This window comes from Delphinus delphis, chromosome 15 (assembly GCF_949987515.2).
Source record: "Delphinus delphis chromosome 15, mDelDel1.2, whole genome shotgun sequence".
NCBI classification, from domain to species: Eukaryota; Metazoa; Chordata; class Mammalia; order Artiodactyla; family Delphinidae; genus Delphinus; species Delphinus delphis.
The window spans coordinates 25,328,072-25,392,636 of NC_082697.1; the positions used below are offsets into that span (position 1 = coordinate 25,328,072).

The 64,565-nt window shown below is 49.6% G+C and overlaps 2 protein-coding genes across 2 annotated transcripts; both read right to left on the reverse strand.

The window, feature by feature from the left end:
* Nucleotides 1–575: 575 nt before the first annotated feature.
* Nucleotides 576–9,572, reverse strand: BPIFA1 (BPI fold containing family A member 1). Its single transcript, XM_060030959.1, is given in 9 exon segments — nt 576–590; nt 2,122–2,303; nt 3,071–3,163; nt 3,607–3,670; nt 3,784–3,869; nt 4,669–4,799; nt 5,824–5,928; nt 8,205–8,421; nt 9,464–9,572. Coding segments are annotated over 9 exon segments (1,002 nt in total).
* Nucleotides 9,573–15,660: 6,088 nt separating this feature from the next.
* Nucleotides 15,661–36,268, reverse strand: BPIFB1 (BPI fold containing family B member 1). Its single transcript, XM_060031057.1, has 15 exons — nt 36,107–36,268; nt 33,384–33,519; nt 32,576–32,683; nt 31,507–31,656; nt 30,657–30,738; nt 27,553–27,616; nt 25,395–25,480; nt 24,214–24,393; nt 23,214–23,267; nt 22,565–22,723; nt 20,398–20,465; nt 19,458–19,503; nt 18,278–18,341; nt 17,249–17,325; nt 15,661–15,693 (listed from the first exon to the last, which is right to left on the reverse strand). The coding sequence occupies exons 1-15, from the start codon at nt 36,246–36,248 to the stop codon at nt 15,661–15,663; spliced, it is 1,449 nt and encodes a 482-aa protein (XP_059887040.1). The 5' UTR covers nt 36,249–36,268.
* Between the last annotated feature and the right edge of the window lie 28,297 nt (nt 36,269–64,565).

The window sequence follows — 64,565 nt, forward strand, 5'->3', positions numbered from 1 at the left end:
CACGGGCCTAGCTGCTTCGCGGCATGTGGGATCTTCCCGGACCAGGGCACGAACCCGCCTCCCCTGCATCGGCAGGCCCTCTCAACCACTGCACCACCAGGGAAGCCCCAATCCATTGATTTTTGAAAGTCGTAAATCATTATAGAAGACACTATAAAATGTATACAGTAAAAATGAAAGTCCATCCCAACACTTCTTCCCCTTTTCTCCTAAATCCTATTCTCAGGGGTAACCACTATTGACATTTTGGAGTATATCCTGACAGACTGTTTTCTACACACATAGAAGAATGAATAGATGGGAACATTCTAACCAGATGGTCCTGCACCTTATTTGTTCCTCTCAACATCAGTACATATAGAACAACCCCTTTCTTTTAAACAGCTGCATAGAATTCCACCTTATATAGCCATTACCTGACTTATTTTACCAATTCCCTATTGATGGACACCTAGGTTAACTTTATTTTTCACCCGGTAACAAGTGAAGCTGCAAAGAACACCCTTGCACATGTACCCTCATCCACTGGTGTAAGAATTTCTGTAGACATGGAATCACAGGGTTCACTTCTAGTCTCAGAGCTGCCACACCTGTGTGGAAAGGAGGGAACAGTATGGGGAGGCAGGAGCCCTGGCTCCAGTCCTGATCCTACCTGCTGGGTGACTTGGGAAAGTCATTTTCCCTATCTGGGCCTTGGTTTCTCCATGTTAATAATGGAGCAATAACATTAGATCTCTTCCAGATATAGATCTTGGGATTTCATATTTCAGTGTTTACTGAGCACACCCTGTGTACCCTTCAGAGAGTATACTGTTCATAGTCCCCGTCCCCAAACTGGAGAGACAGTGAACACACAAAGTTAAATAAATGAACACACACAAATATACATATGTGTGTATATGTATATATACAACTTCGCATATATAACTTTACTCATACACACAGTGAGATCAGTATTTCGAAGGGAGCAGAGTAGAAAGAGAGAGAGGGTTTTGGGTGAGGGAGAGAGAAAAGGCTTACTTTAGATATTTACATGTGGTGGTCAGGGAGCAGCTCTCTGAGGTGATGACATTCGCACAGAGACCAACAGTGGAGAGAAGAGTGTTCCAGGCAGGGAGATGGCATGTGCAAAGGCCCTGAGGTGAGCATCAGCCCATCCTGTGTGGCTGGAGCATAGTGGGTGAAGAGACACAGCTAGAGAGGTGTGCAGGAGCCAGATCTCACGAGGCCCTGGGGCTGCAGAGAGGAGACTTGACTTTATTCAGAGCACGATGAGGAGCTGCTGGGGGCTTCTGAGCAGTGATCTATGTGTATTTCTCCCTCATGTGATGCCCTCATCGACCCTGGGAACTTGCTCTTCCCATTGACTTCTCTGTGTGTGTGTGTGTGTGTGTGTGTGTGTCTGTGTGTCTGTGTGTCTGTGTGTCTGTGTGTGTCTGTGTGTGTGTCTGTGTGTGCGCCTCCTTGCCACCATTCAGGCCACCTCCTCAGAGATGTATTCACTGACTACAGTGTCCAGGAACTTGCTCTTCCCATTGACTTCTCTGTGTGTGTGTGTGTGTGTGTGTGTGTGTGTGTGTGTGTGTGTGTGTGTGTGTGTGTGTGTGTGTGTCTGTGTGTGTGTGTCTGTGTGTGTGTGTGTGCGCCTCCTTGCCACCATTCAGGCCACCTCCTCAGAGATGTATTCACTGACTACAGTGTCCAGGATAGCTCTCTCACCTCCACCACACACTTGCTGATCCATTGCTCTGCTTATTATAAATAAGATACATTATTTTATTTATCTGTTTTCTTGTTCAGTTTCTATTCCTCCAGTAGACTTTGATCTGTGAAAGGGCAGGGACCCTGTGTGCACAGGGCATGGCACACAGTAGGCCTTCAATACATGTTTGCAGCATAAATGTTATGAAGAGAGGAACAACAAAGGGGTGTTCAAGGAAGTCTTTCCAGAAGAAGGAACTTCTATACTGGGTTCTGAAAGCTGAATAAGAGTTCTCCAGGTGAGGTCCAGAGAGGGGAAGTGACTTACCTAGGCCCACCCAGGAAGGCACTTATGCCACCTGGGCCTTGGTTTCTTCATGTGAAAAGTAGAGCAGTAATGTACTTTTCTCAAACACTCACCATGGGGTCCTGGAGGTTCACATGTATCTCCTTGCTGGTGTAGAGGCAGGACAGGATGTCATTGTAGGTTTGCAGTGAAAAGACCAGGTCTGCCAGGCTGCCCGGGGCTAACTTTGGGAGGGGCTTGGGGGCCAGGTGGTCAGGCCTTGGGGCTCTCTGGCCTGGGCTGCAGGGATCATAAGCTTTAGAAAAATGAAGGAGGAAGGAGAAATTCAGAGGGAACAGTCTCCTGAGGCAAAAACTGGTTACAGCTAACATATGGAGGGCTCAGTATGTGCCAGACACAGCGCTGAACACTTACAGGCACAATCTCATTTTGACCTCACAACAGCACCATGAGATGGAAACCATTTGATAGATGAGGAAGCTGAGGCCCAGAGGAGTGAAGTGACTTTCTCAAGATCCTATACATGGTAAGAGGTGGAGCTGGGTTTTGCTTCTCCCTCATGTAACCCCATTCTTTTCTCCGTGACTTTGTTAACAGTGCCTCCTTCCTATCCACTCAAATCCTCCTGTCCTCCTGACTCACCTGCTACCATCCCGTGGAGGAGAGGGGCAGCCAGCCTCATCCCTTCTCTGGGCCTTTGTTTCCCCATCTGAGGGGTCCCTTCCAGCTGGGTGTTACACGCGGTCCTGCTGTTCTGAGCCACCCCATCTGCCCTTTTGTTGGAGCCTAATTTTCACTTGTGGGACATACAGCCCCGTGGCCTCTCCACCTTTCCAGGGTTGAGCGGGACTTCCCAGGCTCAGTGTGAGCTCCAGAGGGTGGGGCCTGCCTGGTCTGCCCTTTCTTCTCCCTTCCCCTCTCTCCTCCTCTTTTGCCCACCACTTCCTTCGCTTGCTCCTTCTCCTCTGCCTCCTATCCAGAGAAGCCCCACCTCATTTTCCTCTGTGCCCATTCTCCCCCAGACCAGTGGACATCCTCAGAGGGTCTGCCCTGGCCAGGGGCTGCTCACCTGGACTTTCATCAGGATGGCCTCCTCCGTGAATTCTGTGCTGGTGACATAGTGCTGGAAATCTTCCGGGCCGGAGATGGCTGGGGCTGCAATGAGGAAATGGAACTGGGGCTCAGCCTCCCTGGGGGATGGAGGGAAGGGCATGGAGAGGCACTGAAGCAGCAAGAAATTTCTTCTCCCTCTCTGCTTAGCTTGAAGTTCATTGTGGGCTGGGCCTCAGCTTCTTGTAACAATGAGCATTTATTGAGCCATAACTCTGTGCCAGGTTTTATGTATTATCACAACAGTCCATTCTGTGAGCCTGTGATTAATCCCATTTTACAGACTGGGGAACTGAGGCTCGGGGGGGGAAATGATTTACCAAGGTCATAAGGCATAATGCCCTTTTCCCCCTCCTCTAGGAAGTAGGCTCCCCGTGGGAAAGCTTTGACTGTTTTATTTCCCATCATATTTCCAGAGCCTAGAAGAGTTCCTGGCACACAGTAGGGGGACAGCAGATAAGCCCCTTCCTTGGCTGGGAGCTACGAACTCAGAGTGATGTGTAACAGGTCTTCCAGCAGCGAGTTGAGCAGGGCTGTGGCCAGGGGACACCCCTGGAGGGAAGGCATGAGGGAGTCATTGTTGAGGTCAGGGCGAGATCAAGGGGCTGTCCCATGGGGTCACACCCCTCTCTCAGGGGGTGGGGCGGGGGGAATGAGCAACTTACTATCTTCTGTAGGAGGAAGGGCAATGCCTCATCCAGGACATCTGTCACTAAACCCAGAGCTTTGTTCACCCAGAGGGGGTCCATTTTAGAGGCGGGGAGAGCAGGTGGGGTCTGAGACACCATGGAAGGGGAGACTGAGGCCAGAGAGGGGAGTCCAGGGCAGGGCTGAGGAAAGCCCCAGTGGGCCTGTGAACAGGGAAGCTCAGGGTGGCTGCTTCCTTCCCCGCCTGGTGTCCCTCTCCTCTCCTCTCTCCTCTTTCTCCCCTTTCCTTTTCTGTTGTTTCCCATTCTTGCTTTCTCTCTTCTAGACTTTGCCCTCCTCCACTTTATTTCTTCCTGATTGTCCCTTTATGCCTCTCTTGCTTTATTTCTCTCTCTAATAAAGGTCTCTGGGATTTTCAAATCCCAGAGTGGAAGTTAATGGAAGGCTTCCTGGAGGAGGTGGCTTTTTTGTTAGATATATTAAGAATCATAAGCAATGGCCACTTTATGCGGCAGGTTCTGTGCTAAGTAGCTCACAGGGGTTAGCTCATCTCTTCCCCACAACCACCCCGTGCTGGCTGAGTTCTGTGATCCTGTTTATTGGTGAGAAAACTGAGGCTCCTGGAAGCCAAATAGCTTGGCCAGGGCTCCTGGTGTTAGCGAGCAGCCAAGCCAAGGTTTGACCTGCGTGGCTGCACACTTTGGCCATAACATTCAATGTGAAGGCAGGAGATACTGATGGGTGGTGTGTACAGTTGGTGGTCTTGGAGATGACCGTGTCCCTGACACCCTTGGTCACTCTAGACAGCTTAGGCTGGGGAGAGGCAGCCTAAGACTGAGACTCTCTGGGGAGAGGCTCAGTGAAGGGCTGGGTGCAGGAGTGGTAGGGGGTAGGTACTCACTGCTCCAGAACCTCAGTGCTCAGGTATCCTGGTGGGGTGTGGCACTCCTCAAAGGCCACATTGGTCTTGTTCCCCGTCTGCTCCAGCCGTACCCCGATGCAGATGTTGTTGGTGACTTTGAACCGCAGGATCCTGTAGGGGCAGCATGTCTGGGCAGGCTCCAAGCCGCAACCCAAGACTGAGTCCAGAAGTCACAGGCTGGTGGGGCCTGCAGTTGTCTGGAGGGCTCAAATGAAAAACTGGAAGAGTTCATTAAAAATACAGGGTTCAAACTTTGGAAAACCTAAAAGATCTGGAAACTCTCGGCCAGCATCCTCACAGGCGGCTGATGTGACCTTGAGATGGGCCACATCCTCTCCTGTTTGCTACAGTCCCCACCAGGCCAGGGGTCAAGCTGCATTTTTACTGCACATCATTATAAGGGTGATGATATGTTTATTGTATAGCAGAGAAATATTTCTCTGTGCCCACATCCGGGTGAAGAAAATATTTCTTTGTGCTCACTTTTCTATTAAAAAGGGAAGCTAGACAAAAAATGCCATCTTTCACACACACAAAAAAAACAGTGGGCATATTCCTAAGGGGCATGTAAGAATATTCCTGTTTCATGTGCAAATCACTCCCTTTATTGGCTGTTGTGTTTACAACCCCAGGTTGGCATCATCTTCCACAGTTTAGTGAGCGGTCTGAGCTCTTAGATTAGCAGTGAACTCTTACAACAGCCAAGGGCAGTAGGGGACTTGATCATAACACTTTGTGGATGAGGCCCAGAGGACAGACACCCTTACTCAAGTTGCCTGGATGGTAAGTGGGATTGGCGTCCAGGCGTGGTGGACCCCAAGGTGAGCTTGAACCAGACCCTCCTTGGATCATCCCATGAAAGCATCTGCCTTTTACTCAGATGGGGCACATGTCCCCTGACATGGAAGTCAGAGGGTTTTATCTCAGCCTCTGCTGCAGATTTCACTGTGTGATCCTGGGCAGGTCCCTCTCCTACTTGGTGCTTCAGTTTCCCCATCACAAAAAAGTGACTTTGAAACATGCCCAAGTGGAAAGGATTATTGTAACCCTTTTGGTGACATAGGCAGCAGAATTTTGCTAGCCTTGCATGGCAACCGAGGGAGGTGGAGAGGAAGCCCCCAGAGCACACACTCACCTCTAGAGCGAGAGGTACAGTTTGCTTCGCAATGTGACTTGCAGCAAGCTGTCAGTCAGGATTTGTAGGGTGACATCAGGGCCTTTGGCATCTTCTGTGACCAACCTGTGAGTGGATTGGGGGGTGTTGTTTGCATGGCCTGGTAAGGCCCCTGTGACTCTGTGGAGTGTGTCTGTATTGGCTAGAATAGGGGCAGACCCCAGGAGGGGTGGGGGCTGCTTTGGGACAACCCCTTCCCTGACCCTCAGCCCAGCTGCAGAACACTGGGCTCTAGTTACAGCCTCTAAGCCTTGAAGACCTGGGAAAGTCCCTTTCCTTCTCCAGGCGTCAGTGTCACCCTCTACAAAATGAGGAGAATACAGTGGAGGACCTGTCCGTGCACATTAAACAGGTCTGAATTCAAATATAAGGGTTCTGCAAAAAAGACGCAAGCAGGCAGGAGTCAGAGAGAGCAAGACGGCTGGTGATCCCACCGCCTTCCACTCAGGGACCACCGGCCCTGCTGAGCATCCAAGAAGGAGGACGTGAAACTTCTGCTCCCCATGATGGCCTCAGGTCCTCGCATCTCCCTGAGCTAAGAGCAACCCAGAGTTTTATGTACTTTTTGAACATTAGATACAAGCTGGTGACTTACCTGGTGCCCACTGGAGTGGGCAGCAACAAGTTCCAGTGCTGGAGGAAGACCTGGATGGGTTGGGCTCCCCAAAGGCTGTATGCCTGCCTCCACCATGGCACCTTCCAGAGGTTTTTGAAGAATGACTTGGACCATGTGGGGTTTTTCCTACGGCCCTCCCAAGCTGATGCCCTGTGCCAGGATGGGTGAGTAGAGGTGGTGCAAATGCACAGGCAGGGGTGAGTGGTGGCTAGTCCTAGGCCTTGGAATGGGCTGGGGCAGGTGTGGGTGCTGGGCCTAGCACCCTCCTCCCAGGCCTCTCTGGGAAGCACCCCTACCCACCCCAGGCCCTAGCTTTTCATTTCATTTCACCCCCATCAGAAAACTTCTTCTGGACTCTATCATCTTAGGACCCATCTGGCTCTCCCTCCTCATTCTGGGGGATGGATTCAGAGGCCTACCTGTGGCTACATAGTTGACCTTGCAGGAACCCCTGCCCCAACCTACATAAATATCATTCATTTATGTTGGTACTTATTTTGCCAGAAGTCTCCAACTCATTTGCCTTCAGGGCCAAGCAGGTAATGTAAAGGGAGTGGAGGAGGAGGTGTCTGGGGACTGACTTAGGGACTACAGATCCTACACCAATGATTGCCACGTGGGAGGTCAGGCCAGGTGTGGCCAGATCTTTGTTATAGAGAGAGTTGCTATTAGGGGTTGAATTGTGTCTGCCTTCCACCCCCCCAATTCATATATATATATATATATATATATATACACACACACACACACACACACATACATACATATATATACATATAAATATATAAATATATATAAATATTTTGGGCACATTGGGTCTTAGTTATGGCACACGGGATCTTTAGTTGCGGCATGCAGGCTTTTTAGTTGCAGCATGCAGACTCTTAGTTGCTGCATGCGAACTCTTAGTTGCAGCATGCATGCGGGATCTGGTTTCCCAACCAGGGATCGAACCCAGGCCCCCTGCATTGGGAGCATGGAGTGTTACCCACTGGACCACCAGGGAAGTCCCCCAATTCATATATTGAGTTCCTAATCCCCACCTTATAATGTGAACTGATTTGGAAATAGGGTTGTTGCAGATGTAGTTAAGATGAGATCGTACTGGAGTAGAGTGGGCCCCTAGCCTAATGTGACTGGTGTCCTTATAAAAAGGGGAAATTTGGACACAGACAGAGACACACAACCAGGGAGATTGCCAAGTGAAGAGGAAGGCAGAGATCAGGTGATGATTCTGCAAGCCAAGGAAAACCAGACTGCCAGCAACCCTCCAGAAGCTAGGGGAGAGACATGGAAAATGCCTTGATCTCAGAATTCTAGTCTCCTGAATTTCTGTTGTTTAAGCCACTCAGTTTGTGGTATTTTGTTATGGCAGTCCTAGCAAACTAATACAATCAGAAAATCTGGATTTTTATTAAAACACTCCAGATTTTTATATATTGGCAAGTCACTAAAATATTTAAAAAATACTATGGGAGTTTGCAATACCCAGGTATAAGCTGAATGTGGAGGGTTGGAGGGCTGCCAGGCTAAGATCCCTGGTTGAGACTCTGCTTTGTTCCTTGGAGGATTTCAAGTGGCTTCAAGAGGTTTAGGGACAATAAAAATGTACTTGCTGAGGGCTTTCCAGGCTGGAGAAAAGCTCCGACGACGCTGGGGCCTCCTACCCACCCACAAGGTGAGAACACTGTTTCTGAGGGAGAAGAAAAGCCAGAAGGCCACTCACCCACCCAACTGGAGCAGCTCCCCCAGCAGGGGGAAGCTCTGCCCCGAGAGCAGGTCCCAGACCAGCAACAGATCAAGCCCACTGCTCTCTTTGGAGAGGCCTTCTCTTACGAAGGGCAGGTGGTCCAGGATGGCGACTCCTTCACTTGTGGCCCCCATCACAGGGATCCTGGCCACACGGTCCAGGACATGGTGTTTCGAGAGCAGGCCTGAAATGTCTGAGGACAAGGCCCTCCTCAGGGTGGGGCTCACCTTTCATTCAGTCGTTCAACAAAGGCCCACCAGCACCTGCCCCGAGCCAGCGATTTAGACAGTCATTTAGCAACAGGTACTTATGAAGCACTTACTCTCTTCTGGGCTCAGGGCCCGTGGGGTTCATTCTAGGAGCAGGGGTGGGGGGGGTGGGGGCGGGCACAGAAAACAATTGAGCCCTCAGATAAGCAAGCAAGGCAATTTTTGAAAATAAAATGGAGTCGGATTGGAGCATGACTAGGGGGAAGGTCTACTTTAGATAGGGTAGTCAGGGAGAGCCTCTCTGAAGGGGAGGCATTTGAGCTGAGACCTGAATGAAGTGGAGAAATCCACTATTGCAAGACCTGGGGAGAGAGCAACGTAGACAGAGGGAACAGCACATGCAAAGGCCCTGAGGTGGTAATGAGCCTGGTGAGTATATGAAACAGAAAGATCAGTGAGGTTGGACTGTGTTGAATGGGGAAGGAGGTGAATGGATAAAAAATAGCTCACAGCCAAGAGTTAGGGAGAGACAGAAAGACAGACAGACAGACAGGACAAGTACAGTACGCTTGGATAAGGCCATAGATGAAGCTTCACCAAAGGGCTGTGGGAACCCAGTGGAAGGAAACTCCTGCTGGGGAAACTGGGACTATTAGAGCTTTGCCTTAAATGGTGAATCAGAATCCATTGTGTTGAGAATGGGAGAAAGAATAGCACAAGCAAAGGAAGGAGGCTGGAAAGTCTATAGGGGCGGTCAGGGCAGGTGGTGGTAGAAGAGGCTGGAGAGGCAGGGCCTTGAAAACCAGGATGAAGAGCTTGGAGCTTCTCCTGAAGGTACTAGGGAGCCACAGCAAGTGTTAGAGCAGAGGAAGGATGGGGTCAACTCTGGGCAAAGGAAGGCAAATTCTGCTGCTGGTGATGGGGAGGCCAGAAGAGGAAAAGGCTTGAGCAGGGAGGTGGTATCACCTTCCACCCCTGCTCTTCCCTGAGTCCCTGCCTCCTGCCACCCACCCCTTAAAAAGCTACCTGTTTCCAGCTGATCCTTGCTGAAGCGCAAGAAGACTAGGTGCTGGGCCTCCCCTGGGGCCTGGGGCAGCAGCCCCCAGCATAGCAGTGACCCCCAGAACAGCAGCATCCTCCTGGCCAGGACCTGGGGACACAGAGCTGGGAACCCCACTGGCCACCTCACTGGGGAGCCACTGGCTAGCTTCTCCCAGCTCTGCCTCTCCTAGAGCCATCTCTCCAGCTTTCTTTCCCTCTCTTCTCCCCCTCGCTCTAGATCTGCTAGTCCTTGAACACAGCCTTACCCCCACCATCTCACATTAGTGCTTTCGGTTCCTTCTGCCTGAAATGTCCTTCCCTCTCAAGTGGGCTCTCTTCAATTCTGGGCTTTGCCACTTCCAGACTGTGTGACCCTGAGCAAGTTACTTGATCTCTCCGTGCCTCAGTTTTCTCATATGTAAAATGGGGGACAATCATAGATTGTTGTGGGGAATGCACTCAATATGCACAAAGCACTTAGCAAGCAGTGTGCCCAACAGCTGTTAACGTGGCTGTGTGACATTGTGAGACATTAAAACCATGGAGGTTTCTGAATCCTGAGGAGGACAAGGGTTGGGGGTCCTGGGGGAAGCTCCATAGTGGCCAGGGTAGGCACCTGGGGGGCTTAAAGTCATGGCTCTTTACCAACTAGTAGGGAAATACTTCCGTATTTCAAACAGTACGTTTGTACTGGTTCCTGCCTGTTGAGCCTCAGCCCAGGTGGCCAAGCGGCATAGTTGGGACCCCAGAGCCTGCAGGCAGGGGGCGCTCCAGGTGGGCAAGGGTGTGCTGCCAGGAGATGCAGCCTTTGGAACTGCAAGGCAGAGGCCAACTGGATACAGACACGTCCAGGGCAGATGCCAGCGTAAGCGGGGCCCATTAAGGAGCCACCACATCCCCACCCCAATGCCCATGAAGACACTACCCAGAGGGTAAATGCTGCCTCTGGGCAAAGCCCCCAGAGTGGCTGAGCCTACTCTGGAGTGCCTGAGAACATCCTGGCATCGTCTCAAATCAGCAACATCCAGTTTTTTTTGCTTGATGGCAGGAATTCAAAACAGTGATTAAAATGGGTCCTAAAAAGAAGAAAGTTTCTTGTTTATTTGCAGATGTGAATTTTGGATTGGGAAATGTGTACTCATGGCATTAACTATTCATATTCTGCTACCAGGCTGATCTTAAATTCATCCACTACTCATCCAACCAGTGTTTAGCCAGTGCCCATGTTAGGCACTTAATCAGTTCACCCAAGTCAGGTCTCTCCTCCCTTCCTGCCCTTAGTACTTCACACCGTCCCCCAGCTGTCTCCATCTCGTACCAGTCTTGAATCATACTGGCCCCGACTTTTACTTGAGTCCTTACTATGTAGCAGGCTCTATGCCGAGAGCTTTACAAGCTTTGTTGCATTATTGAATCCTTACCATAACGGTCTGGGGTCATTGATAGCAGGCCTATTTTACGGAAATGAGCACAGATAGGAGAAATGGCTTGCCCAAGGTCACACAGGTAGTGGCTGCAGAGCCTGGATTGGAACCCAGTTTGGCTGAGAATCTATGCACCACATCACCACATTATTGTAGGTACTTAAGAAATATTTGCGAAATGCCCATGTTAGCCTCCTTGTCCTTACCTCTCCAAGAATAGGGCTGTCCAGAATCTCTCCCGGGGCTCTGTCACTAGCTTCTCAGAAAGGCACAACTTTTATAACCCGAGCTCTGAAGCTCGGGTGGGTGGAAACATGGCAGGAAGTCCAGCCTCCTGGCTGGTTTGTGCTCAGTGGAGCCCTTCAGAGGAGGGAGGGGTCCTCTTGGCACCGGAAGGCTAGGGGCTTCTGGCCAAAACTGATGGGGCTAGTCACTGGGGTCCTAGGGGTAGGTTCTGGTCCTGGGCCAACAGACCCCAGGGAGGAAGTAGGTGGGGGCCTTGTGGTTTTGGGGGTGGGCCCTTTCCCTTAGGAGCCACATCAGTGCTATGGAGCCTGGGGCAGGGCCTCCAGCTCTCAGGAGGGGCCCGAGGAGGCTCCTGTTGCAGGATGTAGCAGTCACAGGACCCAAGGGAGTTAGGATGTATGTTGGGGTGTGTGTAGAGGAGAGCAGGGCTAGAGGCAGGCCTGGGAGGGGCCCAGTGACCACATTGTGGCCACTCCCCATGCTCTTTTCATATATGGCACCCATGCCATGCCTCTGCAGCCAGACAGGTCTGGGTTCAATCCCCACTGTCACTCAGTAGCTGTATAAATGTTGGCCAGTTACTTTCCCTCCTGAGCCTCACTTTTCATGTCTGCAAAATGGGAATAATAATCCATCTATGTCTTTTGGTATTGTGAACATTCATTGGGGCAATTCATGTGGATGTTCCAAAAAAGTTGCTTATTTTAATTTCCATTTTATAGATGAGAAAATGGAGACTCAGAGAGGTTAAGTGATTTACTCAAGGTCACACAGCATGTCTGTGGCAAAACTGGGATTTGAAATCAGAGCCCAGAGAGGAAACTGGCCATCCAGTGAAAGGGAAATTTGGTGTTACTATGTAATGCAGCTCCAAGACCTCAAGTCCTCACTCCCAACCAAACTGCTCTGCAGACCTCCTCTTCCATGAGAATCTTGACGCCACCATTGTGAGTGCACGTAGCTGACTGTGTCAGCATCCACTCCTTCATTAACTGCTGTCCAGCGCAGTCATCTCAATGGTGGGCAGGACTCACCTCTAGGCGGCTTGTAGATTTTCCTTGTGGATAATTCCTTTCCCTTTCACAGTCAGAGTTGTGGTTAGGGCAGGTGTTAAACTCCATTCTTGGGCTGGAACATGGCACAGAAGGGCTGATGATGAAAGGGCTGGTTCTGGAAGACAACAGCTATGCAGGAAATGCTAGGGCAACGTTAGCTACGGGCTCCCAGTGCAGAGGGCCTGGGTTTGATCCCTGGTCAGGGGACTAGATCCCATATGCATGCCGCAACTAAGAGTTCGCAAGCCACAACTAAGGAGCTGGCAAGCCGCAACTAAGGAGCCCATGAGCCGCAACTAAGATCCAGTGCAATCAAATAAATAAATAAGTCAATGGCTGATATTAGTATGGTTTGGTGCCATATTTCAGATGGGATGTACTTATTCTAGGATCTCAGCATCATCATCATGGACGTTTTGGTTGGAAGATGCTTTAAAAGTTGGCAGGTCCCCCTCATTTCTGTCAATTGGGTCTCAACATACTGCCAAGTGCTGTCCTCCTGCCTGAGCAGAGAAAGGCTCTAGGGTTAATTTCCTCATCTGAGTCACTAGGGGCTGGCGCAGGATATTGGTGGAAGCACAGAGGTCTCCCTTCCCTTCCAAGATCTGGCCTCTCTAAACAGGATAGGAGGAAAGATTTTGGCTGGAGCACCATGAATTCTGTATGTTTACCTCATGGACTAATCTCTGCTGAGAGATGGGAGATTTCCTGGGGGTCTCCTCCATGAAAGGGAAGCCCTGGGAAGGACACAGAGAGGTACAAGACATCATTATTGTCTGTCTCTGAGCCCCAGTCTATTCATCTATAAAATGGGAAAGTTAACCCACAGGAAATGTCTAGTACTGTACTGGGAACTGAGTAGCCCTCAGGGAATAGAGGCTGTTAGTTGTCACTGTTATTTTGAGGAACAGAGAACAAACATATGGATACCAAGGGGGAGGGGGGGTTGGGATGAGTTGGGAGATGGGGATTGACATATATACACTATTGATACTGTGTATAAAATAGATAACTAATGAGAACCTACTGTATAGCTCAGGGAACTTTACTCAATGCTCTGTGGTGACCTAAATGGGAAGGAAATCCAAAAAAGAGGGGATATATGTATACATATAGCCGATTCACTTTGCTGTACAGTAGAAACTAACACAACATTGTAAAGCAACAGTACTCCAATTAAAAAAAAAAAAAGAAAACTGGGTCACTGTCCTGCTGTGGATTCAGGTGGGAGGCTGGGGCAAGTGGGTGAGGTTTGGGTTCCCACCACTTCATCAGCTCTGTGTTACTTGAGTTCTCATCTGTAAGACAATAATTCCTGCAAGGCAGAAAGAGTTACTGAGATATAACTTGGTGTTTTTCATTTGCTGCTGCTGCTAAGACTCAGAGGGAAGCAGAGGACTTTTCCCTCTCCTAGCCCAGGAAGGTGCTGGAATCTTGGAGTTCCGGATCTGCGGCTCCTGCCTCAGGGGTGTACGGATGGCTCCTGTGTTTCAGGGTGCAAATCGGAAGGGGGCTGGCACAGAAGACCACCTCTCTTCTTCTTTACCGGGGGGTGGAGACTCTGGGGGAGTGATGAGGGAGCAGAGAGTAGAGGGAGGCGGTGCGGGGTAATGCATAGGGGCTGCTTGGTAGTCGTGTTGAGCTGTGAGAACCTGTTTCCTCACTTGCCAAGTGGGAGCAGCATAGGAGAGGCACTGGGTGAGTGAAGGTCCGTAAGACCCTTGGGCTAGTACCTGCAGAGCAAATACTTGTCTTGGTTTGGGTTCCCTAGAAACAGAACTTCAGACCAGGATTTGAGTGCAGGTAGCTGATAGGGGAGGTGATGCCAGGAGACACTGGTAGGAGAGGGGGAAAGTGAGGCAGGGAGGGAGACAGCCCATAAAGGTGTGTATCAAGCAAGTGTCCCCATGGGCACCTGGGGCTCAGTTCCTCTGGGGTGCTGTGGGGGCCAGTGTGGAGTTGTTCCCAAGGGGTGAGGAAGCAGGGTTATATATTCACCACCCTCCAGGAAGCCCAAGAGGTTGTGGGCGGTCGGAACCCAGGAGCCATGGCCATGGCTGTTTTGGGGAAGTGCCCCAGTGTGGCCAGGGCTCCAAGCTGCTCACCTCTGACAGGATCCTGTGGGCTGGGACGGAGATCCGTTCATCGGCACCAGATGGGACCAAGGACCGGAAGCCCTGCCCTACTCTCCAGGCTCCTGGGAAACTCTCACAATAGAACGTGACATGACCCTAGGGAGCCAGAGAAGATGGAGATGGACTGTCTCAGCTCCCTTGTGAGTGGGGGCTCAAAACCCAGGTTTAATATGATACAGAAAAATAATGGAATGTGGGATGTGGACCACAAAGCGTGGCTGGGGGTCGAGGATGCATGTGGGGAGCTGCAGCACAGGGCCCAGCACTCAGCAACTGCCCAGCGAGTGTTCACTGACCCCAGTGTAAGCACCTCGTGCAGCGTCTTGTCCTGTCCCTCTCGGCCTAACCTGTAGGAGTCCTGTAGGAGAAACTCCTACCTGGCTGCCGTTCCATGTTGCGAGGTGTTCTTATGGATGTTTTTACTGTGAAGCTGTGTAGCGTCTTTTCCTGAAACACCCGTCTGTCCCTTCCTGCAGGGCCCCTCATGGGATGTGAGCTCTGTGTGCTGGGACGGACCCAGAGTCTGGAGGACAGGGGCCTTATTGTCTGTCCTGAACCTGCTGGCATCAGGAGGGCCAGGGAGACAATGACAGTCACGTGCTAAGTGGGAAGGGACTTCAGTGATAAGGCCCAACATCCCGGAGTCCAGGTAACAAGAGTGACAATGACATCACCCACAGATGACATTGTTTGAGCACCTCCCACGTGCTGGGAACTATTTTCTCTCATTTCATCCTCACCACAGCCCTCCAAGGTGGGGACTAAGATTCTCCCCATTTTACAGAGAAGGAAGCGGAGGCCCAGAGACGGGGAGCCATATTTTAGTGTCAAGCAACCACTGAGGGGTCCAGGCCAGAACTCAAATCCTGCCTCCAGAGTCACACTGTTCAGCGAGCCCCCGACCCACCACATCACCAAGATCAACACAATGTGCGTACCCCCCAGAGAGGCTGTCCTACCATAGGTGGTCTAGAAGCTGACGTGGAAGGCAGGAGGGGGCAACTGGCTTTTTTATTCCTGTCGCTCAGGGAGGTGGCCAAAACCTTGGACCTTGTCCACGTGTGTTTTGATATCACCAAGACATGTCTTGGACATGGCTCAGATTGGCTCAGATGTGCCTGAACATGACCTAGATGTGGCTTGGATGTCCAGTCCCTAAGCCTGCCAAGGGCAAAATGACCTCTGAGTTGGGACAAAGACACACTCCAGACTGCAGGAGTCACAGACAAGTTTATTTACTGCAGAGAGGGCCAGTCTACAGAGCTGGCTTCCACACTTCCAGTGCAAGTCTTCACTGGGAGAGAGGAAAATGGTCTGAGGTTCTACGAGGAGGCCGGGGTGACCACAAGGGCATCCTGGAATTGAAGGAGAAAAGTCAAAAAAGTTTTTTTAACATTCTGCCCTTTTGTGGTTTATGCTAGTTTATCCTCCACAAGGTGACTGCTGGTATTGGGGGTCATGACCTTGAACTCACTCATAAAAAATTCTTGGGAGGGTCAGAGCAGGAGCGTCTGTGTGTGAACAGTGACACCATGCAGGGGCCTGGGGCACAGGTAAAGTATCTGAGTGCAAAGTCTGGGGTTATATAGGACTGTTGTCCCCAGGCCCAGCAGATTAACAAAACTCCCAAGAAGTTTTGGAAAATGTAGATTCCTGGCTGTATCCATTGGGTCCCAGGCAGCTAAATTTTTAACAACAGTCTGCCTTTTTTGAGGAAACTAAGTGTGATACAAGGAATGTAACCTATTAGATTTCCCCCAACATTCTATTATCATAATTTTCAAATATACAGCAAAGTTGAAAGAATTTTATAGTGAACACTTGTATACTCATCACCTAGATTCTACCATTAACTTTTTAAAAGCCATACTTGTTTAATCTCGGATCTGTCCTTTTTTTGGGGGGCCATGCTGCACATCTTGTGGGATCTTAGTTCCCCACCAGGGATTGAACTTGGGCCCTTGGCAGTGAAAGCACGGAGTCTTAACCACTAGACCGCCAGGGAATTCCCTCAAATCTATCCATTTATTCATTCCTTTGACTAGATTTTAAAACATATTACATTGTGAGGCTATAAAAAGGATATCAGTGTGCTGCTAGTCCAAAACAAATTAATAGTGCAAAACAGGAAATTTGGAAAAAGCAGATCCAAAGTGTGAAATGATACCTTTCTAACCCGAACTGCAAATGATGCTTTGCAACTTGATTAAAAAAAAAAAAAAGGACAGTTGCTAAATGCCCCCTAATAAGAGATACATGAGATCTACTAAGCTCCAGCCACCCAGTTGGATGGACACCTGTTGTGTCCATCCAACATGAATTAAATGCAGTATGTGTCTTAGATAAACTGCTTATATTATAATTGAATCATTGTATATAGTTCATTAGTGCATGGCTGGCCTGTATATTTAGACACCTGCTGGTTTTATGGGTAAGGAACCTGGGCTCAGAGAGGCCAAAGGATCTGCCTGAGGGCCCCTGGCTAGAGAGAGAGGCAGAGTTAGCATTTGAACTGGTCCTCTGGTCCCTGAGTCTAGACCCAGCCTAGGTATCATGCACAGTATGCTGTCATAATTCTCCATCAAAGCCAGCTGAAGCATGGACACAGTTTTTGAGGCTGGGCAGCTGAAAATGAGTCAAATGTCGCCTTGCCTTTGAAGCCAGTTAACAAAGCCTCCTACCCTTCCCTCTGCCAGGTGGGATGACAGGTAAGATAGAAAAGGCTGGAGGTTTATGACTCCAGGCTAGGACAGCCATCCTCTTCCGCTTACAGATGAGGACGTGAGGCCCTGAGAGAGAAGGGACTTGCCCAAGGTCCCCCATAAGTGACCGGAGGGACCAGGATTGGAGAGCAGCACCCACCTCCCATCCCTGGGCTCTCCCTGCGACTGTATGTTTAACCCCACTCACCTCTGTCAGAGACCACGAAACTGCCTCAAATCCCAAGGCCTTCACCATTGACACTGAGATCCCGGATCTTAATTTGCCTGAAATCACAAGTGTGGTCAGAGAATGGTGGGCCTGGGGTGGGATTGGGCAGCTGTGGGAGGCTCACAGTTCCTCGACGTGGCACTCCCGACTCAGACTGCCCCTTTTGCCTCTCCCTGTTCTCCAGCCCTAGCATCCACCCAGCCTCATCTCCCCATTTTTTGTCTCCAGCCCCAGCTTCTGGCTGCTCCTAAAGGTACCCTCACATCCTCTCCTGCTCCTGCTCAAGAAAGATCAGGGCCTCCTATCATCCACAACACGTGCCTATACTTTGAGATTTCTTACTCTGATAAAACAAAGACATGACAAAAGTCAGAGGTTACCAATTCTCCCCATCCCCAAGACCTGGGGCTGAACGGGAATAATTCCAACCTTTTCTCTTGGCTTCCTCCACTACTGACACGAATAACAGCCAACAACAGCAAAGGCTAAGAACTGTTGAACACTGACTGTGTCAGGCGCCCCCTCTCTGCCCCCATACACACATCTTCTCCTTTATGCCTCTGAGGAAGGTGCTCTTATTTTCACATTTTACAGAGGGAGAAACTGAGGCTCAGGATGATAAGGCAGCTTGTCCAAGGCCAGGCAGCCAGCAAGAAGGGGAATCAGCACTTGAGCCCGGGTCTATCGGAGGCACATTGGGTGTGCTCTAGTTGTCTGTTTCCACCTCTGTCTCTCTCCTGCTGTCAGCCCTGTGAGCCTGGGGCATTGCCATGCATGCCTAGGCTCTGGCATGAGTGAAGGAATTGGGCTGGGATGCTGGAGATGGGAAAGCTTATTTCCAGGTGGGTGACCTGGAAGACTTCCTGGAGGAGGCAGAATTAGAACTAGGCTCTGAGGATAGGTGGAAAATAAATGAAAGGGGCCCCAAGTGGAGACACAGGCAGGAGAAGTAAAGCACCTGCCCTCAATGCCCTGGGGACCAGGGGGATGGACAGCAAAGGGACGCACCGTTCTCGTTTGGCAGCAGGACGGAGGCAAGGATCTTGGTGGTGAAGTCTTTCAGAAGTTCAGGCTGTGAAAGAGAAGGGGCCCCATCACCCTGGCTGAGAATCTGAAGTCCTCCCAGCCATTGCTAGGATGGGCACAGTCCCGCCCTGTGGCGAGGGCAGCTGGTGGAGATGCTGAATCTCAGGTTCCTGACTGGTCAGAACTGCAAGGGTTCCATGGACAAGACAGGCTGTGGGGGGAGGGGTGGGGCACAAACCAGGTGACCCCAGATCCAGCAGGTAGGGGACTGGCGTACGTTTGTGGGATGCATCCCTCGCCCCCAATCTCAAGGGCTCCACCGCTCTGTTTCAGCAGAATTCTCCAAGGGAATTTCACCCTGTTTCCCGAGTTTTTGACTTCTCAAGGGAAGCCAGAAGTCCTGATTTTCATGTGGAAACCTCCCCATTAAAAAATATTTGTCGGGCTTCCCTGGTGGCGCAGTGGTTGGGAGTCCGCCTGCCAATGCAGGGGACACGGGTTTGCGCCCCGGTCCGGGAAGATCCCACATGCCGCGGAGCAGCTGGGCCCGTGAGCCATGGCCGCTGAGCCTGTGCATCCGGAGCCTGTGCTCCGCAACGGGAGAGGCCACAGCAGTGAGAGACCCGCGTACCGCAAAACAAAACAAAAAAAAAAAAAAAAAATTTGTCAAAAAAAATTAAAAGAACAAAAGGGTGGAAAAATTTGCCCCTCTCCAAAACATAGAAACAAATACCCCACCACAGCAGAAGACAGGATTCAGCCAATTTGAGATCTCTGATTCAGTCTGACTCAGGGAAACTGAGGACTGGGGGGAAGGGGCTGCCCAGGGTCACCACTGAGGTGAGTCTATATGAGCAAAATGAGATGTGAATAAAGATTTGTTTCTGATTTAGGGTCAGAACTTTACAGAAGGGAAGTCTGTGTGTATCTGTGTGTTTGTGAATGTGTGTATTCTCAGCTGTGTCTGGCATACAGTAGGTGCTCAGTAAATACCTGAACCAGGAGGTTGGACTTTGAGGCTGAGATCGGGGAGGCTGGCCAGCTCACCATGGGGCTGCCCGTGGGGACCTTGTTCAAAGCAAATCCTAGTCAATGTCTGCTTCTGAGATGGACTGTCCTCGGCAATCCCCTGCATACCCAGGGAAAATGTGTACATACTCACATTGAACAGGCCAATGGCTGAGTTCATCAGGTGAATCTGATCAGAGCTGCAACAGAAGATGTCCATGAGGCTGGTCCCTCGGAGTCCCATTCATTCATTCACCAACTACTTACTGAGCACCTATTGTGTACCAGACACGGTGCAGGCTCTGGATGTACAGCAGTGACCCAAATAAAATCCTTGCTTCATGGAGCTTACATTGTAATGCATGGGGGAAGCAGGGGGAGATAGCAAACAAATAGTTGCCCAGAGAGCAGGCAGAAAGATCACCCCCAGGAGTGAGGACCATGGTGGACTGAGGAGCTCTTTCTCCTTCTAAAGGGGGTACCTAATTCCTAGCTCCACTGTTTGTTGCCATGTAGGAATGCAGGCCATGGCGGCCAGATACTCTGATTTGTATATGTTGGCGACTAATTTATATTAAAAAACCTAACCCTATGTGAGCTGATGAAAACACATCCATGGGCTTGATTTGTCCCAGGAGGCTCCAGTTTGCAACCCCTGAACTCCCTTTGGGGCAGCAGGAGGGTGGTGGGATGAGGGGAGGACAGGCAGGGTTGTAGGAGGCAGCGGGAGCCGTGTGCTGCTGGGCTGGGCTCCGTGGGGGCTCAGCATTGGGCATGACTGTCACTGCCACTTTCTTGGTGTCCAAAATGGGCTGCCCCAGGCCGAGGGGATGGTGCTGGGCGGCCCCTTCCCGCGTGGCCAGGGTCAGCCTGCCCCGTGACTGCTGCAAGGCCATGTCCCTCTGCTTTCTCTCACACTCAGTCCTTGACAGTAGGACAGACCCGGCAAGACAGCCTCTCTGCCTGTCCTGAAGCAGCCTTCACTCACGCTGTCACCCCAGAGGCTCAAAACACTGGGTGTTTAAAGAAACCAGTGGTCACCAGACAGGACTCATTTTCATCAGCAGAATCTTCACAGTGATTTTCATGTTTACCTGATTTTGTTAAAGTAGAGCATAAGTAGGTCACCTCTCGTGTAAAACTGAGCTTCTGAGGTGGCTTCCTGCAACAAGAGAAACCCAGGCCCCATTTATTTAGAGGATGTGTCAGGTGTAGAGCGTGGGGTTCTGCGAGGAGGCTCTGGGACCAAGCTGACACCGTCTGAATCTCAGCTGTTGGCTGTGACCTTGGGAAAGGGTCTGACCTCTGTGGGCCTCAAATTCCTTCTTTATTGGGCTGGTACCTGTACCCACTCCCCATTGAAGAGACTGCACAGAGGATTACTGATCATGACAATGATGACAGTAGCCAATACACACAGAGCCCTCACTGTGTGTCAGGTGGTGTTTTAAGAGCTTTATCTGATCATCTCCTTTGATCCTCACGACTCTTGTGAAGTGAGTCCTATTATTACCCCATTGTAGAGGTGAGGAAACTGAGGGGCAGACAGGATGGTAAATCTTAACCGGTTATTATTATTGGAAAGGTCAGAAACAGCCAGGCCTGAAACGCAGGTGCCGAAGATATCCATCATCTTGACCCATGGGCTGGGGTGAGCCCAAGTGCCAGGCTCCAGCTCCAGGGCAGCTGCACCCAGAGAACAAACTTCTCCTGCAGGCCTGGGCTTGGTGACCTTTTGAAAAGTGCCTGCCATTGGCCATGGAGGGGAAGTCCCCAGGGAGTGAGGCTGGCCAGGGGCAGTCCACTTCCCCTGCTGGTTGGGGGCTCAGAGTATCCTCCCACACAGGAAACCAGGGCACTGTGCATCCTGGAGTTGTGTGAATGGTGCCCGCTGACGCGGCGTGTGGACAGCCTGCACAGGACATGCAGCGACCCTCCTGTGAGGAGAGTGTAACGTTAGCCTCCAACAACCAGGTGATGTCCAGATACCTCGGCCTCACTTATCCAGGGCCCAACCATGAACCTTGCCTCGTCTCTTTCTTCTCCCTGTCCTCTGTAGCATGCAGCTGGTGGCCCACTCAGATCCATTTTTGGGGTGGGGCATCATTCTTCAGCTGAATGCAGCTGCGAACAGTGCCCAGCCTTCCCCTTGTCTGGGGAACTGCCCTTGCTGGAGCGGAGCGGCCTTGCTGGGAGGTTATGTTGTGCCTACTCTGGGGACAGTTATGGCCAACAACTGAAAGACAAGGGGGAACAAAAGGCCAACCTTCTTGTTTCAGCCTGGGCTCGACTCTGTGGTGCCGCCATGCTCCAGAGCTCTCTGTGGGGTGAAGCAGAAGCGAGCCTCCAGCTGAGACCACATCCTTGCTCAGTCCTTCTCCTGGGAGCTCTCCCCCAATACATCACTTTTATAAGAGTCTTTGTCTCGGGCCTGTTTCTAAGGGCCCCATCTAAGATACCTTCCTACTGGGCTTGCCCTTTGATGACTCCCAGCCCCATACCTTTACGCACAGGGTCCCCCTATATAGAAGCTCTGAGATCTGACCTGCTGGGGTTACTGCAAAATCAGTTAAGAACTTACTTGGAGCTGATTTAGTTCTGTTCATATTTCAGAAGAGGAATTACCCCTTTCCCTCTCAGCCCTGTGGTTTGGATAGAGCCAAACCCAATCCCCCACTCCTGTGTGTTTGTGTGTGTGTGTCCCAGCTCAGAAAATTTACATACTTCGTTTTTCTGGCCACACTGGTTGGTTCATGAGTGGGCATTTGACCCTAACTCAGCCAATGAGAGTCAGGTTTGGAAGTTCTGCTGGAACTACTGGGAAAGAGAAGCTTTTCCATTGGGGTTGCCAAGCGGATAGGTTATAAGCCTGATGTAGCTTGGGGGCACTTCCATGAAGGGATAACCTGCCTGAGGATGAAGGTAGCACAAAGAAAAACAAGGGAAGAGAGAAGAATGAAGATGACATTGCTTGAACGCCTGGATCCAGCTATTCCTGAAGCTATCTTGACCTAGACTTTTCAGTTATATGAGCTAATAGAATTCATTTTGTGCATGTCAATTAAATTTCTGCCCAAAGATCCTGACTAATAAAGAGCTGGGCCCCCAAATCTCCTGATTCTTGGTTCAGAATTCCCTTCCCCTATCCCTCTGAGATAAAAAGAGTGGTGGAAAGGTTTAGCAAAGCAAAAGGGGTGAACAGGAACAGTGGACAGGGGTGTCCCCCAGGTTGCTGCCAACGTCTCAGACAACTGAACTCACAATGCCCAGGGTGAAGAAGGGGTGGTAGGCTTCATTGGTGGCAAATACTTCCAGCATGATCAGTTGGGCCACCTTGGCATGGCCCTGGTCCGCAAGGAGCTCTGGGGTCTTCTGAGTCAGGATCTTCACGATTTGTGTGCGCCCCAGCTGATTTGCTGCCTGAAAGGACATCAGACCCACATGTGACCTCCCAAGTGCCTCACCATGGCCTGCCGGCCCCATGCAGCCCCATGTGGTCTGGCCACTGTCAACCTTCCTGGACTCCCTGCTTCCTCAGATCTTGGAATAGACTGTTGCTCTCCCCATCTCACAGCCTTTGGTTTTGCTTCTCCCTATATCTGGAATACTTTTCCCTTCAGGGAAGCCCCTCCTAATCCCCCAGACTCTATCAGGTGCCCCAGTAGTGCTCTCATAACCCCTAGAATCTGTCCTTTGTCATCACACTTGTAACTGAATTACTATCTGTGTAATTATTTGATTCAGGTCAAACTGTCCTGTTAGATTGAAATATCCGTGAGGACTGGGACCAGTCTGTTACAGTCACCAGTGCTCGAAGGACAGAGCAGTTCCACACATACTTTACTCCCCAGAGGCCAGTAGACAGACCAGAGCAAACACCCTTCAGGCTGCAGATGGCAAATGGACCAACCTTTTCACTGATCACCTTGATGCTTGACTTCAGCCTGCGGGCCGTCTCAGGAAGCTAAGGAAGAGAGGAAGCCAGAGCAGGTCCGCTGGCGGGGAGAGGGGAGACACACCCCCAGCAGCCCCACTGCTGGGATCCCCCAAACCCCAGAAAAGCTGGGAGGACCTGGTGGTCCAGTGCACATGTCTATCCCTGGTGGGAAACATCCCCTATGTCAGTGGCTGTGGAGAATGAAGTCCCCGCCAGCCTGGACTTTTATTGTGGGTTGGTGGTGCTCGTGGGTCTGTGGGCGGCTGGCTCCCTGTTCTGAGGACATAGAGAAGCAACCGAATTCTTACTATAGTCATGAATGTGGTTGCTGGTGACCACTCCCCTTTTCTTGTCATCCCAGCCCCTCACCCTGACTTCTAATCCCCGAGATCTTGGTGATCTCTTGTCTGTCAGCTGACCTGAAGTCCTGTCCCACTCCCCTAACTTTGGGCCAACCCTATCCCCTTCTGGGCCTCGATTTCCCCATCGGTCACCCCGGTGAGGTGGCACACTCCAGTTGACTAGGGGTGGTTTTCTGTTGTGCTGGTTTGATCAGGATTCTGCGGCTGTGTCGGCATCCAGGGTCAACAGGAAGGAGGGCCCCGAGAGATTAGTGATGTCTGCCGTGGGTCCTGCAGTGGACGGCGGTGGTGCAATCACCATCCCAGGGCCAGTCAGAATCTAAAATGCCCTTTGGACAGGCCTGTTATTTGGTAGAGGAAGCAGGCATTTCAGGTTCCAGGAGGGCAGAACTAGGACTGGTGCTGGATGTTACAGGGAGGTTTTCAGCTTTGGAGTTATATATCAGAGGCAGGGTCTGTTCGAGAAGGGAGTGAGCTCTCCATCACTGGAGGTATGTAAGCTGAGCCTGACAGATGGTGCCTGCTTAGGGGTCCTTGTGTCCCCGTTGATTCAGGAAATCCCCATAATGCGGCAGAGGTGGCTTCACGCTCTGTCCCATGCTGAGGCTTACCACATAGTCCAACAGGACCATGAGTTCTTCTGGAGGGAGCAAGGCAGCTACTGCAGCATTCACTATATCCTTCCTTATGGTGAGGCTGAAAGGGCTGTGGTATAGGGAGGGCAGATTCAGGGAATCCACACTGTCATTGAACAGCTTAGTCACCTTTCCTTCCGAGTCCACCAACTTGGCCTAAGGAGACACAGAGCAGAAAGTTGTCTGGGAACTTTAACTCCACGACGTATCCAGTAATAGCCTAGAAGGAAATGACACCATTCAGCTTGTTTCCCTTTTTGCATTTGCTGCCAGGAAACTCAGCCTGGCATTCAGTGCTTTGCTGTAGATGATGACTTATCTCAGGTGCCTAGCAACATCTACTGCACTTGCACCCCTCAGGTAATCTCTGATTTTTAAAAAATCTAGATGTCTTATGTGGCATTTAGGTTTCAACTTCTCAGATACCTCACAAACCCTTTAGATGAAGGGAAAATTCAAGACTGCAACAGAACGGATGGAAATGTTTGATGCTGCTGTTTTCCAAGGATCCATGAAAACTGGTCTGAGATTCACGCTCCGTTGCTTGAACTGGTCCCTGAGGGCATCCAGCCCCAGTGTGGGTGGGAGGCTCCACATTTTATAGAGAACTGATGGTTACTGGTTTCTTGCCAGGCCCCATGCAGCCTCATTTCTTCCTCTCCTTGGTGACCATTGTTATTACATTTTACAGATCAGGAAATTGCGGCTTAGAGGGGTGAAGAAACTTGCCCAAAGTCACACACCAGGGAGCTGTGGAGCTGGGAGAGAAACTTAGGTCTGTGTGATCCTCAATGATGTGTCTCCATCCTGGGCTCTTGTTCAAGGTCACCAGATATTTGAGGAATGGAAGGGGCTTGCCTGCAAGAAAGGCCAAGAACCCCACACACTCTGGACCCTGACTGGAAAAATCAGGGTTGGAGGAAATCAGGTCACTGGGGTCCATGTTCTGTGTGTGGCTTCCAGCTGCTGATTTTTCTCCATCAGAATGGTTTACATGGGACACATTCAGCCTGTTGAGATTCTTCTAAATCAGCCTGTGTGTCCTAACTGTGACTGGCGTTTTTCTCCCCTGAAACACACCCATGGTGTCTGACCCTTGGGGGTCAGAGAAGGGCAGTGATGTCCCCACTTTCTCCTTGAGGTCCCATGACACTCACCCCCAGGATGAGATGAACAACATTATGGTCGATGGCAGGAGACATAAAGTCAAACTCCAGATGGTCAGAGTTGAGAGAAACAGGCACTGCTCAGGGAGAAGAAGAAAGTTCTGTGAGGGCGGAGGACAGTATTGGATGGGATGGTTTGGGGCTGCTTTGGGCTGGGACAGCATTATTGCATGAGGTGGAGTAAGGGGAGGGGCAGGCGTAATGATGATGTTGATAAGGACCATGATAAAAATGATGATGGGGCTTCCCTGGTGGCGCAGTGGTTGAGAATCTGCCGGCTAAGGCAGGGGACACGGGTTCGAGCCCTGGTCTGGGAGGATCCCACATGCCACGGAGCAACTAGGCCCGTGAGCCACAACTACTGAGCCTGCGCGTCTGGAGCCTGTGCTCTGCAACAAGAGAGGCCGCGATAGTGAGAGGCCCGCGCACTGTGATGAAGAGTGGCCCCCGCTTGCCACAACTAGAGAAAGCCCTCGCACAGAAATGAAGACCCAACATAGCAAAAATAAATAAATAAATGAATAAACTCCTATCCACAACATCAAAAAAAAAAAAAAAGATGATGATGATACTGACTGACATTTATTGAGCATATATCAAGCACCAGGTAATGTGTTAAACTTTTACATGTGTTAGCTCATGGAATCCTCACAATAACCTTAGGAAGTAGGTCCTACAATTACCCTCATTTTACAGATGGGGAAAGCAAGGCTCACGAGAGTGAAGTGACTTGCTCAAGGGCATACTGTGAAAGGATCTGAACCCAGTCGGTCCTATGCCAACGTTCTGGTTTGGAACAAAACTGACCTACTGCTTATACCTGTCTACCTCCCCCACCAGACTGATCTGCACGCCCCCCCAGGGTCTGGGTCTGTGCTAGGGATTGCGTGCGTTTGCCTTGGGATTCCCCACCTGGCCGCCAGATGGCGGTGGCGTCTCATGTGCCCGGGCGGAAAATGGAGAGGACAAGGGAGGGGCGCAGAGGCGGACGGGGAGCTGGTCGTTGGTCTGCCTACTCCTCGGGGAGGCCTCCTGCCCTGCCCCTGGGGAGCAGGGAAGCCGTACAGACTTGGGTTGGAGCCCCAGCAGCCTTGGCTAGCCTCTTCCTGCCTCTGAACCTCAGTTTCCTCATCTTAAAATGGGGATAGAGTAGTATACCGGCCTCATAGGTTGTACAGGACTGGTACCTAGTAAAGTTGGCTCAAATCTGAATTAAACCAGATTTGGAACTTGAAGAATTGGGTTAAAGCCTTCCCCTATCATTAATTTCCTCTGTGGACTTGGACAAATGATTTCATTTCTGAGCCTCAGTTTCCTTATCCGTGAAGTGGGGTAGTGATCCACTCCACTTCATGGAGTTGTCTGAGGAGTCAGTAAGACAGTGTATATAAAACACTCAGCCCAAGGGCTTGGCCCAAAGCAGGTGCTCTATGGGTGCTGAATGCCTATTGATTCCATTCTCTTCTTTCCACTCCTCTCTGGGGGCTTTGAATGAACCTCTTCAGATCCCAAAAGAGTAGATGGTAGAGTTTTCTTCTTCCTACCAGTTCCCTCTCTGAGGGGTCCAAGAACTCAGAATTTCACTGTGAGTGATCTGAGGATACAATTTATTTCTTCCCTAGTAGCCCATAGTAGTCTCTGATCATCCATCCATCCATCCATCCATCCAACCATCCATCCATCTATCCACCCATCCAGCACACATCTGTAAGCACCTCTCTGTGCCAGGCAGAGAACCTGCTATGTATCTGGAACTTTCCCATAAACTTTTAAGCCTCACTTACAATTCTGTGAGGTAGGGCTGCATAAACCCCATTTTATAGTTGAGGAAACAGAATAAGGAGGTGGAGTTGGCTTTTTCAAAGCCATGGAGCAAATCAGTGGCAGAACTGGGATTTGAACTTGCGTTTATCTGGGGCACCCACTGGCTCACATAGAACCTTGCACATACTGTGTGCTCATGAAGTCACAGTTGTGGTGATTTCCTGTCTGCTCATCCTGGCCAGGGATCAGATGATTCTTGTCTCACTTGCTCCTGGGCCAAGTTGCTGCTCAAGCCTGATGGGGGGAGGCCTGCCTTGGGCAGGGCCAGGGCCTGGAGGCCAGCTCAGCAGTCAAGGAGAAAGGTATGAGAGAGCGGCGCACCTACCGTTCGTCAGGTTCAGGAGGTCCTCACGCATGTCCTCAAAGGCTGCCTCGATCACAGGGCACAGCTGCAACAGCACAAATGCAGGGCCTCCATCAGCCAGGCGCCAGCACATAGCCCCACAGCGACCCATGCCCAGCTCTCCTGAGCTGAGTCCCATCCCTGTGCCCACGGCCAGCCAGATTTTCACCCATGGGCTTGAGGACTCAGTGGTGCGTCTACGTCCCCAGCCATCACCGCTGCTCGGAGCCCGTCACAGCCTCTGGTGTCACTTGGCATCTTTTGCAATGGTTTGTCCCTTGCCCTGTGTCCAGGGTGTGCCTGTCCTGTCAGCTGTCCTCCCCTCAGACTCATCGTGTTCACAAGAGCCCACGTTTCCATAGGAGGGAAATGGAGAATGCGTTCCTTCATTCACTTCTTGAGTCAACACTACTGACTTCCTTCCACGTGTCAGGTTAGAATACAGGCCAGCAAGACAGACCCAACCAGACTTGCGAACAATCTCTGTGGGTTTCTAGCTCCAACATATCTCTTTGCCCCCCAAACTCTTCTCCCCTCAAAATTGCAGCAGTTCTCAGCAGGGGAGGATTTTGTCTCCCAAGAGACATTTGGAAATTTCTGAAGGCATTTTCAGTTGTCACAGTTTAGGGGGAGTGTTACTGGCATCTAGTAGGTGGAGGCCAGGGATGCTACTAAACATCCCTCAATGTACAGGATGGCCGCCACAACAAAGAATTAGGGGGCCCAAATGTCCAGAGTGACAACCTCTGGCCTGAGCTGTTCTTCTTGGGCAGGAAGTTAAACAATTGGCTTACTTGACCATGGGGCCCAAACGCCTTGTTCTCTGCTCTAGGCAGCCTGTTTTCCAGGGCAGTGCTCTGAGATTTTGTCATTTTGTCTTAGGTACAATTTCCCCAGTGAAGAACCTTCTCATTGACCATCCATTGCTACTCTCGAGAAATGACAATGCACTTTGACGAATGTTAATTTTTCCTATGAAAATCCTGTTCCCTGCTCCAGCTGCTTTGCCAACCCTGAACCCAGGAAGGATGGAGGAGTTGAGCTCAGAGACTCCCAGCATTCACTGCCTGTTCCTCACGGGAAGGGTGTCGCTGGCACCCTCTGCATCTTCTCCCACAATTCCCCTTCCTTCAGTTCCACCCCGGGGTCTCAACTCTGGCTACGTATTAGAATCCTCCTCTGGGGCAGCTAGGATCCTCCGGGATACCAGGGCCCCACCAGGCCAATTAAATCTGAATCTTTCAGGTCGAGCCCTGATATCAGTATTTTAAAAAGCCTTCCCAAGAGGTTCTGATGTGCATTTGGGATTGGGACCCACATATTTACACTGAAAGGGGCATCAGCATTTTCTAGATGGGCTCCTGCCAGATTTAAACATGCTGCGCCTTTTTCCCTTCATGCCAAGTAAAATATTCATAGGACTGCAGTTTCAAATCCAGTGATTCATGGTGGGAAACCATGATGATTAATGGAATGCCAGTTTTCACTTTATTTGGCTTTTCACCCTTAAAAACAGATATCATGCAAGAACATTTTATAATCTCAAGTTCTTGCCATCTTTTCTAGTGGAAGACACATCTTTAGCTATTAAAGTATAATGCCAGTTAAAATATGATTTTGCTGGAGGCTGGGAAAAAATTTCCAGCTGGGCTCTACTTGAAGAAACTGCCACCTTTAAATAGAAAAAAAAATTTCTTAAGAGAAAAAGTACCTCACATAAGTAAAGCTAAGTTTTACAGAATTATTTACTTTCAGAGTCCTTTCAGAAGGCTCTCTGGAATGGTTTTAAGAAGTATTAAATACGGTGCAGCTATTAAAATAGTTATGATTATCATATCTATCATAGGAAATAGACACACTGTAGAGGATATCAAATAATATTGATGTCGAGTGCAGCCACATAAAAATCTGAGTGCATGTGGGTGGAGATTTGGAAAACAACAGGCAAAAGGAAAAATAACCGCCAAGTTAAGGTTGAAGGATTATGGGTATTTTTTTCCCAAAAGTTTTGGTTATAATAGTGTGTTTTCCATTCAAAAAAGTTTTTTTATTAAAAGTATATTAATTATTTGACAAGGTGTTTTTATTATTTATTTATTTCATTTTGGCCATGCAGCGCAGTGCGGCATGCAGGATCTTAGTCCCGTGACCAGGGATCGAACCTGCGCTCCCTGCAGTTGAAGCGTGGAGTCTTAACCACTGGGCTGCCAGGGAAGTCCCTGACAAGGTGTTTTTAACCCCAGGAGAATCACTGTTGTGAACACATCTTGGAATTTACAGTGAAAATCAATGGTCACGGTGGATGAATCCAACTTATAGAGTTTTAGTTTACCTGTGACATTGAAGGGACATATAAAATGAGATGGATTCGTGTTTATGAATAAGAAACATAAGAAAAATAAGTGCAACAAGACCTGGTGGGTGACAAACCCCTGATGACACAACCAGGATGGTGTGAGGTCCTGGTGTGCTCGAGCCAGCTTGGACCGATTTACGAGGGCCAACTGTTCAATTTTTAGGAATATCTGAGCTTGGTGCTAAAACTGACACTATTAAAAATTAAGTTGTATAAACTTACAATTAAATAAGTTATGCTAAGATCAAAGTCAATGAAAACTCAAAACTCATTACTTCCTAATTATTTTATTTTGCTGTTATCTATTGTTCTTAGCTTATTTACATCTATGGTATCTGCATGGTGGAAGTGCCATACAAGAGTGGGCTACCAGGCATCTCTTCCTGACTCTGCTCAGTGACGTCACACTAGTAGCTTGAAATTGGCAATGGAACGGGTGTTTACATCAAGGAAATCAGTAAATGTTACAAATCAGAGCTCCCTTCCTTCAACCAACCCCTCCTGAGTCAATTGTGAGCAGTTTATCAGCACATCACTGTTCAAGGTCCCCTGGCTGACTTTTGGGAGTTTCATTACCTTGATCTCAAGAATCCACTGCTGAAAGAGTGACCCAAGCCCAGAAGCTTCCCACTCAAGGAAACACAGGTCCCTTAGCACCAGCATGCAGTTCCATCCCCAACCACAGGGGGAGCAAGCTTTCACAGGCCAGAGAGACCCTGATTCCACTTACCTCGCTTTTCACCAGTTTGGGCAGGGCTGGCACCAGGAGGCTTATGACCTTGTCAGCTAAGGAGTTGAGCAGGAAGGAGCGCCTTCCCAAGAGGAGAAGAGGAGAGAGATGAGGCAGGGTCAGAGATGATCACCCCTCCCCTGTTTCACAGGAGGGGAGACTGAGTCCAGGGGAGGGAGGAACTTGCCCAAGGCACAGGGCCTATTAGAAACAAGGCTGGGGTAGACCCTGAGCCTGGTGTAGACAGTGGCAGACAGTTCTCAGGGACAGGGCCTGGGGCTTGTCTTTAGGAATTCGTGCTGGACACTGGGATGAGGGCAGTTGGCATCCCCCCCATTCTCCTGCTAAGGAGAGATGGAGGGAAGCACCATGTCTTTGAGCATCTTTTGCGTGCCCTGCCCTCAGCTGAGTGCTTAGCGCTGCTGCCCTGTTAATCCTCTCACTGTGGCCTGGAAGGTGAGGCATGGGGAGGGGACTTGCCCAGCGTCACCTGGACAGTAAATGAAGGAGACACGTTTGCCTGACTCCACAGTTTATACCCATGGCTCCACCCTAGTCTACCTGTGTGGTTTGAGGGGCCTAGGAAAGAGCCTCCTCTCCACCTTCAAAAGTTTGCCCCAATTTCTGGCATGATGCCTGAAATCCCATCATTATCACTTCACCCTTGATATCTTGAGCTCTCTTTGACATCACAGATTTCCTGGAGGGAGCTCCAGATCAGGAGTCAGGAGAGATAAGTCCTTTTCCTTCTGTGGGCTTCAATGTTCTCCATCTGTAACATGGGGCCAGGACACCACCTGGCTTCCCTCCCAGGCATGCCAGGAGCCCAGTGGGAGGAGGTCACACTCACTTATGTAGCAGGCTGATGCGCGGCCTCCCGTGGCTGTTGGAGCAGTTGCTGAGGACCAGGCGGGAGTGGTCTCTCTCGCTAGTCTCCACGTGGATGATGGCTTGGGCCTCCACCTCCATGTGCAGCTCCACAATGGTCTTGACCAGGGGCCTGGGAGTGGAGGAGCCCCATGCTGTGAGCTCCATCCCAGCTTCAGGCTGGATCAAGCCAAGCCTGCTTTCCACCTCTGTCTCCTGGCTCTCACTCCTCCCTTCTCAGGCTCCTTGCTGGGTTCTCCTCGTCTCCTCAACTGTTGACTTCATTGTGTCCCAGGCTCAGTTTCTGGATTCCTCTCCTGGTTTAAATCCTCTGCCTATGTCAGTAGCTTCCAAACTTATACTCACTTCTCAAATGTCTCACAGGCATCTCAGGTTTAACATGTACAAACTGAACTATGGCTCCTTCCCCGAATCTTCTCCTCTCATGATCTTCCCTGTTTTGTTTACTGGCCACTCCATGCTGCCTTGACCCCTCAATCTCCCCTCTCCTCCCGCCCCACCCTGAGCCCCCATTCAATCTGTCAGGAAATCCTGTTGTGTCCTCCGAGACGTATTTGGAATCTGTCTACTTCTCACCACCTTCCTGTTCCTAAACCCCGGTCCATGCTATTATTGTCTCCGCCTGAATTATTGCAGTAGCTTCTGGATAGCCTCCCTGTCTCCGCTCTTGCCCCCATACACAGCAGCCAGAGGGCTTCTTGAAGAATGTGAAATCATGTCATGTCCCTCCTCTGCTTAGAGCCCTGCACGGCTCCCATCTCGCTTGGTAAAACCAAGTCCTCACCTTGACCCACAAGGCCCTGTACGATCTGGCCCCAGATGCCTACTGGGGCACCACCTCACTGCCCCCTTTCCCCGCTCTCATTCCGTTCTGTGAACAAGGCAAGTGCACTCTTGCCTGAGGGCCTTTGCCCTTGCTCTTTCCTCTGCTTGGAACTCTCTTTTCCAGACACCTGCATGGAGGATGGGGGTGGCGAGAATGAGTGGAGGAAACTGTCAGGCCAGCTGTGCCTGACTGAGGGGACACTCACGTGTTGAATCCAGCTACCATGTCCAGGGGAACATTGATCATCAGCTCCCGGCCATCATGTAGGGGTTGCACCTGCAGCTGGTGGATGCTGGCTGAGGTGACTTTCAGCCTGGATGGGACACGAGAGAGATGAGATTCATGCCTCATGTTCACTGAGCATCGTCCCCAGACCAGCTTCCCTCCATCTTTCCTGTCTCCAACCCCCCAGTGCCCAGCCAGCAGCTGGACCCAAGCCCTGTGTGCTGACTCCTCCTCAGCACGGTCTTGTCCCCATCCTTCTCCTCTCCCCTGCCCGCAACACTTCCATGGCTCCCCCATCACTTAGGAGATGAATCCAAGCTCCTGGGGCTGACTTGTAAGACCATCTGAGCCCTGGCCCTGCTGATCTCTCCCTCTTGGCCTTGGGGTCTGGGCACCGGCCACTCTGACCCTCACCTCCCCCTGCCCATGCCTTTCCTCAGGCCAGTCCCTCTGCCTGGAATGCCATTTCTTGTCTCCTGGTGAGCATGGAGTCATTGGCTCACCTGTCCCCTCCACTGAGAAGCATCACCTTATCCCTTCACCCTCCCACACCAGGTGACCTTCCTCTGAGGTCACCCCCCTTAGGGTTCCTGGGTCACTCTCTTACGGTTATTGTTACTCCTCTGGGAGCCTCTGAGGGAGAGGCTTTGTTTGAGCCATCCTTCACGGTCAGGCACAGAGCTGATACCAACCAATGCTTGTTGACCGATCGATGGAGCATGCAAAGCGTGTCCCGGGCAGATGTGTGGGCAAAGAGTTAGCTCCCGACTTGGTTCTGCTCCACTTACTGGACGATATGCTTCAGGATGGACCTCACCAGGCTGCCGAATATGCCCCCAGCCGACTCCTTCTTCATGGCACTGAGCAGCGGCAGCTGCCGCAGGGTGTTGACAGCATCGTGATCCTTCAGTTTCTGTGTCAGCCCTGGAGACAGATCCCAGGGATTAGGGTCCAGCAGGGGGGGCGAGAAGGATGGCTTGGTGGGGGCTCCAGGCTGGAAGGGGACATCACTCAGGGCTACGTGGACTGGGATATAAGGTGAGGCTCTGGATGGCTCCATGCTGATCATCTCCACTGTGTAAATGTGGCCTGCAGGACGATGGTCCGGATGGGTCGCTTTCACATGAAGACTGTGGCTGGGCACAGGTGGGACCATTCACACCCTTGAACATTGCCAGCCTCTGCCGGGAGTGTTGGCCAGGACACCCGGCACATGGACCTGCAACTCTCTCCCTAGCCAGGGGCAAACACTCTGGAGCCAAGAGGCAGGGAACTCATAAGGCCTTGTTTGGGGCTGTTTTGCTGCTGAAACTCACTTGCTAATGATTCTCTGACGTCCATATCCTATGGGCCTGTTGTCCAAAGAGCCCCAGGTGCTGAGTAGAGAAAGGAAGAGCCAGGAGCCCTGGGTTCTGGTCACTGTTGGACTTTTTTTCCTGACAGCTGGAGCCCATTTGACTTGTGTGCAGAGCAGCTCAGAGTGCTGGAGAGCTGATGCTCCAGAAGAAAACCTCAGCCAGTGACTGACGGGAACTGGTGTATAAACACCCCAGCTCCCTCCACCCTCGGGCAGGAGGACTTAGGTGTGTCGCCGCCCCGTGGGGACACTGTATCCCAGAGTCCCTGTGTGTTGGTGCCTCTCAGAGACAAAGTGGGCCTTTTTGCCTGCCCTGTGACAATGGAGCTGGTCCCTGTAAATATTCCTCCTCTGCCAGCTGGCGCACTGTTCAGCACTGTCAGTAGAGGCTCTGGAGGGACATGGGGGAGGAAGGAGCTTCCCCTCCTGGCCCTGGTGCTCCTCTTGCCAGACTCCAGTGGCATCACCTCCCAGAGCTTCAGGCTGTGAGTTGAGTGGACTCCCATGGGCAGCCCGTGCTGGGGGCACCCCAGCTCCCTTCCAGGCAGTTACCCAGGGACAACTTCCCAGTGAGTCAACAGCAATCCCTTTGTCCAGGGGCTGCCCCCCAAAGAAATCCATTTGCTCCTTGGCAGGCAGTTCTCTGCCAGGTGGCCTCAGCCTGCCAACCGTGGACCAGCTCTCACCCTGGACAGCTCAGGGACTTTCCCCACCATTCAAGGGGCTTCAGCACACTCCTCCCATGAGTTCTGGGGAGGATTCTCTCCTCCAAGTTTCTTCATTACTTGGATTTGAGCTCCCTACTGCATCCCAATCCCTAGGGTCTCATTTGGTGTTCTCACTTTTTTTCCTTTTAGCCAATTTTCCAGTATTCCAATTCCTGCTGATAATTCTTTATACAAACCCATCTGTTGGGCTTACTGTGTGGTTTCTGCTTCTGACTGGCCCTGACTAACACAGATGCCCAGTAGGACTGAGCTGCAGCTCCCGGTGGTAACTGGCTTCCCCTTACCTGACTTGCTTCCCGCTCTCTTGCAGGTATTTCCTGGGATCACCTCCAGGACAACCCACCTGCACACGGCTCCTGAACTCAGACTCTGCTGCTGGGGAACCTAAATGGCTGCTCTTCTCCAAGCTCCTTCTGGCTGAAATTCCGCATGCTTGCGTTTCAGCGTGGGCCCAAGGCACATATGCCTCCCCAAAGAGTGTCAAGAGCTCTCTGCTTCCCATCCCTCCTAGGGGTTCCCTCCTCTGGTCACAATGCCTGTCTGGCCCTGCAGGACCTGGCCCATCCCTGCCCATCCAGATGCAGCCCAGACCCACTGCATACAGAGGATTGGTCTCTACTTGCTCCAGGGGGACCTCCAGAGCCCACTGATTTCCTCCCTCTCAGAGGACAACACTGGAGCAGTGGTTCTCAACTGGGGCCATGTGCCCTGGGAGACACTTGGCAATGTCTGGAGACATTTTTGGTGTCACAGCTGGGCCGAGGACGCTGCTAAACAGCTAGAGTGCACAGGACAGCCACCCACAACAGAGGTATTCGGCCCCCAAGGTCAGCAGTGCTGAGATTGAGAAGCTGAGCTGTAGAGGCCATGAAGCTCTTGTTACTTCCTGTAACAAGAAGGTTGTTGTTACTTCCCAACAACCTAGGGAGGCGGACCCTCTTCCAGAGGAGGAAACCGAGGCTCGGGGAGTTACCAGGGCCACAGAGCTGGAGCGTGGTAAAGCTGTGCCCGTGGCCCAGGCGGCCAGACTCCCAGCTGAGGGTCTTTGCTCTGGAGACTAGCTGCGCCCTGGGTCTAACTCAGAAGAGGCGCTCTGGCAAAGGGGTTTAAGTGAGAGCAGCCGGAGAGGCGGTTGCGTCGTCGCACGCAGTGGCCGCACACCCCTTCTGCAGGCCGTGGAACCTCAGAGTAGTGCGTTTTGGAATCGTGGAATTTAAGAAGAAGGGGATCTTGGAATCATGGACTCTTGAAGATCGTAGACACTCCCAAATCTTGTAACTCACCCAATCAAGTCTCACCCAAGACCTGGGAGCCCAACAGTGCCCTGCATACCCCCAGTGATGGGGAACTCTCTCCCTCCTTTGGAGGGCTGCTTTACCTGCCCCCTTGCCTTATGGTGGTGAGGCCTTGGGCGGCCAAGACTTACTTTGTTCGATGACTTCTGGGCCGAGGCTGAGAACCGCAGGAGGGCTGAGGGTGGCTCCCACCAGATTGGCTGCCAGCAAACCACAGAGGAAGGTGAAGGTCCGTGGGCTGGCCATCTTCTTGGGGGTGGGCAGGTGGCCCATGGCACAACCTGGGGTGAGCATAGAGGGCCCTGTTAGCTGGGCAGAGAGACCTAGGCCAGGCCCACCATGCCTGGTGACTTGGGGCATGGAGTCCAGGAGAGGCTGTTTAGTGAGACGGTCAACAGAGTGGGCTCTGGAGCCCTACTGGGTCTCTGTGTCCTTAGACAATCAACTTAACCTCTCTGTGCCTCAGTTTTCTCCTCTGGAAAATGGGTATCATAACCACTACTTCATGGAGTCGGGATTAAATGAGTTAATATCTAGAAAGCATTTGGCACAGTGCCTTGCGCGTGGCAAGCACTTGGAAGATAGTAGCTATTTTCTTACAAGACAAAACAGTGCTCAGGACAAAACACTTCTGCTTCTTCAGTTCCTCAGCCAACTTCACTCCCTGGGGTTCCCCTCTTGCTTTACAAATTTCCAGTCTTTCCGAGCTGCTTGAAGTTCCCAGAACTTACCTTTTTCTCTCCTGTGTGTGCGTTTGCCCTGCTCTTCCTGCTTCCTTATCTGCCTGCTGAACTCCTGTTCATTCTTGAAAACCGCTTATGTGTCCCTTTCTCTGTAAAGCTTTCCCTCTCCTGCAACCAGGGAGCCTGGACCACACTTGGAGAAATGTCACCCTGGAGGCTGGTATGTGCCCAGGACAGGAAATTTGGGGGCTGGAGGGAGATGAGAATTCAGGTAAGATGCAAAGTGGTAGGAAAGCTCTTTGCTTAATTCATAAAACTCAGTGATTTGAGGAGGGAGTAGGTGGCTGTTTGGAGCCAGGAAGAGAAAGGCAGAAAGAGAGAGGAGAGGCCCATGGGTGCCTCCTGGGAGAGGAGCTTGGGGTGTCCTGGCTCCTGGGCTGCTCTGTCCCCTGCAGGGTGTGGAGCATCCGCAGCTATAACCTCATCCTGAGCTCGGCAGCCTGCATCCTGGCTCTGCCCCCAAGCACCGTTCTGCCTCCTATGGGCGATCCTGCTTGGAGGGACGGAGGATCCTGACCCAGAGACCTGGGCTCTTGCTTGGCTCAGCACCCGGGTTTCTTGTTGCCTCAGACAGACATGGCCTCTGGATGACGAGTGTCTTCTGTGAGCTGGCGCAGTGTGAGCTCTCTGACGCACTTGCAGTAACGCTTCAATATCTGCCTTCCTGACCAGGCCAAGGGCTCCGGGAGGAAGGGTTGGGTCTACCTGCACCCCACTGTGTCCCCACCAGCCAGCCTAGTTCCTGGCACACAGTGGGTGTTTAGTAGGTAAATGGTTGCTGAATGAATGAATGGCCCCTGGGAGCCCTGGAATAGTGGGAGAATGTAAGCCTGCTAATCTGGGAAGGTCTGGGCCACGAGGACCCCTGTCAAGTCATAGGACCCTCATCCCTGAGTCTCAGGAGACCTGAGGGTGGAGGAGAAATATCGTGGGCCTGGGAGTCAGACAGACCTGAATTGGAGGCCTGCCTCTACTACTTGCTGTGTGATCTCAAGCAAGTGACTTACCCTCTCTGTCTTAGTTTTCTCATCTATAAAGTAAGGGGTAATAATAATAATACTTACATGACAGGGTTTTTGGGAGGATTAAGTAGGGCCATCCCTTTGTGGCCCGGCATGCCGCAAGCACTCAATGAGTGTTGGCTGTTACTCCGATGATGAGAGTTATTATTGCTAATACTAGGGTCAGAAGGAGCCACCTGCAGTCAGAGTCAGAAGACAGCGGTGACGCCCTGCCTGCACCCTGCTCTTTTACCCGGGAAGCCCCCCGGCCCCACCCCACTGTCTTTTTCTTTCAAATACCTTGATTCTCTTTTGCCTTCATTATCAATTCACACCCCTCTGTCCTCTTCTGATCAGAGGTGCTCAGGGAAGCAAGAGGATGGTAGCCTCCCCTCTTGTGGAAAATTGTCTCCTCTACAAATCCAAGCACGACACACACACCCACCACGTTGCACCTCACCTCTTGGCCTTTGCCTATGCTGTTCCTTTTGCATGAGATGCCTTTCTCTCTTCCTTTGCCCAGCCAACTTCTACTGAGCTTCTCCACCAACATATCACCTCTTTCAGGAAGCCTTCCCTGACTGTCCTCCACCACCATGTCCCTGGGCTTTCCTTGAGCACAGCATGTACCATGTTGGCCCATATTGGGAGTTTCTTGATGGCCAGGACTGTCTGATAGTTCTTATCCCCAGAATCACCCCAGCATAGGGCTGGCCACAGAGCAGCTGGTGCGTGCAGAGTGGATTAATGTCGTGGGGATGAGGTCGGGGAAAGACTGGGCCAGTCCAGTCCCTCATCACTGCTCTTTGGTCTTCTGGGTGAGGAAGCTGGGCACCTCTCTACCCCCTGGCCCTGACCCTCAGAGGTCCTAGTGGACTGAGGGATCTTACACCGGGGCCAGGCCTCCCTCCTGCTCTTGACCTGACCCCAACAGATGCCTCCAGCTCAGTCCCTTCCTGGTGACTTAGGCCCTTAGCCCCTTCCCTACCCTTTTACCTGGACACGTGGAGGCGTCGGCCTGCTGCTCTCCTCACCTGGGCAGTGGGTCTGGAAGTCCAGCCTTATATGCTGTACACCCTCTGCATCTGGGCTGAGGTCTCCAAAGGTAAATATTTGTGGCATCTGGTGAACCACAGCCCCACCTCGAACTCCAGCTTCCTGAGGTTTGGAGAAAGGAGGATCTGGCTGACGCGAGGGGTGGGTGGGGCACTGGCAGGGGAGCCGGACCGGGCACAGCTTGGCCTCTGCAAGGGGCTCCCTGCCTCCTGGGCGGCCACTCCCGTGGGGACAATGATGAAAACAGGAGCAGTGATGACATATTAAGCACCTATCACGTGGAGGTGCCACCCCAGGCTTTACATCAGTCATATCAACGGAGTCTCATTCCCACCAGGGTCAGCATTGTTGCCTTGACTTTGCCACAGAGGTACCGGCTTCACCAGCACTCAAACCGAAACTCTGACCTCGTAACCTGTCTAGGGATATCTTGGTGGACGCAGGGCGTCCTGAGACCGATTGAGTTTCAGTCCTGGTGCCACTATTTCCATGCCTTGTGACTCAGGACATGTTCCCTAACCTCTCTGAGTCTCAGTTTCCCATCTGTGGAATGGGAATAATGGTAGCACCTGCCTCCTCAAGTGCTGAGAGGACAGGGACTGGAAGTCCTGGCACAGAGTAAGTGCTCAATAAATGTGAGTGCTTGTTGCTGTTATTATTGCTTAGAATAGGATGAGCCTTTGCAGACAGGTTATGATCATAGTGTAGGCAAATAATTAACCTGGGGGATGGAAAGGATAGCCTTGCCCATCCCTTATTCCTAAATATGTCCTGGGATTTAGGAATACACATCTCCATGAATTAATTCACTCAAGAGAATAGGTTTGAATCCCACTTTTGCCCCTTCTTTGCTGTGTAACTGTTGGCAAGGCAGTTCACCTCTCTGGGCCTCAATGTCCTCATCTGTAAAATGGGGATTATGCTAGCCCCTCCCTCACAGGCTGCTGAGAGCATGAACTGAGGTGCGCGCTCACCCAGCCCTCAGCCTGTGTTCTTATTCGTTCATTCTGCAGCAGTTGCACCAACTTTGCCCTGCCCGTGCCTTCAGAAGTCTCAGTGAGTATTCACGGGGTGAATGAGTGAGTCATGGCTGTGAACCAAGGGGACCCCTCTCGCCCACTGCCTGGGTGCCTTGGCTCACTTCACCCAGAGGTGGGTGTCAGCAGCCCTGAGTTTACCCAGGGTATCTGAGGCCCTGATAGGTGAGTGCCTTGCTCCAGGTCCATGCCCAGGGCTTCCAGAGCTGGGACTTGAGTGTATTGTATAGTCCAGACCACACACTCTTCACTACTACTCTGTCCTTCCCCAGTGACTCCAGCTTAGTGTCGGGGAGTTGGACCCAAACAGGGCCTTTTGGCATAATCTGGGGAATCATCCTTTGCTGCCTGGCTTCAGTCTAGAAGCTGGGATTGTGGTTCAGAGCTGGGACAGCCGGTACTGAATGCTGCCTCCGTGTGCAGGTGGACAAGAGAGGGGCAGCGAGGGCCGTGGTGTCACACAGTGCATGGCCAGGCCCTGGCTGGTCTCCCCTCCCTGGAGCTGTCAAGACGAAGAAGGCAGAGCATTTGCCATCCTGCCACGTCTGCAACGGCCCCAAACACCTAACGATGAGATGCTTCTGTAGCCAGAGCGGCCTCCCAGAGGGAGCCTGCCATTCCATTGGGCGCATTTCCAGAGGCAGATGCCTCCTCCCGGGCTCTCCAGCTGGCTATGCTGCCCCCCATGGACAGCGCGCCTCTGTCCTTGGAACCCACAACCTTGCCCTCAGTGCCACTCAGCCCCCACCAATCCCCAGACTGCTCAGGGCCTCTTTGTCCTGGCCTCCCCTCTTTCCAGCTCCCAGACCTTTGCTTGTGCTGTGTCCCCTTCCTGGGATGCCTCATCCACCCCCCTGAAGACGCCGTCTTGCCCTGTCTGGGCAGCAGGCAGGGGAAGCAGCTGGAATCCACCAGACGTGGATACATCCCTACTCTGGGCCTTATCAGCTGTATGGCTGTGGGAAAATGGCTTCCTCTCTGGGATCTTCTGTTTCCTCAGTTGTAAAATGGGACTGTTTTGAGGGTCATATAAGATAATGTGAAATGCTTGGAACATCAGAGAATTTAGTAAATGGGAAACGCTATTATGATTATTGAAATATTCACATTACTGACCCTCAAGGCCTAATTCAGAGACAATATCTGCATCAAGCTACCTGACCACTGCCCATCAATAAGTGTCCTCACTAGTGCTTCTGCAAGTCCCAAAACACAAGTGTCCTCTGAGGCACCACACTTCCACGGATGCTGTAAACCAAGAGGAAGAGCCAGACCACAGTGCAAGCCGGTGGCCAAGAGGCAGTGGCACAGCTCTTGGGTCCCTCACGTGGAGGCTCCTGACCCAGACTGAGGTGACAAAGGGGTCAAGAGGACAAAGGAGACAGATTGGTGAAGTTACTTCTTAGGAGGCAGCTGTGGTCCCTTCTCCCACTGTCTCAGCGTGGAGAGCAGGGGTGTCTACCCCTAGTGCGCACCTAGAGGGGTGTGACCCTGGACTTGGGATATGCGACGGGCTGGATTCTGTCTCTTTCTGAGAGAAACAGGCTGATGATCTGATGTCATTGTGGGCAGAGTGGCTTCTGGGAGGGAAAAATTATTGCTCTCTGCTCCTTCTGGACAGGGTCAAAGCGTGTGTGTGTGTGTGTGTGTGTGTGTGTGTGTGTGTGTGTTTCCAAGGGCCTGGTGTGGACCCTGCAGGAGAGGGATCTGGAATGGGACTGGTTTCAGTCCTTCCCATTATCATCCCTGGACAGTGGGGAAAGGCTGCCAGAGAACCAGGGGCTGGGGGTGGCATGTAGGGCTGTCAGCCATTGGAGAAGCTCTACCCTCGTCTAGAGCTGCAGCTTGGGAGGCCCGACACGGAGGTTTGAAACACTCCCACGAAGGTGCCCATGAGACTCAGCTGTAAACAGTTATTTTCTCCCCAGAGAGTAGGGGGCCATCTTGCAATAGTATCAGTCAAGGTAACCCTCTCCCCCTTTCCTCTCCTTCCAGCCTGTGCTCCCTTCCTGCATGGAGCCAGAGAGGGGGAAAGGTGTGTGTGTGTGTGTGTGTGTGTGTGTGTGTGTGTGTGAGAGAGAGAGAGAGAGAGAGAGAGATCTCCTCTCCCCTGCCAAACAGGTATGTAGAAACCTCAGTTAGGGGTGGGGAGAGAGTTTGCTGTTGAATCAAAGATATACACTCTGACACAGCAAAGTGGCAGAGTGGAAAAAGACCATCTCCAGTTTACAAATCAACAAAGTAAGACCCAGAAGGGAGAAAACAGAGGTGTTATCACCTCTATTTTCCAGATAAAGAAGGTTCTTGGGGGAGGACAGTGACTTGCCCAAGGTCTCACAGCTGTAAAATGTGGAGCCAGGATTTGGACCCATTTCTGTCTGACTTTGGAGCCCATGTTCTACCCCTCTGTCCCAGCCCACCCCGTCACCTCCAGCTGGGATGAGGGGCATCCTCTTCCTAGAAATCTGTCGTTCTGTGGAAAACCAGAAAGGGTCTCTGAGGACATGGCAGGGTTAGACAGACAGAAATCAGGAGGACTTGTGGACTCTTCCTATCTCAGAAGGCAAAAAGGAAGCCACCTTGAGAAACTCACTTGAATGGGCTCAAGTCCTCAATTTAAAAAGGCTCTTTGTTGGGCTTCCCTGGTGGCGCAGTGGTTGAGAGTCCGCCTGCCGATGCAGGGGGACATGGGTTCGTGCCCCGGTCCGGGAGAATCCCACATGCCGCGGAGCGGCTGGGCTTGTGAGCCATGGCCGCTGAGCCTGCGCGTCCGGAGCCTGTGCTCCGCAACAGGAGAGGCCACAACAGTGAGAGGCCCGTGTACCACAAAATAAATAAATAAATAAATAAATAAAATAAAAAGGCTCTTTGTTGGCACCAAAGATGTCACCAGAATGGCAGAAACACTTCACTTGTTTTGTCAAGTCCTGTTGCATGGTAATGGCTGTTGGAGATGTTCTCAAGTGTCTGGACTAGCGGAAGAATTTGTGATGCTTGTTAGCAATGTTTGCCGTGAGAGATATAGATGCTATGTCCTTTCTCCATCCCACCTGCATCCTTGAAGGTTTTGCATTCCCTTGCAAAATGTCAGAGAGATTGCAGAGGGGAGAAAAATCTCTATACAACGTAGAGTTTGCTAATCCCTTATCTCTGGGCCTCAGTCTCCCCAACTGTTAGATAAGGATGCTGTGGGCCAGGCTGACTCTGATAACCTCTGCTTATAGCAGAGGGAGCTTGGTAAATACACAGTGAGGAATGGCCTTTTCTCCAGGGCAAATTTGTTCTTAGGAAGCCTCATATCCATGACCCAGGGTGTGTGTAGGTTCTGTCAGAGGGAATTGCCCAGTGGTGTGAGCAAAATCAAGTATTAGTGTAACCTAGCAGCGTGTTATGGGTCCTTCCTGGGACAGATTCCCCCTCCTCCGCCCAACGTCCTCTGCCTGCCTCTTGTCTATGGAAAACTTTAGCCCTTTCCCTGAGTTCCAAAGAATATAATTAATCAGAATAGTAAGAAAATGCAGAAGTAAAGGGAAACGGTGAAGCAAGACAAAATAATAATAGTTTAGCCATTACACAAAGTCAAGGACCTTTAGCAGTTCCTCCTCGAGAGCTATAGGTAATATTCTGAGCCATATCATTTGAGCTGTTTTGCAGAAACCCTTACCAGGTGGAAGAAGTTAACTGTATGCTGCCCACAAGCATGTAGACCCCAGACGGGTTGGAACTAGGAGGTTGATGATGTTGACAAATGAACTGTTAGGATGTGCACTGCAGCATTATGTATAAAGTGACACCAGCTTAAATGTCCATCGACAGGGGATTTATTAAATAAATTGTGGGCCACCAGGCAGCTGTCACAAAACAATACGGAGAAACTAATTTAAGGCTCTCAGCAAGTGAAAAAGGAAACAGTTTCTTCTATTTTGTATTAAAAAAAAATTATTTTTTACATCTAGAAAAAATACTGGAAAGAAAGGCACCAAAATGGTAACAATGCTTATTTCTTAGTTGTGTCATCATAGGTGACATTTACCATTGGCTTTGTGTTTTCAGAATTAAAAAAATGTTTACACTGAATGCATTTTTTTGGATCAACCAACAATCAGTCCCATGAAATGGCTTGAAAATGAGTAAACAGGCTGGGCTGAGAACAAGGGCGTGGAGGAAAGCTCTCATTCTTTTCCCAGAGCTGGCCCACAGCCCTCACCAGCTCAGGATTCTTGGGAAACACTGCCAGGGACGAGGTTGATGGATGAAACAAAAGCCCTGTCACGCTAGTCCCGGAACCACCAGGCAAGGGAAAAAAGAAATTCGTGTTGGAACCTTGTAGGCGTAATCCCTCTTTTATGGGACAGGAATAGATTTTAGATTCAATGCAAACGAACTTGGCTAAACCAGACTCCTAGCTCTAGGAGGGGAGTGGGGGCGACAAAGATCAGGTACGCCCTGCCCTTGTAGGGCTCATAGTCAAGGGGGGGATGGGTCCTACAGGGACAGAAAGGACAGGCATTGGGTCATATGAGGGTCAATGCAAGCAGAGGGCTAAGCACTGTGATTTCCTATCAATGAGGTGGCATGTGATTAGGTGGAGGTCAGCTTGGCCTTGGTAAGCAAGTGCTCTAAGGAAGGGAGACCCAGACAGAGCTATAGTGCTATAACCGCAGTAAGCCCAGGCTCTCCCGGAAGTGCTGTGATGGAGGTCGGCACAGGAGTGTTAGCAGGGCCAGGCAAGCAGTACAAAGGCCAGAGTGTGGGACTCAGGCAAAAGGTGTCAGATGATAGAGCAGGTAGCTTGGTCCACACCTGTCTTGAGCGTGACAGTTGCCAGCAGCCTGGAGGCGGTGCCCTGCCTGACTGGGGAGGGGGATAGTTCAGAGAAGGCTTCCTGGAAGAGGTGACTTTTCATCGGAGCTGATGATAAGAGCCTGACATGCAGGGTCAGAAAAGGAGGGCCTTCCAGGTGTAGGGACAAAGAAACAAGGTGGGTTTTGGAAAGAGTGAGTCAAGGGGCTTGTCTGTCTCTTTCTCTGGAGAAAGAGAACAAGGAAGGCTTTCTTGACATAAGAGAAGCCATTTTGGCCTAAGCCATTTTGTGGTCTAAGGCTGGCCGCAATGCTTGCCCTTGAACAAGTCTCAGTAATCACCGATTTCGAGGGAAGTCAGGGAATGCAGGAACAAAGGAAAAGCAGTCAGGAAACAATAGCTCAGTGATAAAACCGAGTCCTGGCTCCTCCTCTCGGGATGTACCTAACAATCTGACACAGTCTTTGCGCTCTGCAGGGACTAAGGCCCCCACCCGGGTGGAGGATGGAATGATGACGTTGACCCTCGTGACTTCAGTCAACTAAAGCTTGGACTCTGTCGACCTTGGCCCCGATCCTGTGCTGAGTTCTCCTCTGCTCAAGCCCCTTCACGCACGTACCCTGAGCTTAAAACTTCCCCGGTTGTGCTGCTCAGGGAGACACTGCTTTGGGAAAGATCCCCGGTGTTCTCCTTACTGGCTGCAAGTAATAAGTCCTTCCTTCTCCCGATCTCTGCCTTGGCTGTGTCTTTGGCCTGACAGCCACCAAGAGGCAAACCCCGTTTTTCAGGTAATATCTGAGCCTTGTGATGGAACAGAGTGGATGGCAGGGAAGTGGGCTGGATCCACTTCCACCAGAAACCAGACCCAGGGTCGGAGGTGAGGTGGAGGTGGGGGATGGGAACTGAACACTAGCCGGGCTGGGGTCCTGGTAGCCCCTTGGCTCGCCCCAGAAAGCCACAGGCTGCAGTGGAGGCTCCCTCAGGCAGAGGGAGAGTCCGGTCTGACCCCCTAAACCGGGCCTCCAGGACCCTACTTGTCTGAACACTCTGACACCAGTTCTCCTGGGGCCTCTGTCTCTGTCTCTCACACAGACTGGTTTCTCTACGTCTTTATCTCTTTCTGTCCCCTTCCCTCTGTCTCTCTCTCTCCCTGTCTCTGTCCATCTATTGGGGGCCACATTAGAGGCCCAAGAGGGAGCAGGGGAGCCCTGTGGAGACACCCTGCTGTCAGAAGGGGCTCCGGCCCTGCCCTCGTCACCGAGGTCACTGAGCAGCGGCTGACTTTGGTTCAGCTGTGGACATGGGAAGGGAACCTCACAGCCACACAAGCACTCACTCCCTTCCCAGGCCCTGTTCTAAACACTTATTAACTCATTTAACTCTCAAAATGTTAGGGGAACCACTGACCGAAACAGCCCGCCCTGGCCAGGCACCATAGTAACCACTTGCATGAGTTATCTTACAACAGGAGGTCCTGGTAAGGAAGGCGGAACTAACAAGCTACCACCAACCAGAAGAATTCGGGAAAGTTCAAAAGGAGAGGAGACTCCAGTCCATATGACCTACCAACCTCCCAGAATCCTCCTCGCTGGAATCCATCTTGGCTGAGCGATGCGTGCACCACCAGGAAGGACCCTGAATCAGAATGATTGGCCAGAGACAACCCGAAACTAATCCCATAAAACCCGAGACTGTGAGCCCCGTGGCAGAGCAGTCCTCCTGGGTTCCCTTACCCTCCTGCTCTCCTCCCGGGCGCCCCTACCCTATAAAGTCTCTTGCTTTGTCAGCACGTGTGTCTCCTCGGACAGTTCATTTCTGAGTGTTAGACAGGAGCTTACTCTCGGGCCCTGGAAGGGGCCCCCTTCCTGCAACAAATGGCAACTCTGGCGGGATTTCTTCTTTGCTAGGACTGACATCCTGACCACTTGGGGTGGTCAGGGACCAGCTCACCTGCTGACGAACCAGACCCAGTGGCCGCTCCCGGGACCCTTTTGTCCCTGGTCTCCTCCTGATGCGCACGACTGGCCAGAGTGCCCCGGATGGGTAAGGAACAAGAGACTTTGTTGACCTCTTTCCTCTTCCCTTTCCCTTTCCTGTTTCCAACCCCTCCTATCCTACACCTCTTTCTTCTGAACTGGTCCTGGATGCAGGAGTCTGGTTGAATGGCCTCAGCCTGTTCTGAGGGTCGGAGCCTGATCACCTCTGGTGGGCAGAGAGCTCAAATTCTGGTCTGGTATCTTGTATCTGGTTTCTGGTTTCTGGTGGGCTGAGTTCCTGTTCTCCCTTCTTGGAAGCCCAGGGGAAAGTCCCATAGCACCTGGGCATCCACAGGTGGCAGGAGACGTCCATAAGGCCACCCATTTTGTCCCTCTCCCTTCCCCACTTCTTTCAACCTGGCCTCCTTTCCTCCCTTTGAAATCTTTGAAGACCTGAGATATTTCTATTTGCTCTGTCAGTACTCAGATCTGAAGTTCTGTGTTTCTGTAGGAGGTTTTCTGAGAGACTGCAATCTTGTATTTAAGGAAGCGTCTGATTAGGACAGCCTTGCCTGTTTGTGTTTTATACTTTGTGTTCTGTGTTGTGATTTGTGATGGCCATTCTGCCTTGTGAAATTCTGGTTCTGTTCCACTGCAGAGCCCTCTTGGGTGAATTCTGTCTGACTGCAAAGATTTTCGTTATGAGCCTATGACTAAGAAAGAGATGATATTTTATTATAACATTGTGTGGCCACCATATTGTTTAGACTCCAGAGAAAATTGGTTTAGGTAAAACTCTTGAAAATTCCCAAACTGGTTCTTTTTGCATACACAGAGGCAAGCTTGATAAAAACATCTTTGCAGGGCTTCCCTGGTGGCGCAGTGGTTGAGAGTCCGCTTGCCGATGCGGGAGACACGGGTTCGTGCCCCGGTCCGGGAAGATCCCACATGCCGCGGAGCGGCTAGGCCCGTGAGCCATGGCCACTGAACCTGTGCGTTCGGAGCTTGTGCTCTGCAACGGGAGAGGCCACAACAGTGAGAGGCCCGCGTACCACAAAAAAAAAAAACAAAAAACAAACAAAAAAAACATCTTTTCAGAATTCTGACCCTGAGGAACAAGTCCTACTAGGATAACTTAATTTTCTCTCCCTGTACCTTGACACCAGGTCTCTCAGGAACACTTATCTTATCTAGACCATCTCTGAGATGAGGAAAAAAACGGGGACGAAGCCTTTTAACATTTTACTTATTCCAACAGTTATTTATAAACTAGTGAGTTTTATATTGTAATATCTGATTCATGACTAAGTTTAGAAAATGAAACTATGAGATCTCTTGTAGTGTCTGTCTATGTGTTTATGTGTGCATTTTCTTTGTCTTTACCTTTGACGGTATTATCAAAATTAATTTGTCAATGAGCTCTACTTAATTGGCTCAAAGAAAATTAGGCGCTTATATAAATTCAGAAAAATACAGAAGGTAACTGGCCGGAATTAATTTCAGGTTCACGTGAACTGGGAAATATTCGGTATTAAATTAATATCTGGTGTTAATGTATAAGCTTGTTGATCTAATTAATATAGACATGTCTTCAGAGTCATCAACATTAAGTGTAATACCCTTATTGTACCTAGGTTTAATAAAAGTTAAATAAGATCTTATTATATCAGTTGCAGATTTGTCAGGAAGAAAAATAACTTGGTGAAATTCTATAAGTGAATTAAATGCAAATGAGGGAAGAGCTTTTAGGTAAACTCTATAAGAAGAATTATGTTTAAGAATGTCTATCTAAAAATAATCTCTCCAGATTTTGGTAACTTGAAATTCTAGTGTTGTGACCTTTTAAGTGATCTGTTCTGTATTTGTCTTTGAAATCTCTTATTGTTACTTTAACTGAGTAACTATTGTTTCACAGTGATCTATGATCCTATCTGACTGAGTATTCTCAATCCTTCTGATTTTTTTTTGACAACACTTCCAAAATTAAATTCTAGTGAAGTCCTTTTGACCTCTAGCTAACTTTGGGATGCTTCAAAGGGCTCCTGAAACATCCCAAAGAGGATATTAAACTAATTAAGTTCATCTGGTATGTTAAATTACATGGGAAGTATTGTCAAATGAGTAATAAATCCTCTAAGGTTATATTGTTTGGTAAACGTTACTAATATAGATATTCTAGAAATTATGTGGAGTTCCTAAATATGTTCTGATATGTCCTGGTAAAATGTTGTCAATCATAATTCTAGTTGTTATCTGCAAGTGTTGTATGTCACAGCAGTAACCAAGTTTCTCTGTTGATTGAATTGTAATCAGGTTTTTTTTTTTTTTCTCTGCCTTCTTAATTCTTTTTGTCATTCGTAGACACTTACGGTTTCACTCTAATGCCTTAGCAAAAATGCCTCATCTTCAAGATTTATAGAAGGGACTTTTGGATAAATACAAGTTTCTGACTTTCAGACCATAATGCTGAACTGGGTAAGAAATTGAAGAATTCAAATGGGAAACCTGATGGCTTTATAAAACTGTTAACAAAAAGGATTATCTACATAGGACTGAGTGAACTGGTGAATATGGTTATAATTTTTATGGTTTCTATCTGAAAAATTACTGGTTTGAATCTGTGTTTTCCAGGTATAAGGAAAACCTTCCCCTCAAACTCATTATGACTTACAGTAATTTGGTAAATTGTACCTTTGTAAGCAGAATTGAAACATTTATCTTTTCTGTCTATCTGTTCCCTCCAGAGATTGGAAACTCTTAGGTTCCCAGCAGCTTTAACAGATAAATTAGGAAGGCTACCTCACTAACACGTACAGAAATCTTAAGGTATTTTGGGGACCTTGAAAAGGGAGAAATTCACCTAGATCTGTCAGGCGAAATCTGTGACGAGACCTTGGCATGACTTTCCTAGCCCTGAGAGGTCTTTTAAAAGTCTGAGACTTCTTATAAAAGTTTCAGCAAAGCAAAAAAAAAAAAAAGGCCTATATGATCAATCATAGTTTATATAAATCATCAGATCAAGTTTATTGAGACCAGACTTATTTTGCAAAAAATTAGTCTTAATTTGGTTATATTTGATAAAAATGAGGGTAATTTTAGAGAGAAAAAAAGATTATGTTTCAGCGAACATTAAATTCCAGTTTTGTTAATGGAGGTCTGTATTTACTAAGGCTCACCTTAAAACAATGCTCCAACAGAGGAGAAACTACACTCCTACCAGAACAAGAAGAAGACAACATCAGAAGTGGACAGCTAGCCCAAGATCCTCGACCTGACTCATATTATAATGTTTTCTTGACTTCTTGGACTTTTGCATATGAATCACGTGTATTTCTACCATGGGCACCGTCTCATGCTAGTCTTAAAAATCAGTCCAGTTGTTGGGTTTGTGGCCAGTTACCTGTGTCTAGCACTTCTGGGTTACCTTGGTGGATCTGTCCACTCCAAGGGTCTAACTGGTTGGCTCTTAGGAATTTATTTTAAAAGAGAAACTTTTAGTCCTGTTCAAGCCACTGATATTGATATTACTAGATGGAATCCGCTCACCTGGCCAATTAATAACGCCTGCTCTGACCCTGGCCATAAATATGCATTTTCCTCTATTACTCAAGCTCAATCAAAGGAACAAGCAACATTTCAGCCAAGGAATAAAATCTCCCACAATTATGGGCTGGATTTACGTAGTTAACACCAGGCTATGGTAATTTAAGGTTAAAGGCTCCTCTGTGCTGGGAACAATTAAATCATACTAAGGATAATCAGTCTAGTAACACTAGGAAACTGGGCTGGGTGCCTTATGGACAGTGCCGATATATGATTTCCCTTAAAGATAAGGATTGGTTCAGAACAGGCTAAGTCAGATGACCTGGGATATACTGGACGGCACCTAATGGAAGTTCTTGAGTGTTTACTTATGACCTTACTAATACTGCTAGCTATATTATTTTATTTTATTTTTTTTGTGGTACGCGGGCCTCTTATTGTTGTGGCCTCTCCCGTTGCAGAGAACAGGCTCCGGACGCGCAGGCTCAGTGGCCGTGGCTCATGGGCCCGGCTGCTCCGCGGCATGTGGGATCTTCCTGGACCAGGGCACGAATCCGTGTCCCCTGCAGCAGCAGGCGGACTCTCAACCACTGCGCCACCAGGGAAACCCTATATTATTTTTATATTGCCTGTTTTACAGAATTGTTGTTTGTTTCATTACCAAATGTATGACAGAGTCTCTGATAAAATGATGATATAGTCCCCTATGAGATCAATGATTGTAATAGTGTAACACTAGATGTGAGAAGAAGCAACAAGAGGGAATATTTTCCTTGCCTCTGCAAGGATTAGGTCAATGGCCATTGCAGCCACTGACCTTCAACACACTCTGAAAGGAGTTCAGGGTGGAGATCAGGAATGAGGTGCTCTGTGCTCTGGAAAAACTAGCAGAACAGGCCTTCAGATAGTTAGACACTTTCAGGAAAAGATTTTATGAGCCCCAAATCTTGCATCTTCTCATATCTAGAAAAGCACTAAAATCATTAATGGTGACATCTGCTTTGCCCATTAAGGAGAGAAATGCAATTGAAAGTCAAAATGGAGTATCTGTGGTTCAGACATCCAAAGTAATACTAGGTGGCATTATGGACATGATTTCAGACAAGTCCTTGTATTGCTAAGAACTTGAGTTTTCTGTGCTGTGTCAGACTTAGGAGGCCACCAGCCATTCTCGAAACAATGTCTGCTGCTGGCAGCTGTTAGCTGCAACCTTATGGTTTCAAGGTATCCTCTTGTAACTATTAAATTTTTAGAAGATGAAATTGCTTTAGATCAGATATTAGTAGAAAAAGATGTATAGTGGCCAATAGCTCCTGTTTTGTATATGTTGATACCACATTGGGAGTAAAAACCGACAGATAAAAGTAAACAACTTTTGGCTACAAGTCTCCCCAGGGTGCGAGGTCCAGACTGGGTTTCAGGCTTACTCTTCTGAATTCCTCAGGGGATGAGATTTATTTTGTCTATTAAAATTCCTGTTGTCCCTCCTCCAGCTACTTCTAACTGGGTCTGTTACACCAAAATGGAGGACCAAGGGATTGAGATTTTAATCATACAAGACATAGATACAGGACTTTGAACTCAGAAATATTTCCAATTCAGTGTCTATTCCCCAAATTGAGGCAGGACTATGCCTGTTATAGCAGGAAGTGGCCAGAGCTGTCGTTGCTCAGTTCCCTGAATTGAAACTGAGCAGGACTCTCTGGGGCTCTGGAATACAAATCCTTTCTGTGTCCTCTGTTTCTTGTTTGTAGGATTAGGCTTTATTCAACCTCCTTGACTTTCCCTGAGTTCCAAAGGGCAGATTCAAACAGTTGCAAATCAGGGAAGGGACGGGATGCAGAAATAGAGGAGGAGCAGTCAAATGGTAGTGCAGCCTTGGGGCAGGGTCCTGGTTTCTCCTCAAGGAGTAAGCATAACAATATCTTTGAGTTCTTCTGCAGAACTGGGGCCCCCACCCAGGTGGAGGATGGTAATTTCAGGCTGAGTGCAAGATTCCTGGAGCACCACCCTGTTACCTCACCACCAACCAATCAGAAGAAAGTCACACAGCCTGCAGCCCTCACCCCAAATGTTGCCTTCCTTTTCTGGGCCTGGCGATGACCATCCTGTTAAGCTTCCTATTTGGCCCCTGTCTGTTTCAACTGCTTACAAGGTTCATCTCTGACAGGGTCTGACAGTTTCAGGCTAAATTGTTGTTACTATGATGGTGAATGCTGGTTTTGGGCACAGAATACCTCGATTTAGATCAGGTGGAGAGAAACTTCTACTCTACTAGGCAGGAATACGCCCACTCTCAGCAGGAAGTAGTTACAGAAGAAGGAGACCTCTGCCCCAATTCCCAAGAAGTATCTTGAGTATGAAGTCTCTCAGGGGGGAGTTGTTAGGGGAACCACTGACCGAAACCTCCTGCCCTGGCCAGGCACCATAGTAACCACTTGCATGAGTTATCTTACAACAGGAGGTCCTGGTAAGGAAAGCAGAACTAACAAGTAACCACCGACCGGAATAATTCGGGGAAGGTCAAAAGGAGAGAGGAGATGCCAGTCCATATGTCCTACCAACCTCCCAGAGTCCTTCTCGCTGGAATCCGTCTTGGCTGAGTGATGTGCGTGCCACCAGGAAGGGCCCTGAGTCAGAGTGATTGGCCAGAGAAAACCTGGAAACTAAGCCCATTACCATAAAGCCTGAGACTGTGAGCCACGTGGCAGAGCAGTCCTCCTGGGTCCCCTTGCCCTGCTGCTCTCTGCCCAGGTGCCTTTCCCAATAAAGTCTCTTGCTTTGTCAGCGCTTGTCTCCTCAGACAATTTATTTCTGAGTGTTAGACAAGAGCCCACTCTCAGACCCTGGAAGGGGTCCCCCTTCCTCCAACAAAAACAGTAGTGCTGCTGGAAAGATGAGCTGAGAGGCTCGAAGAAAAGTGCTTCCTTAGGGCAGAGCCTGGAACCCAGTAAGGGAGCTCTTAGTATTGAGATTTCTATTAAGATTGTTGCAGTTGTTATTACTGATATTGTGTGGCTATAACTGGATAAAGGAGAAACTGAGTGGTTTTACGAGCTGGGGGACGTTAGGAGAACCGTCCTTTAGGAGTTCTGCCTGCCCTTAGAAATGGGGTCTGGCTGTGGCAGGCAGGTGGGGTGGAATATTGGGGGGATCCCCTGGGAGGTGGAGGTCCCTGTATTAGGCCCCTGGGAGCTTCTGAGATCACAAATGGGGAGTCTTAGTTTGGGGGACTCAGAGTTTCAGCCTTATATCCCCTCAAATGGCCATCCTCAGAGACAGACTCTTAGGGGCAGCCCCCATCCCATTCCCTCTTGGTCATGAGGGTGAGGAAAGCCTCCCTAGCAGCCCAGGGCAGGGCTAGGAAGATGCCTACACCTGGCTGCATGTGGGGGCTTGTGCAGTTTTAGATCTGTGCTCAGTATTTCTCCCCATCTCCCTCATTCTATTTAGTAACTCAGGACTGTGGGACAGACAGACCCAGTCAGCCAGCAGGCCAGTGGGTCAGTCAGCTAATTGTATTATACACTGCCTGAGTGTGGACACAGTTCTGGGTGCTTTGGATATAGCAGGGAGCAAACAGATTGCCCCCTGCCCTTCTGGGTCTTACATTCTCCTGGGGAGATAGAGAGAGAACCAGAAATGGACAAAGAAATATAAAAACACAGTGCTCAATTGTCTCAGTCGTGAGGACAGAGACCAAAAATACAGGACAAATATGGGATGCTGGAACTGTACCACAGAGCACCATGAGGGTTTAAGTGGTTTTAGCCCTCTGGGAACTGGATAGCCTCCGTCAACACCCCCCCGCCCCCCGCCGAAAACAGACACACACCTGCCTTGTGTAAATCTCCCTCGTTCGACTTTCACATTTCCCAAGTTTGACTTCGGAACACAATCCTGGGGGCTAATTATGTAAGAAAGGAGAGGTTGCCTGAAGTACAGGACAGGAACAGCCCTACCATCTCTGAGGGCTCACTACCCGCCAGACTGAGCCTCCAGCCTGCAAGTTCGCTGCTATTCTCCCCCTTCCCTTATTGTACACATGAGGAAATGAGGTACACAAAGGTGGGGAGACTGGCTCCAGGTCACACAGCTACCGGGACAAGATGTCAGGATTTGAACTCTGGTCCATCTGACTCCAAAGCTTGTGCTCTTAGTCTTTCAGCCATCATCTCCCAAACGCCTGTTGTCTGTGTACCGCCTTCCCTTACCTGCCACGTCTGCATTTACATTTTGCAATATGTGCCAACTCCTAAGATTACTGTTTACTCAACACGCATTTTGGTAAATGGATCATGTTTGAAACGTAAATACATTTGATTTTCTACTTCTAACAGGAAATTGTATAACACCAGCAAAATGAAAGAGCAACATCGCTTCCCAGAAATAGGTGACAACGGGATTATAGTGATGAAGATAATGGCTATAATTAAGCTTACCGAGTTCTTATGCACCCTTGTTGGTATTAACCCATTTAACCCCACTCCGATACCTGGAGCTGGGCACTGTTCTTTTGGGTTTTTTTTTGTTTTTTTTTTTAACATCTTTATTGGAGTATAATTGCTTTACAATGGTGTGTTAGTTTCTGCTTGATAACAAAGTGAATCAGTTATACATATACATATATCCCTATATCTCCTCCCTCTTGCGTCTCCCTCCCACCCTCCCTGTCCCACCCCTCTAGGTGGTCACAAAGCACAGAGCTGATCTCCCTGTGCTATGCGGCTGCTTCCCACTAGCTACCTATTTTGCGTTTGGTAGTGTATATATGTCCATGCCACTCTCTCACTTTGTCACAGCTTACCCTTCCCCCTCCCCATATCTTCAAGTCCATTCTCTAGTAGGTCTGTGTTTTGCAGATGAGGTCTAGGTGAGTCCCCTGCAGAGAGGTGACATACTTTTCCTAAAGTCACGGTGAAAACAAACAACATATTGTGGAGCTCTGGTTGGGGATGTCGCCTGTTCAAGGCACCCCGGGGGAGAACTGGCAGTGGTTGGAAAAGGGTTGCAGACGTACCCAAATTCCTCTGAGGACTGGGAGAGAGTAGGAGGGGAATCACTTTCTCACTCCCAGCGATGGTGTGGGAGGCAGCTCTGCTTCTGGAAAGTGCTGCACCAAGCTATCTATCATGCACCCAGAAAGGCTTGGAGCTCTTGCTGAATGTGTGCGAGCTGGATCACAAATCTCTTACCGTGTGGGCGGCTGTGTCCACTGGCACCAGCGGAGGCTCCGAAACCCAAACCAAGCAAGCTCTCAAACTTCTCTGCACCTTTCCTGGACTGGAGACCTCCCTGGACTGGGAATGTCTTGCTCTGTGCTTATCTCGACTTCCTGGAGGCTAGGAGGGTAGCACAGGAACCCATCTGGCACCTCCTTCGAAGTCACCCCACGGAGGTTCCTGTGCTCACTTAGTCACCCCGTCCTCCAGGAGAGGAGAAAGAGGTAACCTGTGGACAAACCAGGAGACACATCTGGAGGTGGGCGCATCGCAGGAACTCTTTTCAATGTTCCCCTCTGTGTTGGGAAGGGATGTTCAAGATGCCCTCCCACCCCCATCTCTGCACTTTCAGTGTCTGCTGCTCCTGAGAGAGGCCATTCCAGGCTTTCACAGGGGGCCTGACTTCTTGCTGTTTCCACTCATTTCTCCCCTCCCCCCTCGCCTCCGGAGCCTCCCCCATGTCTTTGGCCTCCTTCCTCTCCACCCCCACTGCATAGCCTCACCTCAGGCCTCATCATTTCTTCCCTGGGGCAATTGAAGCAGCCTTCTCACTGGCCTTCTTGAGTCTTGTCTGGCCCCCTCACGTTTCCTCTCTGCAATATAGCCAGAAACCTCTTATTTTCTTAAGAAAGTTTTCAAACACAGAGCAGTTAGTTTTACAGATAACACATTTTACCACCTAAATTCTGCCCATCCATCATATTTGTTTGATGCATTTCAAACTAAGTTGCAGACGTCAGTACCCTTCCCACTAAGACCTCAGCACATGTGTGGTGACCTAGAGTTCAGCACTTGCTTGCAGTTGGGCTTCCGGCTTGGAGGAGGCCAAGGTGCATCCGTCTCTTGTCAGCTGCCATCTGGGTTCTTCCAACACCAGCTGCCTCCTCCATGACACCCAAGTTCAACCCAACGAGATCAAAGCCATGTGCCATGAGAAAGTGGGTGCCACGTCTGCCCTGGCTCCCAAGATCGGCTCCCTGGGTCTCCCTCCAATAAAAGGTTGGTGATGACCTTTGCAAGGCAACTGGGGACTGGAAGGGTCTGAGGATGACAGCGGAACTGACCATTCAGAACACACAGGCCTGAACATCACAGCCCTCAAGGAACCATGCAGAGACAGAAAGAAGCAGAAAAACATTAAGCACCATGGGAATATCACTTTTGATAAGACTGTCAACATTGTCTGACAGATGTGGCACTGGTTTTTAGCCAGAGAACTTGCTAGAACCATTAAAGTGATCCTGGGGACTGCCCAGTCTGTGGGCTGCAATGGAAAAACTTTCAATATACAATGAAAAGCACAGATCTTAAGTGTCCATTTGCTGAGATTGGACAAATACATACACCTGTGTAACCCAAACCCCTCAAAAATTTCCCTTATGCCCCTTTCCAGCCAATTCCTAGCCCTGTGCCCCCATCGGGGGTTGTTTCTGATTTTTTTTCCACCATAAATTGGTTTTGTCTGTTCTTGGTCTTCATGTAAATGGAACATGCAATAGGTACCCTGCTGTATCTGGCTTCTTTCACTCAGCACGCAATGATTTAATTTACTTATTCATTTACGTGCGTATTGTCTGCTCCCCTCCCCCCACCACCGGAGTGGGAGCTCATGAAAACTGCAACTTGGTCCTGTCCACTGTGTTACCCCAGCACATCGCCACACTTCATGGCACACAGTAGGGGCTCAGTCAGTGCTGGCTGAAAGTGGAACAATGGATGCCAGTGCCGGCACTCTTAAAAAAGGTTAAGAGGGCTTCCCTGGTGGCGCAGTGGTTGAGAGTCTGCCTGCCGATGCAGGGGACAAGGGTTCGTGCCCCGGTCCGGGAAGATCCCACATGCTGTGGAGTGGCTGGGCCCGTGAACCATAGCCGCTGAGCCTGCACGTCCGGAGCCTGTGCTCCTCAACGGGAGAGGCCACAGCAGTGAGAGGCCCGCGTATGGCAAAAAAAAAAAAAAAGTTAAGAAAATCGGGTATAAAAATGACACATAGATACCCTTAAAGATTTGTGCATTTCATTCTATACAAATTTTACCTTAAACTTAAAAAACATAAACAACTACTGAACATTAGTTAATGAACGGTATCTCGCAGTGTTTAAAGATAAAATGAACTGCTATCTCCAATGTATTTTGAAATGCATAAAAATATAAGGTGGATGGATGGAAGGATGGATAGATTGGCAGATATGAGATAGGGTAAGCATAGCAAACTGTTCATTGTAGAATCTCGGTGTAGGTATATGGGTGCTTACTATGTAATTATTTCAAATTTCCTGTATGTATGAATACGTTTATAGTAAAATGTTGGGGGAAGTCATACATGTATAGGATAAAAATTTCACAAGTACAAAAGGATATTGAGTGACGCACAGATGTACAACTTCCTCGTCCCAGCCCACTCTACTCCCTGGAGTTTTAATCACTGTAGACACTTCCTGACTGTCCTTCCAGAAAGCACTTATCCTTTACAACAGTCACAGAAGGATCAAACTGCATTGTATTTTGCACCTTGTTCCTCCATCCTTCATTAATGTGTCTTGGAGATTTTTCCCACATCAACACATATAATTTTAGTGTTAGATTTCACAGGCTGTATCGTACCATAACTTCCCCCCTTGTCTCCAATAATGAACATCTTGTGCACATGAATTCATGCCCTTCTCAGTGCTGGATGGTACCTCGAGCTATTCCTCCTGCAGCTCTGATCATCTGCTATGAAAGGGAGCAGAAGAGCACACCTCAGCATTGTTCCACTTTCAGGCACAGGGACTGGGCTTGTCCCTGCTTGTATTAGTCCATCATCTGTGGTGGCTGTCCCCCATGGAGGTGGGGTGGCTCCTGTCAGCTGAAAGCAGTTATCTAGAGAAGGGGGAGCTGTGAGGCTTAGTGCCCAGTTATGGGGGTCTGGGCAGGGCAGTGCCAGTATCTGTAGTTCACCACTTACACTGCTTGGGTCACCTTGCTTTTCATATTAAGTTCACCCTATACAGGCTCAGCTACTCTGGAATGCTGGGTGATCATTGTTATGGACTTGAATTGTGTCCCCCCAAATTCATATGTTGAAGCTCTAACCCCTAATACCTCAGAATATGGCTGTATTTGGAGACAGGGTCTTCAAAAAGTGATCAAGTTAAAGAGGCAATTAGGATGGGCCTTAATCCAACTGGCTGGTATCCTTAAAAGAAGAGGAGATTGTACCAGGAACGAGGTTGCATGGAGGGGCCACCATGTGAAGAGGCAGCAAGAGGGTGGCCACCTGCGAGCCAAGGAGAGAGCCTCAGAGAGAACCAGTCCTGCTGGCACGTTGATCTTGGACGTCCAGCCTCCAGAACTGTGAAAAAATAAATATCTGTTGTTTAAGCCACCCAGTCTATAGTATTTTGTTATGGCTGCCCTAGCAAACTGATGCAGTCATAATTCATGGGAAATTTCCAAAACTGACTAGAGTCCCTGGCGTTGCAGTTGATCATGAGGCCTTAACCGATACTCAGAATACTGTCCATTTCAATTTCACTAATCCTCAGCCCTTCTGCTGGTCCAAGAGGCTGGTTGATCACCTGAATGGATGGTACCGTATCAGGCAGTCAGTGGTAGTCCCCGTTGGTGGCAGGTCATACATACTTTCAGTGGCAGTTACTAAATCTGCTTTGGCATACCCAATCTCTAAATCTTGTTTCTTGGGACTTCCCTGGTGGTCCAGTGGTAAAGAATCTGCCTTCAAATGCAGGGGACGAGGGTTTGATCCCTGGTCGGGGAACTAAGATCCCACATGCCGCGGAGCAACTAAGCCTGCGCACCACAACTACTGAGCTCGCGCAGAGAGCCTGCGAGCTGCAAACTACAGAGCCCGTGTGCTCTGGAGTCCACATGCCACAACTAGAGAAGGAAAACCTGCAGGCCACAATGAAGTGCCTGTGCCACAACGAAAGATCCCGCGTGCCGCAACAAAAGATCCCACGTGCCGCAATGAAGGTCCTGCGTGCCGCAACGAAGATCCCGCATGCCTCAACGAAGGTCCCGCGTGCCGCAACAAAAGATCCCGTGTGCCGCAACGAAGATCCCGCATGCCTCAACGAAGGTCCTGCATGCCGCAACGAAAGATCCCGCATGCCGCAACGAAGGTCCTGCGTGCCACAACCAAGACCCGATGCAGCCAAAATAATAATAATAAAGAAAATAAATAAATATTTAAAAAATTCATATTTCTTCCAGGTCCCTGCTTAAACTATTAAGCCATTTGCCTCAGCCCACGAGACTATAAATATCTGGCCATTTCTTTCTTTTCTCAAAGTGGATGACCAGGTGTGCTGCCTGAAACTTTGCCTGCTGGGAGGATTCCCTCTCATTCCCGTCTTTCAGTGTCACCCCTGAACAGCATCCGTTTTCAGCTAACACCAACCCCTTCATGGACCAAGCTCAGGTTTTTTTCTCCTCCATCAGCTGGTCACATGACCATAGGTGTGACCCAAGGGAGAAGTGTAGGGGAACACTAGTAGGTGACATAGGTGACAAGGGAGGTGGGTGTCTGGGCCACCTATTCGTGCAGCTTACTTATGCTGGACCTTGAGCCAAGCTAGATGTACTACTTCTACCTGATGATGGATATGCTCTTGGTCCTGCCTGACCTTACAACTTGGTGGATAACAGTGCCTAGGGCATGATGGGAAGTTCTGGCCTCATGGTCACTTGATGGCCCAGTAACGGGTCAGGAGCTGTTTTTTCTAGCGGTGTACAGTTCTCTGCTGAAGATGGTATGACCTTGCTCCAGAGCTCTAGGGGGTCCTCTCTGTGACTCCCTTATTGGGGTTTGTTAAACACTCTACGTGGCATCATAGATACTTCTAGTACCGTGGGGTCTGCCTTATCATGTGGCTCAAGCAACAGTGTTGCTTGAACTGCTGCCTGGAGCTGCTGCAGAGCCCTTGATTGCTCTGGGCTCCACTCAAAACTAGCACAGAGTAAATGCTCAATAAATTTTCCCCTCTCTGGGGGAATGGAGTACAGGGCAGGAGTTATAAATACAAATGCCAGTAGGGTAAAATTGCCAGAAAAAAATATAGGAAGCCCAGTTAAATTTGGATTTCAGATAAAAGATAAATAACTTTAAGTTTGTTTCATGCAATATTTGGGACATATTTACACAAAAAATATTCATTGTTTATCTGAAATTCAATCTCAGCTAGGTGTCCTGTATTTTTATTGGTAGATCAGGCAACCCTACTTTTGGGGCCAAGCATTTAATAGCATAAGACAATTTGGTATGATGGAGGTGTGGGAATAGGTGACTGCATCTACAATCAGTCCACAATTGGAGAATAATCAGCGCTTAAAGTAATTTAAAGTATAAAGGAAAAACAGTGTGCCAGATTTGGCTGGAGGATGGTGAGTTTGCAGCCCCTGGCAAAGAGCTTGGGCTCTAGAGTTGGACTTCTGGGATTTGAATCCTGAATCCGCTGTTCACAGGCTGTATGACCTTGAGTCTTAGAGTCCTTATCTCTGTGAGGATTAAATAAGATCCTGCATTTAAAGGGTTTAGCAAGGTGTTAGGCTGCCAAATAAATATTAATCTTCAAGATGACTGCTGTGTTGCCATGCAGCAGCTCTCTGTAGTGGTCACGAGGCTATGTGAGAGGGCTGGTGCAAGGCTAGGGCCCTGGAGGCTTACGTGGCTTCATGGTATCCAGCGGCCAGGCTGGCTAGGCATCAGAGGACGGGTCCCCCATTAGAGGACAGGCCCCCAGGGTCTCCAGATTCCAGTCATTCACATATCACCTCCACGATTTCTGCCCCAAACCAGCCACCATTACTTTTACTTACTTAATATTCTCCTTTCAATTGTCTCCCTATTTTTAAAGAAAATCTATTGTAATAGGAAACGTCACAATTTTCAGTTAGAAGCCCCAGCATCAACTTTCAGAAATGGAAGATAACCACAAAGTAGATACAAGCGAAAAAGAAAAATGTTATGTTTTATGGGATAATGTGGTGAGAACAACTGGAGGATCTCTGTCTCCCAAGAGGGATTGTAGCAGCATCACCCAAAGTAGTAAAGACAGACTAGTTCCCAACTGAGACTTTCTTCTTCCTGTGGTCAGAGGAAGGGAAAAAGAATAAATAAGAGAACAAAAATGTTTCTCCTTTGGGATTTCATGCTCTGTCTCAAGTCATCTCACATACCTGGGGAAGTACCATCACTGCTGGCAAAGACACTGACAAAGGGCAGAAATGTTGAAACTGTGCCCTTTATCTCCACTTCAATCAGAGTATTTCTACTTTTGTCTGATTTGAATGTGGTGGGAAGGAAAAACTGCTATTAAACAAACAGTTGAAACAACAATAATATAAAATCCAAACACTGGATTGCAGCGACTTCCACCTTCTAGGGAGGCTAAAGATTTTATCTAAGGAGAAAAGCCTTGTTTGCTTAGGAAAATATGCTCCTGAGCCTTTGGTCATTGAGGGCAATTTCCATGGGGATATCTGGAATGGAGAGGGGGATAGTGGTTTTAAAACACGTCCAAATTCTTTGATGCTACCTTCAAGAGACAGGACTAATTCTTCTCCCCTTGGGTGTGGAGTGGATTTAGTGACTCACTTCTAGTGAAGAGAATATGGCAGAAAGTGATGACGTGTGACTTTTAAGACAAGGTGATAAAAGGTTCTGCAGCTTCCCTCTTTCCTTCTCTTGGATCACTTGCTTTGGGGGAGGCCAGCTGCCATGTTGAGAGGACATTCAAGCAGCCCAATGGAGAGGTCTGGGTGGCAAGGAACTGAGGCCTCCAGCCAAAAGCCACTTGCGTGAATCATCTTGGAAATAGATTCTCCAGCCCTGGTCAAGCCTTTGGAAGATGCAGCCCTGGAAAACATTTTAAATGAAACCACATGGGAGACCCTGAGCCAGAATCACCCAGCTCTTTCTATATTTGTGACCTACAGAAACTGTGATAGGTAGAATAAATGTTTATGGTTTTGAGCCACAAAGTTGTGGGGTAACTTGTTACACAGCAGTAGATAACTAATACAAGGGGAGAAGTATTTAGCTGCAGCATAAATAAAATGGTGCCCTTCCAGGGCAGAGAATTTTCTTCTGAAACAAGGACTCAAATGCTGAAAGTCTCCCATCTCACAGCTTAGAAGACTGAGTCCCAAAGAGGAGGATGCCATGCAGTGAGTTCTGCTCTGTTGCATCACAGTTAATGCTCAAGAGGGCTGTGGGATTGTGACTGGTCTTGGTTACTTTGCATTAAGTGTCACATGCAAGTAGGGGCAGGGTCTGGACCAGCGCTCAGTCTCTGGCTCTGCTCCACTGCCTTATCAAGTGCCTGGGCTCTCAAAATCATCCCCCAGAGGAGCAGGAACTCTCCCCAGCATCCCTGCATCTTTGAACTTGGAGCCTTGGAGGTGGGGAGACACAGAAGCAGGTTCCAGTTTGTCTTTGATCTTCCCCCACTCCACATCCATCTTCCCTTCCTTTCTGCCTGCCCTGCTGACTTCAGGCTCCAGCATCAGATGCAAAGACAACAACTTAACAGAGCCCATTCAACTTGCTCCCACAGTTCCATGAGTTGCAGGGATAAGGGAGCCCTACAATATATCCCTTATTACACACATTACTCCTAGTGGTTCTATGCTGATCGAACCCTGACTGACCTTGATGCTGGTTCTCTCTTGTGTGTCCAATTCCTAGATCCTGGTTGCTCTGCCCTGGAACCAATGATTCCTTCTAGAAAGATTTTGAAGCTAACTCAGGGCAGCAGCATTTCTTAAGCACTTACTACGTGCCAGGTCTTGTACACATTATTTTGTGTTCCCAATAGTGCTGAATGTAGTACTATTATGCCTCCCCCCCCTTTTTTTTTCAATGATAAAATGAGGCTCAAATAATGTGCTTGAAATGCTATTCCAGGAAAGAGTTGGCATGAATGATAATAATAGCTTGTTTCTTGAGCCTGACTCTTGTGTTTTATATGTATCACCTGACTTAATCCCCACAAAACCCCTCTCAGACGGGTTCTGTGATTATCCCCCCTTTTCAGATGAGGAGGCTGGGGCTCAGGGGAAGAGAACGGCTAGCCAGTGGAATGTGAAAGAAGTGAAGCATGCCGCTTTTTGGCCCAGCTTTTGATAATGTCCTGCCCATCTGCCAGCCCTCATTGCCCTGTCTTGGTGACAGAGGAGGTTGTGCACTCCAGACAGTATCACTCCAAAATGGCGTGTGGAGTGAATGTGTGAGTGAAAAATCAAACTTTATAGTGTTACTCCACTGAGGTTTCAGGGCTCCTTTGTTACTGTAGCACAGCGTTGCTCTGTCCTAACTAATACCATAAAAATTGAGATTCCAATTTTTAAAAAGTGAGCAAATTCTGAGACGTTACCATTGAGTGTAATTAGTAAAAGAATGAAATGGAGAGTTGGGAATAGAAAAGAGAATACAAGCAGGTGGCAGAGAAACTGCTGAAGTTTTATGATGAAGATTTGAGAGAGAAGAAAGAGTCTGAGAGACAGTAGACCCAGGCCCTTGTGAGTTAGGCAGTGGGGGAGGATGGGGAGAGATAAAACAAGTCAAGTTGTCGAAGCTGGAAATTAATGATCAAACAGAGACATGATGCATGGTGCAAGGGCAAGAACTCAAGCACATTCCCTCCTTTCCACTGGCTGACATTTAAGGCTGACATTGTGGCCCTGAATGGCTGGTCCTTCTGGATGACCCGCCTTCCCCCTTTCCTCCTGAGAACACCTCTGCTAGGCAGGACCTTGAGCTGGATGGAGCCAGCTTCTGCCCCCTTGTGGTCCAGAGTGTTCACGGTTGTGGTGAGACCTGCAGTCTTCACTCCCCTGGAGCATCAACTCCAGCTCATTGAAAATCTTTGATATTTGCCATGCGTGTCCTATGGGGTCTTTAGCGGCCTCTGTAGAATTACAAGAGGAAATGCCACTGGACAAGGCAGGCTCACAGGGCCTGGGACGAAGGGCGAGGACTGTGAGTGAATTTATCCAGAGACAAGATAGAGCCTACTAGAGCCAGACACCCCCACACTTACAGGTGTGCGTCCTTGGGCAAGTGACCCCATCTCTCTGTGTCTCAGGCTTTGCATCTGTGAAATGGGGCAGTAACAATGCAAGCCTCGAGGGTTATTGGGAGGATTGATTAATTACTTTAATGAACCTACAAAGAATGCTTAGAGCAGAGGCCAGCCCACAGTCAGGCT

What these genes read in the sequence shown, in the direction of transcription:
- BPIFB1 (XM_060031057.1), bottom strand. Translation starts at nt 36,248, where the DNA reads ATGGGCCACCTGCCCACCCCCAAGAAGATGGCCAGCCCACGGACCTTC. An exon ending in CCTCCTGAACCTGACGAACG is followed by an intron (nt 25,481 to 27,552) that starts GTAGGTGCGCCG and finishes CTCCCTGAGCAG; the next exon opens with TGCCTGTTTCTCTCAACTCT. An exon ending in CAGCCATTGGCCTGTTCAAT is followed by an intron (nt 18,342 to 19,457) that starts GTGAGTATGTAC and finishes TCTCTTTCACAG; the next exon opens with CCTGAACTTCTGAAAGACTT.